This window comes from Taudactylus pleione, unplaced genomic scaffold (genome assembly GCF_031769625.1).
Source record: "Taudactylus pleione unplaced genomic scaffold, aTauple2 ptg000061l, whole genome shotgun sequence".
In the NCBI taxonomy this organism is placed as follows: Eukaryota; Metazoa; Chordata; class Amphibia; order Anura; family Myobatrachidae; genus Taudactylus; species Taudactylus pleione.
Genome location: NW_028284463.1, coordinates 19,836,705 through 19,908,793, shown reverse-complemented (window position 1 = coordinate 19,908,793; position 72,089 = coordinate 19,836,705). Strand labels below are relative to the sequence as shown.

General features: G+C 47.4%; 1 long non-coding RNA gene across 1 annotated transcript; it reads right to left on the bottom strand.

Moving 5' to 3' along the window:
• Positions 1–25,995: 25,995 nt before the first annotated feature.
• LOC148535132 (uncharacterized) lies at positions 25,996–57,207 on the bottom strand. Its single transcript, XR_015876458.1, has 3 exons — positions 57,058–57,207; positions 54,693–54,777; positions 25,996–26,195 (listed from the first exon to the last, which is right to left on the bottom strand). It is a non-coding gene; the product is annotated as an uncharacterized LOC148535132 (long non-coding RNA).
• Positions 57,208–72,089: the final 14,882 nt, after the last annotated feature.

The window sequence follows — 72,089 nt, the reverse complement described above, 5'->3', positions numbered from 1 at the left end:
CATATCCAGGTCGGAGAAACTGCACCCGGCCTCGTCTCTATGCCACTCAGAATCGGGTCCGATATGTGTAACGTATTCGCTTAACTGCAACAATAACATGAAATACCAACACATCTCAGTTCCCAGACTTCTGCTTTCGTCGAATGTCAGCTGGGCCCAAATCATTTGCAAAAGAAATGTAATGAAAAACGATACCTGGAAGATGCCCAGTGGCAGCTGCTTTCTCATTGCGGCTCTTTGCTCGCCGCATGGTAAAATAATCTGTCTCAGTGTAGAGATTCTAATAGCAAAAACAATTCTGCACTGGGGGGTGGGGAGCAGACCAAACACGGAGGAGCACTTCAAGTAACAAATCGTACACCAGAGAGGACTGCTCAGAGTCATCACCTGCAGCACCAACCCTCTCACTAAGAGAGGCCGCGTTGGTCTAAGTTAATCAGGTTAAAGTGGACTTGTCGCCTACACACAGTAGGCTCGAGTCTGAGGTGCACGTAGTACCGATGTTTGCGCAGTTGAGCGATGTTTTGCTACTGCGCATGTACGAAAAGTCTAGAAAACCCTTGCTGTGCACCCGCCAATCAGGAAAGTCGCAGGGAGGTACACAAGAGGAACGCTCAAGATGACATTTGCATATTTTCGCACTTGCGAATCCGTGAGAAATCGCAGCCGCGCATGTATTGCGTTCACCTATGAATCAGGCCCAGTATCTGTTTTGTTGGATATGAAATCAAATATTCATGAGAAAGCAGCCTATACGTTCTCTAGAAACAAGTTACATCACTGAGGCACGAGGCACTGAATGAACTTGTAGTTAGTGGTATAGTGCAAGGCTCCTCAACAGTTCAGGTTTTAGAGATATCCTTGGCTGAGCACAGGTGACTTAATTAGTACCTCAGTCAATTTGACTTAACCACCTGTGCTCAAGCATGGATGTCTCTAAAACCTGAACTGTTGGGGAGCCTTGAGTACCGCGTTTGGGAAGCTCTAGTATAGGGCCGTATTCAATTAGTGGCGAAAACAGATGATTTTTCCGCAATTGGCGAAAACGGCAGTTTTCGACAAAAAAAAAACGGCGACAGGTGAAAAAACACGGGAGAAAAGTTTTCTCTATCCCAGACCAGGAGAAAAAAAAAACAAAATCCCTATTTTTGGCTAAAAATATGGGGATTTCTTTCAGAACCCTTTGGACACCCCCCCCCCTATCGATAAATTACCGGAAACAGTGTTTGTAAGCTGCATACTTTTGCGAAAAACGGGCGAGTAAATTATGAACGACAAAAAAAAATTGTTGAAAAAAGATAGAAAGCAATTTTTTTTCCAGGAAATGACTGTTCCACGTAAATTGGGGGTATGTTAAAATGGGTGCAAGTATATTTTTGTGTCGGAAAAATACAAATTTAAAAACCATTAAAAAACTGCCTGCTGCGACCGCGTACAATGTTTAAAACACTTGACGCATCCATACCGCCCATCGAAAAATCAGACCCAATACGTTAAAACCATTTACAAAAGGGTTTTATTCACCCAAAATCTGCGCGGTCGTTTTTCGCCAAAGTATGCAATTTTTCCCCCCGGTAATTTATCATTGGGGATGGGGATCCAAAGGGTTCTGAAAGAAATCCCTACATTTTTAGCCAAAAATAGGGATTCTGCATTTTTTCTCCTGTTCTGGGATGGAGAAAACTTTTCTCCAGTTTTTTTTCGCCAGTTGCCGTTTTCAAATGTTTTTTTTTTGTTGAAATCGTCGCTGTTTTTTTGTTCCTATTTTTTGTTCCCATTTATGGATCATGGTTTAGGGACCAGTGCCTCATGCCTCAGTGATATCACTAGCTCCTAGTGCACTGAATGGCCGAATATTGATTCAGCCCATAAACCTGTGTGTAGGAGATCACACCACTTGAAGCCAGCCTGAAATCTGCACCTCTTACATCTATGGTAGGTGCTCACTCCCATTACACTATTACCAGTTTAGACGGAATGTAGTTATTATCCCGGCTGTCGGATTTGCCGGTGCTCAGAATGCCGGCATCGGAATCCCAACACCAGTCAGAATCCCATCGCCAGTATCCTAACCGCTGGTATCCTGACAGTAAGTATTGGGGTTAGGGCATACTTGCCGACAATCAGCTCCAGCCTTCTGGGAGGGAGCTGATTGTCGGCTAACAGTGGGGGGGCGGGGGCGGTCATTGGGGGCGGGGCCGGGGGCGGGCCAGCCAGAAGGTGGTACATTGGGGTGGCGCCGGGGGCGGAGCCGCACAATCGCGTCATCGTGGCTCCGCCCCTCTTCACAATGCCGTTATTTTCGACAGTGTGAAGCAGGGGGCGGGGCCGCGATGACGCGATTCAGCGCGAATCGCGTCACCGGCTCCCCCGCTGCGGGGGTTTCTAATCTTTTCAGGGGGGAGGACGGGAGGGTCGGAGGCTTCCGGGAGGCTTGCCTGCCTTTCCAAAAATCCAAATCGGGAGGGTAGGCAAGCCTGGGTTAGGGGGAGGGTTAGAATTTGGGGCTAGGCACTGGGGGGAGGTTTAGGGATAGGCTGCGGGTGGAGGGGGGTTAGGGCAGGGTTGCCTACCCTCCCGATTCGGCCGGGAACCTCCCGATAAACCGGTGCAGCCCCCGGCCCCCTGAAAGGCAGGCAAGCCTCCTGGCTGCCGCCGATCCCCCCGGCCCCCGCAATTACCTGTTAAACCCCCGTTGATGCGATTCACGCTGCATCGCGTAATTTTGGCCCCGCCCCCTGCTTCACAATACCTTTACTATCGGCATTGTGTAGCGGGGGCAGGGCCAATATGACACGATTGTGTAGCCCCGTCCCCGTCATGTCCACAAATGTCATCAGCCCGCTTGGCCACGCCCCCTTCTTGCCGGCCACGCTCCCTGCCCTGCCGTGCTGGCTGCACCCTCCCGTAAGGAGCAGCCAGATAGTCGGCAAGTATGGGTTAGGGTTAGGCTGTGGGTGGGGTTAGGGTGAGGCTGCGGGGGGTGGGAGGTTAGGGTTAGGCTGTGGGGAGGGAGGGGTGGGGGAAGGATAGTATACTTACCTCCTTCTGTCGGGATTGTGAGCCACCTGGTATGCCGGCATCAGGATTCTGACCGCCGGGTTCCTGAGTGCCAGAATATCGTACCCTACCCATTTAGACATTAGCTGTGCTTAGTATTAATGTTATTACCGCCATTCCCACCCATTGTTGATAACTTGCAGAACATCAGCTGGCAGTGCATGCTGGGAATGTAGCTGAATAGCCGCAGCTTGCCTGCCTCTGAGATAGACTAATATTAGTGTCCAGTCCCTGCATCCTCTCCCAGATTCCTTTCTCTCTGCATCACACAGAACACCCACAGACCCATATCCGGAACCAGACATTATTTTGCGCTGGGTTCCTGGAGTAGATATGTGCAGATGAGACAACGTCTGCCGCTGGTTCTCTGCCTTGTTTTCTGGACTAGGGGGCTCTGTACAGTACAACGCAGCTAGTATACAGTATATGGAGCAGCAGCACCCTGCCTGGACACATCACATGCTGCACCACCCCTCTGCTCGCACACTTGCCTCGGCTTCTCAAACCCTTGTCACTTTCCCCTTCCCGCTCCTAGGGCAGGAGGCACCTGTCTTCTGCCACCTGCTCCTGCTCTCACACCCGCTCCCAGCATGACATTTACAAGCTCACTTAGCCATCATCCAAAAATGAGAGCAAGAACTAGAAAGCCATTAACCCAAAATCCATGCCAATTACACCACTGATTGCAATTCCATATTATCAGTGCTAACATCCCACTGAGCTGTTCTGTCCATTGTAAAACACATATTATGGTGCATCCTAATAAATAATAACCTTAAATAGACATTGGGGGATCATTCTGAAAGCTGGAGCAATTAGTAATTCTAATTGTCATTTGACTGCTGCAGTTTAGAAACGGCATCTCATTGGTTGCTATGGGCAACACAGTTTGTCACTGTTACAGAACTTATCTGTTTGGTAATTTGGTGGAGGGGAATCCAGCTAAACTCCAGCTTACTTAGCTGGCCGATGCTGGAAACCGATGGTCTCGATGTTGAAACTATACTGCATCCTTTGACACAGCGCTCGGATCGCAGATGCTGACAGGAGACGTCTTTTAACTTCAGCATCCATCTCTGAAGGTACCCATACATCTGCGAGGGATTGCCGCCATCCTGCGATGCTGCAGCCTGGCATCGCAGGATCGCAGAAACCCAACATGTTGGATTTTCCCGATATGACGATCGCGATCAATAAATGATCGTGATTGTCTAATCGGGGACATTTAACATGTAAAATTTCAGCGATCCTGTGACGGATGGCTGAACATCGATGGTGGGCAGTCGGCATTTCCACCAGGCAGATCGGCATTTCCGATCGTATTGCTACATCGCGACAATCCGTCGCAGATGTATGGGGACCTTCAGTCAGGCCCTGTATACCTTGTTCACAGTGTTACATGGAAACAAAGAATTTGACGGCAAAATAAGAACCACAATGCCCATTCAGTCTGCCCTGTAGGGTTAGGGGTCAGGGCAGAGGCGTAATTACTGCCCCCGCAGCCCCCGCGGTTGCTTGGAGGCGCCGGGTAGCTTGGGGGCGACGGGGGCAGTGGTTACGCCACTGCAAATTTGTAAGGGGCATTACTGTGTGGCATAATGTGTTGTATGTGGCATTACTGTGTGGCATAATGTGTTGTTTGTGGCATTACAGTGTGGCATAATGTGAAATATGGGCATTACAGCATGGCATAAATTTGTTATAAGGTCATTACTGTATGTCTTTATGTGTTATACGTGGCATTATTGTGTGGCATGTGTAAGGGGCATTGCTGTGTGGCATAATGTGTTGTAAGGGGCATTCCGGTGTGGCACACTGTGTTATAAGTGGCATTACTTAGTGTGTCATAATGTGTAAGGCACGTTACTGTATCATGTAACCACACACCTTAAACATCATCTTTGGGTGTGTTTAATCTTTGGGCGGGGAAGGGGAGGGGGCACCTGAAACTTTTTTGGCATGGGGGAGCAAAATTTATAGTTACGCCACTGGGTCAGGGCATTAAGTTAGGCATACTTGCCTGCTCTCACAGAATGGTGGGGAGTGGGCAAATCTCCTGCACTCCCCTCCACCCGCTGGCACCCCCTTGCAACTCACCCCCTCCTCCGCGGCCGCCCACTACTACCCCTTTCACACTACAAACAATAACCTGGGTGATTGCATGTGAACGGGCAGTAACCCAGGTTACTGTGTAGTGTAAAACGAACAGATTGAAATAAGGCACGAGCACGGGTTCATCCTGGCTCGCCATGCAGTGTGATCGGGTAACACGGGTCGATACATTTGAGGTCCCGTTCACAAGCATAGAAAGAGCCAGTGCTTGGAGATGATCTCATGATGGCGGTGACATCATTGATCTGGCAATAAGCCAGTCTGAGAGGAATCTCGGGATGGACACGTGAACAAAATCCCATGTGACCCGGCATAACGATGTGAAAGGGGTATTACAGAGCACAAATGGGCGGTCTGAGGGGGGAGGAGTGGGGGGTGGTGATGACGCGATTCGCACTGAGCCCAGAGACCCCGCTATACAATGCTGGTTTTCTTGTCAATGTATAGTGGGGAGTGGTGCTACGATGATGCAATTGTGCCACCACGCCCCCTGCACAGCCCACCTATCCGGCCACCACGCCCCCTCCTTGCTGACCTGGCTGGAGGCGGCACCAAAGTCAGTAAGTATAAGGTTAGGGTATTGGGGTTAGTTTAACGTCAATCTCTGAGAAGGCAAAGACTCTTTCTATTGTATTATATATTTACAGCAGTGAAAGAAGGTAGGAAAGCGAGGAGTGGTTCTCATTTCTCAGAGTCGCTCAGCTGTATCTCTCCTAAGCTTTGTTTGCCTTGTAGTGCCCCTGGGTGAGCCACCTGACAGTGACCCAGCCTCTCCCAACTTGGGTCATTGTGGGCTAAATCTGCAAACAGGTGTCTCCACACATGCAGGTTTAACAGTAAGAAGATGTAGTGTTGATGCAGCAGGTGTAGTGTTGCACAGCTGCCAGTGATGAAGTAAGTAAATGGGATAGCTGTATATATATATATATATATATATATATACATATATATGTGCACAGTCCTCTCTCCTCTATACTCCAGATCACTTAGTTGCAGCAAGTTAGTTTTAGCTGGCAGCTGAATCACTTCACATCTTGGTGCAGGTTGTCTCAATACAACCTATGACATTGGTGACCACTTTGTATTTGTACAGCCCTCAAAACCAACCTGCTTTTGTCTTTAAACTAATTGCTGCTTTAAATCTAATTACTATCTCGCCAGAATTGCGTCGGCTCCCACAAATGGCGGCCTATTGCACTTGGCCCATAGACTGTGAGGATATGAGGATGCACTACTATCTATTATGTGGTCAAGCCCTGGAAAATGCCGTTTTCAGGGGTTTGACTGCGTTTCTCATATGCACCAAGCCAGCCCCGGAATGTATCGGATGCGGTGGGCAACGCTATCATCAGATGGCGTTGCCCAATAGAAGCCAGAAAGAGTCTATGGACTTCAATTTTGCGGCTCCCCTATTGGGAGGGATCCAGCAGCGCCCGTCCTCCTGCACTTTCGCAGAAGGGTGCTGGAGGGATTTCTGGGTCATAAACCCGGAAATCCCCCACTCACAAAGGACAGCTCTTACCGGTAGAGCTGTCCTTTGCATTTCTCTTCATGCATAGCGGTGTACATAACGCCGGAGTGCATGTGTAGAGTGGCGGGGTGGATTGCATGCAAAATGCGATGCTTGATGCATCTCACCCGAAGTCTCTCACCCATTACAGCCGCATTCACCTCTATAACATTTCCAGGATGCAGCCCTTTCTCACCTAGGAAGCCACCAAAACTATCATTCATACCCCTATCATCCCCCACCAAAATGACTGTAACTTCCTCATCTCTGCTTTACCCCTCTATTGCCTCTTCCCTCTTCAATCCATCTGTCCGCCTCATTTCCCCCTCTCACTGCTCCACTTCTGCTGCCCTGTCTGTCACACTCTCTACTGGCTGCCTATTCTACATAGAATCATATCCAAACGCTTCTCAGTCACTTACAAAAGCCTCAATCCCCCCTCCCCCCTACATCTTCAACCTCATCCCCACTAACAGTCCCTCTCACCCACTCCATTAAGCCAATGACCACCTCCTCTCCTTCTCCCTGATCACTTCCTCTCATTCCCACTTTCAGGACTTCTCCTGCGCTGCTCCCATCCTCTATAAGAGCCTCCCCTAATCAATCAGATTTCCGCCTAGCCTCCCAGCCTTTATACCTTCCCCAAAAACCCACCTTTTCACTGAGCCCTACCACACCTCCTCCTAACTCTGCACACCACTGGTCTTCTCCCCCCTGCCCTCCCTGTTAACCCCCATTGCCTTTCAGATTGTAAGCTCTTGCGAGCAATGCCCTCTCTCTCCTCATGTCTTCTTATATATGTATATATATATGCATTTTGTGGGTTACAATCATGTATCTATGTCAATTTGTTTATTGTCAGTATCTGTCAATATTGTTGACCTTGTAGACATGTAATCCTGTACGTTGTTTGTCTTTGTGTGGCTTTACACCTGTGGCGCACTAAGGGCCTGATTCAGACCCGCTCGCTAGATGCGGCCGCTCGCTCCCAGCGTATGGAAATTCAGCTAAGTGACGTCAAGGCAGGCGATCGCACGGCAAGGCATAAGCACGCCCACTATGTCTTGGCGAGCGATCACTTTGTGTTTACAGATGCCCACCAGCCTGTCTTTAGCCGCCCACTAGCGAACGTCATCTCCAGGATATATACAACCATCGGTACATCGGGTTCCATTGGATATGACCGCAGCGCTTGCGATTGACTGCACTCTACCACAAGCACTGCGAGCACTTCAGTGTCTAATTCAACCAGGTGACGTGTACTATGACGCTGCCTGTTAATTATGCATGCCTCTGAGACGGCGTTGAAACACTCTGGCACGCCTGCGTCCGCAACTCCACTCCCCCGTTACTACTGCCTGCCCCTATTACCACCCACAAACGGCCTCTCCTGTAACTCATTCCACTGGGCTGTCTTTGCTGGGTGAGCGAGCGCTTCCCGATCGCTCGGACTAGTTTGTGCACTGCGATGCATTCGCATGCGCAAACATCAGCCACGTACGAGCGAGCAGCTGCTTCCGAGAGGATCTGAATCAGGCCCTAGGTTAGATGGTAGGACTACAGCCCCAGTCCCTAGTACATGTAGCAGTCACACATTAGCTCTCAATGTCCGCTGCTAATCAACAAATGCTTTCTACGGCAATAAGCGCCATAGTTTTCCCAGTAAAGGATTTGGGGCCATCATGAAATAAATGCTATTAAGGCTTAGATCATGGCTCAGTGGTACAAGCTGGGGATTACAAGGGATGTTAAGATGAGTGAAGCAGATTTAAGAATTTATTCCAGCATGCGTCCTGAAAGAAAGGCTAATTAATTACTATTATTTTTACATATGTAGGAAAAAATGCAGTTGTGCTTTCCACTGTAACAGCTAAAATATCCCACAGAGAGAGGAAAACAAGATATGTGCAAAAGAGTGAACTCTATAATGGACCCTCAGTATAATTGTCACCTTTCTAGATAAAGATCTCGGCACAGTGTCATTGCAAGCGGCCAGGGGGTAGATCTAGTTTTTCTTAGTGATCAGTGGCAGAGCTACGGCCGGGGCAGTTTATGTGGCTGCAACAGGCTGGAGAGGGACCAAACGAGGCCTTCACTACATAGGCAAAAGCAGGGGGGGTTTCCGGTTGCCTGGAAACCCCCCTACCCAGCCCACACCATGACCACAATAGAAATAGGAATGTAATAGAATTTTACTAGTGCTGCATGTTCTTCTTAGTATCACAAATAAAATAATTAGTACCACCTGTGGATCTTTTAACTTGTGTCAAGGCCCCCATACATCCGAGATTGATTGCAGCAATCGTGCAATTTGCAATCGATTATGTATAAATTTTTTTCCCTTTTTCAATCGATTGTGGCAATTCTAAAATCTGCAATCGATTGAAAAAGGGAAAGATTTTTATACACAATCGATTGCAAATTGCACGATTGCTGCAATCAATCTCGTATGTATGGGGGCCTTTAGGCAGTAATAATTACACCTGTGCAGCAACTAGGAGATTTGGAAAACATGCACTGTTAGGGGATCTGCTCTCATTTCCAACAAAGTGTTGGGACTTCCACTGTTCCTTATTACAGCCCTCCAAATAGTTTCTCATTAGAATTAAGTACATTAAATAATGCCAACAATGATGTAAAAGGCAACATGTTGCCTGTATGAGAAAAGGCTTCTATTGCACGAGCTAGCAGGATAGTCATAAACCACAGACATCAGGTACCATCCAAACATTCATGGCAAGGACCAGAATCAATGGCTTGCTGGATAAACCCATAATTTAAACATAAATGCAGAATATCAATTAGCTGGCATCCGGCAGTCCACCCAAAGAGGTCCCTCAATGTCTGCCTTGGCTAGGGGAGTTTGTATATGCTCCTGTTGGCAGTGTATAGTCAATAGACAACAAGGTAGAGATTTGTCAAAACTTTCTAAAGAATTTGCCCACAGTAACCAATCACATCCGAGCTATCATTGACATAGTTTATTCTATAAAATAACAGCCAATATCTGATTGGTTGCTATGGGGAATTTCTCCCAGTGAGAGAAAGAGATGACACTGATGCCAGTGTTTTATAAGAGATGTTTATGCACCCAGCATGTATAGGGTATAGGACAAAATCAACCAGTGATGTAAGGTGAGGCAGGTGAGGCAGAGCCTTTCCTGTCATACTTAGGTATACTCCAGAGTTTTGACTATAAAAATTATAAGAGAAATGTAAAAAATAAATATTATAAATATATTCTTAGTATTATTCTATTAATTTTTATAGTCAAAACTCTGTAGTAAAAAGTGTATGTCAGGTGAGGCACTGGCTCGGCCGCACATCCCTGATCAAAACACACCAAATTTCCAGCACTATATCATGCTTGCCGACTATCTGGCTGCCCCTTCCGGGAGGGTGTAGCCAGATCGGCTTGAGTGGGGGGGAAGGGGGGGGGCGTGGCCAGCAGACGGGGGCGGGGCCGGCCAGACTACAAGAGTTGGGCGGGCGGAGCAGGGTGTGGAGCCACGTGATTGCGTCATTTTGGCCCCGCCCCCGCTACACACTGCCGATATTACAGGCAGTGTGAAGCAGGGGGCGGGGCCAAAATGACGCGATTCTGCGTGAATCGCGTCACAGGCCCTCTGCTGCCGGGGAGCTTCTTGTAATTGCGGTGGGGGGTAGGAAGGGTCGGCAGCTGCCGGGAGACTTGCCTGCCTTCCCAGGAAGTCGGGAGCGGCACCTGATTTTTGGGAGGCTCCCGACCAAATCGGGAGGGTAGGCAAGTATGCACTATATACTGCTGCACCTTTGTACAATGCCCACATGAGCCCTCGGGTTCATATATGTATCTGTAAATCTGATACTAGCCAGTGCCTCCCCAGCCATTTGCCTCACAGCACGTCACTGAAAATCACCTTTAGCCGCGAAAAACTGAACAATTACAAAACGTTATTTCCCCCCCATGTGAGTGGCATGTATCCATGAAGACGTATTTCAGCATCACGGTTTAGCACGAGAAAACCACGCACCCAACTGAACGGTTGTGAAAGACCAGAGAACAAGGATAAGGTCAATTAGGGTTTAGCAGGGGCCTGGTAGATATCTTAATTAGGGTGATTTTTGCGGCCTTGTCTCTTATATTGTTATGAAACAGGCAACTGGTGAGTGCAGCGAGCAGCCCTCACTTTCCCTGCAGCTGTCAATTTAACTGTAGCTTAAGCCCATAACAACAGCTGGGAATGACCCGCAGTGATATGGTCTGGGAGGGAGTGTTGCTGCTGATAATGAGTTTGCAAACTTCTTGAGGTATCTGTTACATATAACTTGCAGATGCCTCCAGCTTCCGTCCAGAGACAGATGGAGGAATTACTCGCCTGACACGGAAAAATTATCTCGGATGCGCAGAGCTGTCACGGGTTTAACCCCTTAATGTAACCAGCCCACAGCCGTCACCTTGGCTGTCATATCTAGGGGGGGGAGCTGGACCTCCTGCTTGCTGGCAGTAGCAAGCAGGAACATATAGATCATTCAGTTCCTTCAGTGACATAACAGCTGAAGAGATTGCATTGCGACGAGCCCTTGTGTGGCTGAGGGAACGGCGAGGGTTAATGCTTGGTTGTGGCGATTGGATTTAAGGTCTTCATTTGACAGGCGTTGGCCGAGGAGATAGATCCTCCTTCCTAGAATTACAGCAGAAAATCTAAACGCCAAATGTAGGATTTCCGACCCGTGACAATATTTTACACCGACACGTTTGCACAGATTTACTGACGTATACGGTTTTGAATATTTTTTTCTTACTGACACATTAGTATGTTATTTCAAAATCTGAGCAGGCCTGAATGTATTAGCAGCAGTAATTACAGGCTCAGGCCCCAAAAGTGACACATGCATAAACAACACATTAAGGGGTACATTTACTAAAGTGAGAGTTTTTAGAAGTGAGTTTTAAAAGTGATGTTGCCCATAGCAACCAATCAGATTCTAGCTATTATCTTCTAGGAGGTGCTAGTTAAATGTTAAGTAGAATCTGATTGGTTGCTATGGGCAACATCACTTCTAAAACTCACTTCTAAAAACTCTCACTTTAGTAAATTTACCCCTAAATATCATTGCGGTGACACTTATGTCTGCGAAGTTGCAGAGCGAGTACTAGTAGTAGAGGGTGTGCATGAGAGGGGGGGGAGGCTGATTGTGTCTATTTTTTTCTTGCTGACTGGCGAAAATGTGATTTGGTTGTTAATGGCGGTCATGAAATATGGGATTCTGGCAGCAGAAAAATCACTTTATCTGTGTTTGGGATTGCAGACGCAGACTAAGACACCTCCCAAAGACGTCTGGGACGCGCCTCCATTTTTTTACACCAGTTACCTCCCCCAAATGGTCCCTTTCAATCATTTTGCAAAGAGATTCTCTCTCTGCGAGCGGCCTCGCTAAGGTACATCAATTGGATTGAACCCCACACAATTAAATTGTTCGACATCATTTAAAAAGAAAAATCGAAACTGTGCAATTCTGTGCAATATTTGTGTGACAAAATCGGACACAGATCTCTTTGTTCAGCGACCAGGCCAATTACTTTATCTGTATGTTCGAGGACGGCTTGACAGGTCAGGTTTTCTAGATTTCCTTGTGTGATAGCATGTAGTATAATGACTGGGCAAATAATTCAGGCTAGGGGAGATTTATCAAACCTTCTAATGAAGACAAGTGGAGAAGTCTCTCATCGCAACCTCTCAGTTTCTAGTTATCATTTATTAAATACATTCTATAAAATAATAGGCACAAGCTGATTGGTTGCTATGGGCAACTTCTAAACCTGTCCTCTTTATACAGTTTGATACATCTGCCCCAGAGTCACCAATATCTGACTGAGCATTTGCAAAACGTTCCCTTGCACAAAAAAATTTGCATAACTAAAATGAATTAATTGAGCGCAGATGACTGAAATTGGGGATTGAACATTGGGAACCGTTAATAAAAATTGTACAGGTAAGTATCGGGACCCCAGCCACATGCAACCACACGTTGACCTGGCTAGCTGGCAATCCTCAATTATTTTCTGTCCCACATTGAAGCTGGATAAACTGCAATACTTGGGGTTGGATTGGCATGGGGGTGTAGCGGTCATACCATTGGTTGAGAGAGACACAACAGATAGCTGGAGAATACATACCCTTAGTCAGGGTCGCAACTAGGGGGTGGCTAAGGGGGCACGTGACTCGGGTACCGAACTTGAGGGGGTGGCGGGGAGAGGCTGCCGGGAGGCTAGGTTGCTGCTCTTGTGGGTTTGGAGCCGCATCCTGGCCTTGAGAGGCACAGAGACATCATCAGTCTAATGTGGTGCCAGTCACAAGCCAATCAGTGCTCGAGGACCGGCAGCCAATCAGCAGAGGCTACCAGTCCGTGAGCTCCAATTGGTTCACGAGCAGCGCCACATTACAATGACGGCAGTACTGACAGATCCCCAGCGTGTGGCAGCCCCATCCCGCGCCACCCTGAGGTCTCCCACTGCATGGCCCTGGCCAGGGTTGGCTCTAGGGGGTGTTCAACCAGTGCGGTCGCACAGGGGCGCCACCCATAGAGGGCGCACCCCTCCCCAACATCCCGACTTCAGCGGGACAGTATTGTCCGGCTGTTCCACCTGTGGGGCGAAGTGGCCAACGGGTAGTCAAATCGGGAGGTTGGGGACCCCCATTGCCGCAGCTTTTTGGTGGTGCCGGACCCCGGAGTCTGAATGGATGCTGCGCGTCCATTCAGTGACTGGAGAGGGCTGGGGGAAGCCCAGCTAGTGAGGCTCCCCCTCAGCCTGACGTGTTATGGTATATGAATATGAATATGTTATGAATATGGTGTTGCTGATACCAACATGTCAATTGCTGATGAGGACGGGCGTCTATTGTAGGAGTCACTAATTCATGAGACGTAAAGGTGGACTGACAATGTAAAGCTGGCCACACACTAGACCAACTTACATCCAAGCAGCCAACTTGTTGATTGGTTGGAATGAAAATCAAGTAAGGAATGGGAGTAACTGATGATCAGCAATTTGCTCCTAAATGCCAGAAAACAGATGAAAATGGTCGTCAGACAAGTTTGTTAAATGTTTGATCTAAACTATTTGTTCAAACAACAGTTTTGGTCCATTTTCCAGCCTTTGGGAGCAAATTGCTGATTGTCATTTGCTTTCATTCCTTACCAGATTTTCATTCCAACCAATCAACAAGTTGGCTGGTTGGACAGATAATCTGTAGATGTGTGGCCAGCTTAACAAGACAAGTTGGAACAATGGGGAAGGCCAATGCTGGGTTATATAGGGAGAGGCGTGGAGGTGATGTTATTACATACAGTAGGTCAGTGGTGAGACCACACCTAGAACCATGCGCTCATGTCTCCAGGTGGACATAAATAATCACTGACTCTGCAAAGGAGGGCTTCTAAAACGCTGCATGGTCTACATCAATGATACTTATGGGAAAGGCTAAAGGTCCTTCATGGATACAGCTTGGAACAGAGAAGGGAGACGACAGTGGTAGGATAGACACTGATGATACATCAGGGCTTTACTGAGGAATAAAATGATTACACCAAGGGAACATACACTAAACCTGGTGGGTGCAGCTTTAGGGGAAATGTACAGAAAAATAACTTTGCTGAAAAAGCCGACCAATAGAGGTGGTAGAGGCCAATATAGAACTTATACATGCTGGACATAAAGCTATCCTAAATCTGAAGGTAAGATAAGTACCTGAGGATTATTTAAATACTAACGGGTATAAAAGCTGGGCCGTGTGAGTCTCATCTGCCTCCAAATTTTATGTTGTAAGTGTGTGATATATGTGCGTGCAGGGCCGGCTCCAGGGGTCGGAGCACCCTGTGCCGACTCTCTACAGTGAGCACCAACATCGCGCGTCCAAAAATGGGGGCGTGGTCTAATTACCATACTCTAGGCATGCGCGCAGCATCCATTCAGACTCCGGGGTCTGGCACCGCCATACAGCTGTGGCGGTGGGGGTCCCCAACCTCCCTATTTGACCACCCGCGGGCCACTTCGGCCAACAGGTGGAACAGCTGGACTATACTGTCCCGCTGAAATCGGGATGTTGGGGAGGGGTGCGCCCTCTATGGGTGGCGCCCCTGTTCGACCGCACTGGTCGAACACCCCTAGAGCAGGCCCTGTGTGGGTGATTTTATATATATATGTATATATATATAAACAGTCCGGCACTCCAAGTCACAATGTAAAAAAAGTGTTGTGTATAAATCGTCATAGTGACAATACAAACATCATCGACGTTTCAAAATCCTAAGACTTTTTCTTCAGGATGTATCACTATCAGTGTAGCAAACAATTATATATATATATATATAATATTATATATATATGTATATAATCAAGCAAAGGTGCGGCACTCTTGTGAAATAAACCATGACAACTATGTCAGTAAAATATCATATTTCATTTTACGAGAGTGCCGCACCTTTGCCCGATTTTGTTCCCAATATGTGAGGGCACCTCTATATATTAGAGGTGTGCGGGTTTGGTTTTATTCGGTTCTTATCACCAAATTTATCGCAAGTTCGGATTACTTTGGATTTTCTCATTGGTGTCTATTCATCACCACTTAATTTCTACAAAAACAGGTGAAAATGCACATTTTCCCCTGCAATTGTGGAAATTCAGTATTCGGGCCATTTATCAAGAAGGTTAAGTAGGAGATATCACAGATATCTCCTGCTTACCTTCCTCTCGCAGAATGGCCCGCTGTCCCCATACACTAGTATCACAGATATCTCCTACTTACCTTCCTCTCACAGAATGGCCCGCTGTCCCCATACACTAGTATCACAGAAATCTCCTACTTACCTTCCTCTCGCAGAATGGCCCGCTGTCCCCATACACTAGTATCACAGAAATCTCCTACTTACCTTCCTCTTGTGGAATGGCCGGCTGTCCCCATACACTAGTATCACAGATATCTCCTACTTACCTTCCTCTTGCGGAATGGCCCGCTGTCCCCATACACTAGTATCACAGATATCTACTACTTACCTTCCTCTGGCGGAATGGCCCGCTGTCCCCATACACTATTGTCACAGATATCTCCTACTTACCTTCCTCTGGCGGAATGGCCTGCTGTCCCCATACACTAGTACCACAGATATCTCCTACTTACCTTCCTCTGGCGGAATGGCCGCTGTCCCCATACACTAGTATCACAGATATCTCCTACTTACCTTCCTCTGGCGGAATGGCCCGCTGTCCCCATACACTAGTATGGGGACATAATTCATCAAGCTGTGAAAATACAATATTTTTGGCTGCTGACTCTGCTATTTCCCTATGGGAAGGAGTCCTGGGTTGCGAAGACCCTGCCCTGCTCCTTCTGCCGGACATCGGGGCTCTTGTGCGAATGCGTGACCTGTAGGCCGCGCATGCGCACTTGGCTCACTGCTCCGAAAGGAGCAGTGAAAAAACTCGGGGAGACAGCTGATTTTCGGATCAGCTGTCTCTGTGCCATAGCAATGATGAATTGCTCTGGTGCTCGCAGTGAGTAGGAATGTTAAATATAGGGGTCCATTGATAATTAACATATGATTTTATGTTTATTTTTAAGGCCCTTTTTTGTGCCTCCTTTTCTAGGTACTATATATATGTATATATAATATATGTAAGTATATTTAATATATATCAGTATATATATAATATATATACAATATTGTTTCTGTATAGCTCTACCCCCAGTAGCTACACCCACAGTTCCTGAACCTATTTTTCAGAAAAATAGCTCTGTATGTGTGTGTATATATATATATTTGACTGATCCATTGCAAGGTCGTGAGTTACTGTCTTCTGCCCATTTGTTGCTCTAAATTCGTGGCACCCCTGGACCAGCATCATCCCCTCACAGCCACCATGTTGCTGATCAAAACACCCCATAATTGTGGGTGTCATGTGTTTTTTTGGGGTCACCATGCCCAGAGTTTTTGCATGGCTCTGGAAATTCTGCTTTACACTAAAATATGGCAGATTGTATTCACAGGATGACACGATGAATAATATTCTGTTCACAGTCTTCATTATATTACATTAGCTTTATTTGGTATACAGTAGTAGTAAAACTATTTATATAAATGTGGTAAATGTGTCACTGTAACGGCCAGAATAATATAGTATACCTAATACCAATACTGACCTCTAGTGTTCAAGATTGCAATGTACATGCCAACAACATTTATTAATAGTATGTCAGACTGCATATGAATGAACCCTCCTGGAAATCTACCTGTATTTACCATAAATAACCAGGGGTGTATTTATAATGGGTGCAAGGTGTGCAGTGCACACAGCCCCTGGGTCCAGGGGGGCCCATGCAACGCACACCATGCACCCAATATCATATACTTACCTCTCCGTTGGTGGCTGCAGAAATCATCGGGAAAATGTCCACCACGGCAATTTCCCCAGTGATTTGCACATGTGCAGTAGAGATGTCCCGGAAACACTACGCGGGTGCCATGTTCCTGGAGACCTGCACATGCGCAGTAGACTCTGGCACATTGCCTGAGTCTACTATGGTGGCGGAGAGGAGGGGGCCAGATCAGAGCCTGCACACAGCCCCCTCCTCGCTTAAAGTACCTCTGTATTTTTCGAATGTTGTAGGGAGGCAAATCTGTTAGCGGCGATGTGCGGTTGCGATGTGCATCTGCACACATCACCGCTCATTACGGGACCACAGCATTACAGATTTACCTGCTATCTATGGGGTGCAAAGATAAATCTATGATCTTTATGGTCGGGAGATGCTGGGGAAACGGTCCAAATGTCATTGCTGCTAATTGAACTGCTCCTAAATATAAAATATATACAATGCAGGTGGTACCGTAACTAGGAGTCTGCAATCATATGGCAAACTGATAGATTTGACCGACTAAAACTTAAATGTAGCTGTGTTACAACGTTATGACATCATGCGTGCTGCGCTTCTGTGCCACAACCATGTAGGGTCTGTGACGGAGCCAGAGCCAGGAGCTCAGAGCAAAAGACAAACCAGGGGTAATTTGCAGCGAACTTTCCCCGTCCTCTGATGGTCACGAGTCCCTCAATGGTCAAAATTTGTGGTTGGCTGAGCTAAGCAATGTCCCCCATAAATTGGCACTCCTGGTGATTGACATTTTAGCCAACTTGTAATTATAGTCCTGAATGCATGGATAATTCTGATATTATTAGCAATCTTTCAAGATGCAAGGTATGCCAGAGGGCTAATGTAAATATGGACGTCATGATACAGTAGATGTTAAGGAGGTTGCAATGGCGTTGCTGTGAAATCTTATGAAAGCGTACTACTTTCTGGTAGTAGCATTACACTCTAGTACTTTGAAGCTAGGCACAGAGACTGTGGGTCTCATTCAGACCCGTTGGCAAGTGCTGAGCGCTCTCAACCGGGTCGATGTTAAGGTCCTGCGCATGCGCAGCGGCTGCACTGCGCATGCGCAAGCCCGGAGCGAGAGAGAAGTTCTCTTGCTCTGGAGCTCTCTACAAAAAGGGTGGCTGTCGATGTTGATCGACAGCTCGCCCTTTTTGTAGGCGGGGCGGGGGGGTGGCTCCACAAATGGAGGCGTTCCTGATGGAACGCCTGCCGTTTTGCAGGCGGCCGCACTGACATCAGCAGTGATGTCAGTGGGGAGCTTCCTGCTCGAACAGAGCAGGAAGCTCCCTGGGGCTTGCGGGTGCCGAGACCCAACCTTAGGGTCTCGTCGCAAGCCCCAATGGTTGCGATGGTCTTGACCATCGCGACCATCACCCTGGTTGGTCGCTAAAGCTGTGGGTGGTAACCCACAGCTTAGCTAGCAACCAGGAGGCTGCACTTAAAATTACAATTGGCCGCCCTCATTCAGAGCGAGTGGTCGCTTCTTGCGACCGCCTCTGAATGAGGGCCTGTATGTGCTAAATTATTGCAGTATCAAGAGTGCATACCTACAGAAATAAATGCTGAAAATGCAGAACAAATGTATCAAGTGGCACCTCATCACCTAAATGAGACAGTGGGAATGAATCAGCATTAAGTGTAGCAGTTAGTTACTTTACGAACTGCTGGTACATGGACTCGGGAGCCACAAGGCATTTCAGCTGTAATGAAAGTTGGTTAAAATCATTAAAGCCGCTAGTCAATAAAAGTTAGAGGAATAGGAGACAATTTCCTAAATGCCACAAAAGTTTAAATAATTACTCTTTGCTTGAAAGTGAAAGGCAATGCACAGATGTGAAAGATGTATTATTTGTGCCAGACCTCGGAACTAATAGAATTGCTATATGTGTATTTGAGAATAGAGGATACAGAGTCCAATTTGCAAAGGTTCGGAGCATTATGTACAACCAAAGAGGGACTGTAATTGCTGCAGCTACCTGGTATCTACAACTACATAGCCTAGACACTGTGGAGTGCCGTGCAATGGTAGCTGTTGGATCCAACCAATCAATGGAGCTGTGGCACAGAAGGCTAGAATACCTAGGCTATGACAATATACAGAAGCTTCAAAATGGCATGGCGACTGGGATGCCAGTTGACAATCCTGTAAGACCAGCATGTGAGAGCTACGTGATCAGCAAGCAAACACAATGCACCTTCCCTATGTTTGCATCCAGAGCACAAGTGCCGTTGTAACTATTACATACAGGTGAGTGTGTGGACCAATGGAGGTAGAATCCATGAGTGTGATATGTTACTTCATGACACTCATCAATGAAGGATGACACATATTTATTTTCTAAGGAACAAAAACAAAATAGAAAGTAAGCTCTAAATGTATAGAAAACCAAACAGGTCTGATACTAAAGACACTAAGGGCCTGATTCACTACCGATCGCAACTGCGATTGCATTAGCGATTAATCCATTGCCGCAGCACAACATAAGGATGCCCAGATTACATTTCACACAGCCGTAATGTTTAGCAAGACTGCAAAACCATCGGTACAATAGAGTACCCTCGCGCACACTTGCACAAGCTCTGACCTTACTCAGGAACTGCTAACTTCCTCACACGCTATGAGTCCTCAGGCTGCGTACGGCATCACAGTGGATAATTTATGCACGCCCCTGCAACGCACTGGCACGCCTGCATTTTGCTGACCACCCCCCCAGTCACCACCCACAAGTTAATATCCCAACGATGGAATGCCGGCTGTCGAAATTCCAGTGCCGAAATCCTGTTCACTGAGTGAACACCGGCGTCGGAATCCCGACATGACTGGGGATGCCGATGCCAGAATGCCAGCAGCCGGCATCCCGATCGTAAGAAGACCGGGGTAAGGTAAGTATCAGCTGTGTGTGTGTGTGCGTGTGTGTGTGGGGGGTTAGGTTTAGGCTTCCGGGGAAAGTTAGGGTTAGGCTGCGGGAGGGGGGAGGTTAGGGTTAGGCTCCAAACAGGGGGAGTTAGGTTCAGGCACCACCGGGGGGGTTAGGTTTAGGCACTTACCAGGAGGGTTAGGGTGCGGGGAAGGGAGGGTTAGTATAAAGCTACAAAAAAAGAGGGTTAGGGGTAAATAGGAGAGGGGAACATTACTTACCGTTCCCGTCAGGATTCGAACAGCCGGCATCACCTCTGTGGGTTTTTTCATACCGATTCCCTCCCTGTCAATCACTCTGCAATGGATCTGTTTAGTCACTGCAGTCCCGATCGCAGTGGCTGGTTCGCGCACTGCGATGCATGCGCAGAACGCAACAATTGGACGATTGCGTGCGTAATTGCATTTGCAATCGGTAATGAATCAGGCCCTAAAATCTTACAATTGTGGAGAATAAAAGAATAAAGATCTGACAAACTATATTAGAGAAAATGCCATACAGCATCAGGTGACTATCGCCTATACATCGGAACAGAAAGGCGAATACAAATACTATAGGACAATAGGTCAAAGAACTCGAGCTATGCTGAATGATACAAGTCTTAACAAAAGCTTTTGGGCCGAACAGCACAAATGGTTGTTTAACTCTAAAATCGATTACCTACAGTGGCAGTCAAAGACAAGCCACCATTGGAGACATGGACTGGTAAAAGACATTTACGTGTATTTGGAAGTAAAGCTAACGCTCATATACCTAATAAGAGAAAACACAAACTTGATCCTAAATCCATCGAGTGCATCATGCTAGGATACTGTAAACAAAGTAACTATAGGACATCAACAAAAAACGCTCATACAGATACAGTATGTTTTCTTGCATCTTTGCCGCTTCTGCGGCAAAGCGCACCACGCATGGCGCGAGTCACCCATCCGCGAATGGGTATGCACTCTGCATACCCACCCGCGACTCCATAGAATTTCATGGTGAAAACGCAGCTCACGGCATGGCGTACCATGGCGCATGCAGAAGCGGCTAATTGCATGGTGCAATGCGTGCGCACGTTTGTACTATCAAGGGACGTTGTGTTTCATGGGGCTACTTCAGCTAAGGACGACCAGAGTAATGTACGGCCACAAAGACTTGTCATGCTACACAAGCCTATAGCTGAAAGCGTGTCAGAAAGTTAGACAACAAATGTAAATAACCATTTGAGGAACAGGAGTTCCATAAGGAGCAATAAGGGGAAACCTCCAAGAAATCACAGTGAGGAGTTTTTTGGACTTGTTTGCTGTGTATCTAATACTTCATGATCAAAAACTAGGTTATGATTGGCAAGAGTGGAAATCTACTATAAGTCCTGAAGTTTAAAACAAGTATCCAAGAAGCACGGAAGTATCAAAAGATGTGTCCAACTGCAAAGGAAGGTGTTGAAGAGTTACTTGCAGTTGTCTTACCTACTGTGGGGACTAAGGACCACATTCAGAGGCGGTCCTTAGTTGCAAGCGGTCGCACTGAATCAGGGCGGCCGCTTGCATCCTGAATGGCCACCTCCTTGTCGATCGTTAAGCTGTGGGTTACCACCCACAGCTTAATGACCGACCAGGTTGATGGTCATGATGGTGATCACAATCGCGACCATCGGGGCTTACTACCAGACCCTAAGGTTGGGTCTGGGCACTCGCAAGCCCCAGGGAGCTTTCTGCTCTGATGGAGCAGGAAGCTCCCCACTGACATCACTGATGATGTCAGTGCGGCCGCCCACTAAACGGTAGGCATTCGTAAAGGAATGCCTCCATTTTGGAAACCACCCCCCCGGCCCGCCTACCAAACGGGGGCAGCTGTTGATCAACATCGACAGCCGCCCCTTTGGTAGCGAGCTCCAGATCGACAATGTTTCTCTGTCGCTCCGGGGCTTACGCCGGCCTAACCATCGAGTCGGTTACGAGCGCATCCTAAGTGTAATTTGGACATTTTTAGTTCAAAGAGGGCAATCAACATTGCTGCTAAACATCACTTTATCAGGTAGCTGATAGATGGTGCTTAATTTGTGTTTTATGTATCCAGTGAAAAAAGTATTGCTAACGGTATGTAGTTAATTTACTGGCGGCCTGGATGCCGGCAGTCAGAAACCCGGAATTGGAATCCCGACCCAGGACTAAAGCATCGAAATACCAACGCCTATCTTTAGCCTGACGACAAATCCCAACAGCCGGCATTCCAACCGAAGATAAGTGGGGCTGCCTAGCTGTTAGCCACGGCGTGGGTGGGGGTTTAGTTTTAGGCACCCCCTGGGATGGTTAGGGTTAAGCTAGGGGAAGGGGGGTTAGGCACTTAGGGTTAGGGTACTTACCTCCCCTGTCGGCATCTTCTCCCTTCGGGCTTCCGGAGTCGGGATATGAACCGGGACTTCATACCCATTCCATTGCTGACATGTTGACCAAAAGTCTGATTTCTCATGTCCTAAATGTTTTCTTGTAATGTGGACTGGAACATTTTTGAATGTTGCTATTCGTTCTTGCTTGGTAATGTTTATTTTACATAACCCTTTTTGTTTCTCATTTACAGGTGAGACATCTAATTATGTCCGATGCTCACATTGTATCGTGTGATGAGAGTCTTGAATGAGGGGGGAATGTTGGATGAGGAGCACTCAGCGCTGCCTACATCCATCACTCTGACATGAGCCGATGGTTTCTGGGACCCTCCGTGGCTCAGCAAGAGGCCTGAACGTTGACATACACTACTGTGCAGGTGCCCTGACGGTGCATTTTTCCCCTCCCTGGTGTTCCACATAGATGGACGTGTCCTCCAAGACTCCTGTAGTTAAACAGACTTACAAAGCCCTACAAGAACTGTAAGTACCACGTACCACCACCAAGACATGTGTAGGGGTAAAAGCGCCACTGACCACCAGGGTATTTGTCGTCTTGCTGCCCAGCGCACAATACCCAGCAATACCCTTGCTCTACAGGTTGCTCCATACAGTTAATATACTGTACCTGCTCATCCCTTTGTGTCTTTGCTACCTCTAGTTCTACCTAGTTAAAGAAAGTTGGTAACTGGGTAAGCTGCACCATGTGTGAACTAACCGCCACTAGCACCATTATACTGCGCAACACACTTAACACCATTATATAGTCTGGCCTAGTGTATAGTCTTCCAACTGGGCAAATATAATAACACCCAGTATACTTCCCAGTCACATCATCTGTTGCATTCCGCTAATAGGTTATGGACTCCTGTCTCCTACCCTTTGATACTCTGCTAATAACGATACCTACTGTACCTAATAATGTAAAAACATTTTTATTAGTATTTGGATAGATAAGTTGCGGTCATCTGTTGCCTACACACAGCAGAGGCAGCCATTTTGTTGATGGAACCAACACTGATTAGAACGCTGCCTGACAATTCCCATGACTCAGTGATGTCATTGGTTCAGCCCACAACATGGCTTCCTTCACTATGTGCAGTCTATATTACTCCGTGAGGTCCACGGGTGGATCTCCTCGCAGTGTTCATTTCAAATTAATTTGTAATGTCCATGAGTTCTGTATCGTGATTGTAGAGTCCCTTCAGTTTTATAGGTCATCTCGTGTAGAGGACAACTCAGGGAAACCTTCTTTGGTAGATAGGTCTAGAGTTTTGATACTTCAGACTTGATTAGCTTTTAATGTGGCTAAAAGATAACAATGTACAGTGAAAAACACAGCATCAAGGTATTGCCCTGGCAAAAAAGGTCAACATTGAAGTTTCAAAAACATCAGAGAATGAATGATGTGGTGAAGGAAAAGTTCATGGTCTTAATGTCCTTGTTTTCTCTCTTATTCTCCATAGTTGGACAGGCTAGACCATGACTGTTTCTCACAGATAGCCAAGAGTATAAACTCAATACACACAGTATGGCTCTAAGGTTGTTGCAAGTTATGGCCGGAGGATTTAGGAATAGGTGGTCCAAGAAGACACCTAGTTGTAGACAGTGACCAGGAAAGCACCACACTGTGGGATTAATGCAAGAACATTAACACTAAAAAAACCTGATGATTTACAGTACTTTAACGTACAGATGTGTCCTGTTACATCTTTGCCGATCGCGCTACAAATGTGCGCATGCATCTCGCCACGCGTTTCCCCGCAGCAGCATGTGTTACATTATGCTATGATGCGCACTGTGATCGCACCATGCTATCCTATGGAAGTGAGTGTGCACATATACGCTCGCGGGCGAACGCCTCCCCCCAGTGCCTAAACCTAACCTCCCGCTCCTCACACATACACCCTCCCCCTAGTGCCTAACCCTAACCCCAGTATTTACCTTTGGAATCCCAGCGGTCGGGATGCCGACGCAGGTATTCTGGCAAGTGCTTAGACCACAAAATGGCTGGCTACACCAGGCATACCTCCCAACTTTGGATCGTCTTGAATCGGGACAGAGGTCACAGCCATGCGGCAGAGGTGGTTATGGCCAACCCTTGGGACATTTTTAATGCAGGAATATCAGTGAAAGTTACACGTTTTTAAAGTAAACACACAGCACAATGTAATAGAAAGAATGAGCAGAGAAGGTTTTAATTACGATTGTGATAAAACCAAACCCACCCAAATTTTGGCTTTCCAAGGCATTCCGAATCCCAACACAGTTATTGTGGTTGGGCTCGGATTCGAAAATGAGGCGCAGGATCTCATCGTGTTCTTGTGCCAATTCACACTGGATTTTTGACGGAGAGTGTTGTTGCCAGGGCTCTGTAATTGGTTTAGCAAAATATTATTGCTTTAGCAGCTATACAATGTACCTTAAAGCCACTAAAGATGGGGGCACTGTGTCATTTAAAAAACGCCATTAAGGAGCATTGTGTTCTTTTTAAAGGGACACTGTGTTTTGATTTTTTTTTTTTTTAAAGAAGCCATTTAGGTGCAGTGTTTTGTGTGATCTTGTGTAATTTGTTAAAAAAAAAGCAAAACTGTTTGTTTTGTTGTAAAACCTGTGTGTGTTCAGGGCCAGGCAGTGGCACTGTGTTAAAAAATAAGATTCAGTAGGTGCCATGCCACCGTTAATATCAGTGCTGAGTTGCAGTGTGAAGTTATCATTTGTTGAAAAAACAAAACAAAACTGTTTGCGAGTGGTGGTTCTAGAACTACTGTCAGTCAAACATCTTCTTCAAACATCTTCTTCTGTAACCTCACATGATGATGCAACACCTCCCTCAGTCTAGAAGAGGTGTCAAACGTAAAACAGGCAAATTAGTGCAGAAAAAAACACTAAGGGGTAAATTTACTAAAGTGATAGTTTTTAGAAGTGGAGATGTTGCCCATAGCAACATCTAAATAGCACCTTCTAGAATATAATACTGTAGCTAGAATCTGATAGGTTGCTATGGGCAATTCTCACTTTAGTAAATTTACCCCTAAGGCTGAAGAACAAACTGTGTTCAAAAACATCAGAAATCCTTGAGGATAGTCTAAGGGTGGCCATAAGTGCTTTGTGTGAGTCTGGTATTTCTAATACTGTACTGATAGAGAACCCTCCTTCACTATTTCTGCACCCTCTGCAAATGTGGGAATGAGCAGCACAAGTAAAGATGGTGACATATACATTGAGGATGTTACTGAGGAAGTTGCAACAGGATAAGGGGGATATTTGTGTAGCTGACACTGTTAATGAGGATGTTGATGATAAGGATGTTGTTTGTGTAAATCAGGCACCAGTGGCAGCAGTTTCTGCCTATGATAAGAGGAAGGCCATTGTCATGCCTGTACATAAAACCAAAAAATCCACCTCTTATGTGTGGAATTATTTTTACCCAAATCTTGACAACAATTGGCAAGCCATCTGTAGCATTTGTAAAGCCAATGTAAGTAGAGGTAGGGACATTAACCATCTAGAAACCTCCTCCCTGTTACATCATTTGCAGTGAGTTCATGCAAAGCTTTTTGCAAAATCTGAAAAATATACTAAAATAATAATACCAAGCAGTCCAGCATCAGATAGCTCCCATCTCTCAGCTAGAGCCCAGCACATGCAATTTCCACTGCTAACACCTTCATCATCAATCTTCCCATTAATGATCGGAGGTAGTCCATCCAGCTTGCAAAGGCTGACTCCTCCCCTATCCAGCATTCCAGAGAAGAATTCATGAGCGCTCGGCCTGCTGCTGCTTCTGCTTGGGGTGAGTGTTCATCCTAGAGGGGGACCAAGAAAACTACTGGTAGTTTCAAACAACAATTAACTGTGAAACAATCCTATGCAAGAGGAAGCAAGTATGAAAGCTGTAATCTAAATGCACTGAAGTCATGACGGCTATGCTAATATTAGATCTGCATCCAATATCTGATATTAATGCATCTGGTTTTGGATAGTTAATTGAGGTCCTGTGTCCCTGCTATCAAATCCCATCTTGATTCCATTTGAACAGAAAAGCAATTCCGCGCCTATACCAGGACGTTAAAATAAACAAATTCTTGGCCTGTAACTTGCCATTGTACCCACTGTCCACTTAACCACAGATATGTGGACAAGCGGTGACCAGGGTCAGATTAAGGCTTGCGGGGGGCCCCGGAGCAACTAAGTTGTGGGGGCCCCTACCAATAAAATTTCCACGTCCCCCCGCGGCCATTACTATCCCCCTTACCTAGGGAGAGAAAGAAATAGAGGGAGAGAGAGGGAGGAAAGAGATGTAGAGAGGGCCAGAGGAGGGAGGTAGAGACAGAGGGAGAAAGAGAGAGAGCGACTGATGAGAAACAGATAGGTAGAAAGAGGGTGAGAGGAAGAGAGAGAGGAAGGGAAGAGAGGGAGAGAAAGGGAAAGAGAAGGAGAGAGAGGGGGAGGGAGAGAAAAGGAAGAATACAGAGAGGAAGGGAGACAAAGAGAGGAGAGAGAGGGGGGAGAGGGAAAGAAGGAGACCATGAGCACACACAAGTGACACTACCTGTTTCAGCTTGCCTTCATCATGTTTCTGACAGGGGCGGGCATGTCACAGCATTAGGCCCCACCCTCTACCCATACACCCACGAATCACGGCATTATCAGCGTGGGGCAGGGCTTAGATATCGATGGTCATTGCTTGGCCACCCACTTCAGTGTAGAAGGTGGAGAAAAGCTGTCTCTGTCTTAAATCAAAAGTGACAAACTGCGATGCTGCCAGGAGCCAGAACAGGGAGGGTTCAGAGTGGCCTGATCCAGGACAATGCTTGCTAAGTGTAGGGGCCCCCAATGTATGGGGACTCCTGGGTGACCGCCCCATTCCGCCCGGCCTATAATCCAGCCCTGACTGTGGGTGTATCACCTTCAGCAGCAGCAGTATCTAACACACGCCAGCTCATTCCCAGACAAGCTGCTCTCTGTATCACTGGCTGCACTAAGAGCATACATGCCTACCCTCCCGGTTTTCGCGGGAGGCTCCCGATTTTTCTGGTAACCCCCCGCACCCCCGGAAGGGTAGGCATTTCTCCCGCATTCTGCCCACTTCCTAGTGAAGTGGGCAGTATGAGAATACCCGCGGCGATCGCGGGTCTCCGTGTAGGGGGCGGGGCTTAAAACATGATTCTACATGAATCATGTCATTCGGCCCCGCCCCCTATGCAAATTCTAGCCTATCGCGGCAATTTTACCGTGAGGGGGCGGGGCTTAATGACACGAATCATCAGGCCCCACCTCCATCATCCGACTCCTGCTTCTCTTACCCAGGCTTCTCCCGGGAAGAGATCTGAAAAGGTAGGCTACTCTGACTAAGAGGCATACTGGTGTCAACCTGTTAGAAAAACTAATGGATGTGATAGCAAATGTCTCCTCAGGATTTGTCATTTCTGATAATGCAACAAATATTATGGGAGCATTATAACTTGGTGAATTTGAACACATCCCATATTGCGCACACAATCAACTTGGTGGTACAGATTTTTTTTTTTGTATTCGTTTATTGAATATAAATGGTGGCACAGTAATTTGTACAAATGACGTGTTGGACAAAATTATTCAATAGTATATCAACAATAGACAGGTAACGGCATTTGCCACAGAATATATGAGTAATTAACAATCAAAAACCATTTATAATGTGAGTATGGTGGAGTAGAAAAGGAATTAGTAGAGGGTAAGATGAGGATGAATTTATATGAGGGGGAGGGAGGGAAGAGAAAACAAAAAAATGGGGGGAGAAGTGTAAGAGAATAAGCCACAAGTAAATAGTGTATTCACATATAATTATATGAGAAGCGTTGGGACAAAATTAACCAAGGCCTGGGAGAGGTGAATTTTGAGAGGTATACCAGGGATTTCCTAAAAGCATTGTTTTGTAGACTGGTGACATATTCCATATTTGCTATAAACCAAATTCTGTTCAGTAACTCCTGGCGGCTGGGAGTGTGTTGAACTATCCAATTACGAGCGATTTGAAATTTGGCTACGCAGGAAATATGAAGGATTAGTTTATTTGTAGTGTTGGGGATGGAATCGATCGGAGCGCAAAGTAGAAGAGTAGCTGGGGTAAGAGAGATTGGAATGGTAACAATTTGGGAAAGTAGGGTACGGACCATGTTCCAGAATGGGACAATCAGGGAGCATGACCACCACGTATGAAAATAAGTTCCGAGTTGACCACACCCTCTCCAGCAGAGATTAGAGGTGCTGGGATAGATCTGATGTAGACATTCTGGCACTAAGTACCATCTGGTATATACCTTGTATGAGTTCTCGCGTATGGCCACACTGATGGAGCATTTAGAAATAGTCAAGCGTATAGTGTCCCATGCTTCTTCCCCAAGAGAAAGGCCAAGCCTGCTCGTGTGGTTCGAGCGGAGGAGACTTCAATGCCAGTATGAAGTGATAAAGGTGCGAAATAGCTCCTATGTCATTAGGTCTATACATGCATAGTCTCTCTATAGGTGTGGGGTTAGGAGGGGAGCGAGTGGAGGGATTCGAGCTAGCAAAGTGGCGGATTTGTAAATATTGATAGTGAAGTTTATTGGGAATTTTATGTTTGTCTTGAATGTCCGAGAAAGATCTAGGTGAGGATACTTCAACTATGTGGTGAAGCCTAGTAATGCCTGCTGAAATCCAGGGGGAAGCCACTGTTTGAGATAGACCAGGGGGGAATGCAGGGTTGTTCCAAATGGGGATTAAAGGGGAAGGGTGTGGAGAAAGATCCAGTTTTTTATTAAGGGAGTCCCAGTTATTGTGTCAGTGCTATAGTGGGGAATAGAAGAGCGGATCTAGGTCTATGTTTACGGGGCATCCAGCGTAGATAAGAGACTGATTGTACATCCACTAAGTCGCTCTCCAGATCAACCCATCTCTTAACATGGCGGGTTGAGTGCCAGGCGGCCAACTGACTTAATTGGGTTGCATTATAGTAGCGGTGCAGTGAGGGTAACCCCAAGCCTCTGTCCTAGGAACGCTTAGTGAGTATATCTCGACGGATTCGGGGTTTTCGGTAGTTCCAGATGAATTTACAGAGTGCAGTTTGAAGTGTGTTGAGGGTGTGGGAGGGAATAGGAATAGGGAGAGTTTGTAATAGGTATAATAGTTTGGGGAGAATGTTAATTTTCACGGCATTGATATGACCTACCCAGGAGAAAAAGTGTGTTTGCCATTGTTGTAGGTCTCTCTGGATTGAGCTGATGAGGGGGGCGGGGGGTAGTTGGCTTTATATAGAGATTCATAGGATTTAGTAATGAATACTCCTAGATATTTGAGGGAATCTTTTTTCCATATGAAATTAAAATTTGATTGCAATAATGACTTCATATTGCCGGGTAGATGTATAGGAAGAACTTCGGATTTGGTATGGTTAACTTTGTAACCAGACAGGGAGCCATACATAGAGAGTTCTTGAAACAGGTTGGGAAGAGAGGTGAGTGGTTTTGTTAGCGTAAAAAGTATATCGTCTGCGAATAGAGATAGGGTATATTGAGGATGTTTAACCTTGACTCCAGTAATATCGGTATTGGCCCGTACACGAGAGGCGAGTGGTTCAATAATAAGGGCAAATATGAGTGGCGGTAAAGGGCATCCCTGTCTGGTCCCATTTGTTATTGAGAAGGAGTCGGAGAGCAGACCTCCTGCTGAGACCGTAGCGGAGGGATTGGAGTAGAGGGCTTGTAAAAACTGTCCTCGGAATCCGAATTGGCGCAATGTTTGTAAAAGAAAAGACCAGGAGACCCTGTCGAAGGTTTTCTCCGCGTCCAGAGCAAGCACCAGAGAGGGGAGTTTGTGAGTATTAATATAGTGAACTAGATCGATTGTGCGTCTAGTATTGTCCAATGCTTGTCTGGACGGGACAAAGCCCACCTGGTCGGGATGGATTAATGAGGGAAGGAGGGGGTTGAGTCTATTTGCAATTACCTTAGCAAAGAGCTTTAGATCAGTATTAAGTAGTGAGATGGGACGGTAATTAGTCACTAAAAGGGGGTCCTTATTAGGCTTCGGGATGACGGTTATGGTAGCTCTAGTCGTGTGCGGGTGGAATGAGGAACCTTCTAAAATACAGTTGAAAGCCACAGTAAGGTGAGGTATCAAGGAAGTTTGAAAAGTTTTATAATAGGACAGTGGAAGTCCATCGGGACCGGGTGCCTTCGAAGACTTGTGTTTTGAGAGCTGAAACAATTTCTTCTGCAGAGATAGGGTCGTTTAGCGCGGAAGAGGTGGCGGTATCGATTCAAGGGAGATTACAAGAGGCCAAATAGTCCGCGGTTGAGGTGTCAGCGTTAGTGTCATTTGTTGGGGGGAGATTGTAAAGGCGTTCGTAATAATTTTTAAATAAGGAATTGATGGTGGATGGACTATAGTGGCTGGTGCCGCGGTCGTCATTTAATGCTGGGATAGCAGTCCTGGCCTTCCGACCCTTCAATCTATTGGCCAATAGGGAATCAGCTTTGTTGCTCTTTTCATACAATTTTTGGTTGAGCCAGCGTAGGGCCTGTTTAGTCTTTTCAGCATTAAGGGCATTAAGGGCAGTCATGGAGGTCAGTTGGGCGTATAGTGAATTAGAGGGAGTACATTTATGAGCGGTTTCAAGACTTTGAACCTCTGCGGTCAGGGATTTTATTTGGGACCTACGTTCTTTATTTCTAAAGGAAGCATAATTAATGATATGCCCACGAATAACAAAGGGGTGCAAGTAGGATCATTGTTTAAAGAGAAGTAGTCCTTCCTCAAGAGCGGACTTCACCTTTTCCTGAAATTTTGGAATGGTAAGCAGATTTTAATTTAAACGCCACGGGGGTCGTGAGGGTGGAACATCAAAAAAATTGAAGGACGCGGTGACGATGGAGTGGTCTGACCAAATGTTAGACAAAATAGAGGAGTCAACAAGGTGTTCACTGGCTGATGTACTACATAAAATAAGATCTATTCTTGAGTAGGACTGGTGGGGTATCGAGAAGTAAAATCCTTGGATGAGGGATTGAGGGCCCGCCATGTATCAAATAGACCCGATTCACGGAGGTGGTTGTTTACAGAGTGAGTTGCTGGGCAGGGTCGTGTTCTGGTAGGGGTAGGACCTTTATCAAGCTCGTGGCTAAGAACTGCGTTGAAGTCTCCTCTGACAATGAGGCTACCTATCCTATATTTGTTTATTTTAGAGAAAACAGACTTGAAGAATGATGATTGATCTGAGTTGGGAGCATATATATTAGCAATCGTGCATTCTAAACTGCCTAATTTGCCTGTCAAAATAATATACCTCCCGTCTGAGTCTGTATGTACTGTGTGTAAAGAGAAGGGGATTTTGCTATTAATCAGTATCGCTACTCCATTGTGTTTAGATCGACTAGTAGAATAGTATGCGGTGGGGAAACTTTTAGTGTGTAGTGAGGGATGTGACTGCGCTTTAAAGTGGGTTTCCTGGATCAGAATAATCCCAGCCTTGAGATCTCGGATAGTTCGAAAGAGCGATGAGCGCTTCTGAAGGGTGTTTAAGCCCTTGGAGTTAAGGGAGGCAAAAGTTAGCGACATTTGCCTGGAGTGTAATACTCAATGTGGATAATGTAGGTGGAAGATTCCTGATTCGTTGAGAGGTAGAAGGAAAAAGAAAATAAAGACAGAGGGGGAATAGAAAAAGAAAAATAAAGACAGAGGGGGAATAGAAAAAGAAAAAAAAAGAAAAAGAAAGAAATGAGAAATGGAGAGGGATTAAAAGTGCGGAAGACAAGGGGGAGAGAACCAGATGGGAATTCCCCGAGTCCAGCAGGGGAAAACACACTCGGAGAGTGGGACTAAGTAGTCCAGGAAGGTAGTAGGGAGGGGAATCCGAACTACCTTTAGGTAACTAATTAAGATAGGTTAGAAAACAAATAATTGTATGTACTGAAGAATGCTGAGTATGTATAGAGGAGAGAAATGAGGGTGTCAGAGAGCCTTGGCCCTCCATTTGTGGTTGTGTAGTAAAGGTAAATGAAGACCTAGTGACGATTGAAGAGATGTGAGTTGTCAGAGGGAGGGGGGAGAGAAAGCATACAGTAGAAAAGCCCAGATAAGGGTATACTTATCAATTACAAAGTCAATTATAACTGCATATAAAACATACATAAACATTTCAAATATGTTTGTCAGATATTCCTAGAAACAAAGAAACAATAGGATAATATTACTCGCGTGGGACCCGCGAATGCGAAGTCCTGATGAGCAGAGCGTTCCAGTAGCTCCGATGGAGTGGTAAACTACTAAAGATAGAACTACAAGAAATAAAGTTGACATATAGCCAAAACATTCTACTATGAATCAATAGAACAGGTAAAACAACTACAAATATCTTAACACATAGTAATATGACTTAAGAAAAAGGATATGAGATGGCCGTCTGTATAGAGATTCAGGACCAAGATTAGGATCCCATGGCGGAGGAGGGAAGTCTCCACCCAGTAGTAGTATGTTTCTCAGAAGAGTGTCCAGGTATCGTGAGTGAACCCAAATGGGAATAAGAAACAAAATGTAACTTTAGTCATATTATATGTCCTCTGAAGCGGCTGGAGAGGGGCCGGAGTCTTCCAGATGGGAAAGAAAGTCTTTGCCTTCTTTAGGGTTTCTGATGATAATTGTTTTACCGTTGAAGTCAACTATTAGTTTGAAGGGGAAACCCCATCGATAATGGATCCCCCATGCTCTTAGTGCTCTCGTTAAATCTTGAAGTTCTCTGCGTTTCAAAATTGTAATGGGGGCTAGATCTTGGAAGAATTGTAATTTGATGTTGTCATAGAGAATATGGGGTTTTCCACGTGTTGGGGCCAAGACTTTTTCTTTGTCCTTAAAGCTTAGGAAGCATATGACTACATCTCTTGGGGGTTCACCTTCTCTTGGTTTAGGTCTCAGGGCTCGATGGGCTCTTTCAAGGGGCAGCTGATGGGGGGGTTAAGTCAGGGAGAATGGAGGAGAACATGTTATGGAGCTAAGTCTCTAAGTTATCCGGAGACACTGATTCTGGAATGTTTCGTATGCTGAGATTGTTTCATCTTACTCAATTCTCCAGATCCTCATTCTTGCTATGGAGATCAGCGAGATCCTGGACAATGTGATCAATGTCCCTATGAGTCTCATTTTGGAATTTTTCAAGGGTGTCTTGGCGTGATTCTAATTTAGAGGTTCTTGTAGAAAGTGAGGATAGGTCTGATTTGATCGAGGAAACTGCTTTATCCAACTTGGACTCTAGAGATTCTTTAAAATCTGTAATAAGGGATCGCAGTGCCATAATGTCTTCTTTTGTGGATAGAGCTGAAGGTGTATCCTTCTCCCTCTATATGGGGAGGACTGGGGGAAGGTACAGATTTTTTTAAAATAACAGGTGCATGTGGGAAATGCTTGGCATTCAGCAGCTGTATGTAGAAGATTGCTTACCATGCCACCAACTGAAGCAAGAGGTAGTGACCAGATGGAATTCCACCCTTTACATTCTTCAGTGAATGGAGGGACAGCAACAAGCCATCAAATCTACACAAGCCATGACATAGGGGGAGAAGGGCATATGTACCTTAGTCCAGCACAGTGGAGAATACTTTCCGTTCTATGCAAGCTTGCAAGCTACTGAAACCACTTGAAGTAGTAGCCTATGTAGTGAGTTCAGACCAGCTTGAGTCAGGTGATTCCCTTAGTTAGACTACTGGAAAAGCAGCTTGAAAAACTGAAGGAGATGAAACAAAGCAATTCCGCTAAGTATGTTGGACTTGCACATCAAGTTTGATATCTATCTATCTATCTATCAATCACATATTTATCTCATGTCTCTCTGTCTATCTATCTATCTTCCAGCATTTCATTGACAAGATATTCCATGATTTCCTCTACCAGTCAGTCGTTGTCTATCTGGACGATATTCTTAGCTTTTCTCAAGATCTTCCAACACATCAGAATCAAGTAAAAGAGGTTCTCCAGGGGTTGTGCAACAACCATTTATTCTGCAAGTTTGAAATATGTATCTTCAAGCTGTCATCCATTACATTCTTAGGATACATCATCTCCGGCTCCAGCCTCCAGATGGATCCTGAAAAAGTACAGGCTATACTTTCTTGGACTAAACCTACCATCCTAAAAACCATCCATAGGTTTCTTGTCTTCGCCAATTATTATCGTAAATTTATTCTAGACTTTTCTACTCTGGTGGCACACATTACAACTAGGGATGAGTGGGTTCGGATTTCCGAAATCCAAAATCCCCCCCCCCCCCCTGATCCGAGTCGAGAACAAAGTCCGGCTCGGGTTTTCCCACCTGGCTCGGAACTGAAATCGAGGTAAAACGTCATCATCCCGCTGTCGGATTCTCGCGGGTTTTGGATTCTATAAAAGGTCCCGCGATCGCCGCCATTTTTCATTTTGGCTGTGCAGCGTACGTGCAGAGGGAGGGAGCTAATGTTGTGTGATACATTACATACTGGGCTGGCTGGCTACTGTGAAGAGGCTGGCTGGCTACTGTTGTCCATATATTTCCTGTCTGTTGTCCTGCTCATAGGGGCTGGCAGAGGGAGGGAGCTGTTGGCTAATACTAAAAATAAACTTAGTAGTACACTACTACTTATATAGTTATAAACATTACAATACTGGGATGGCTGGCTACTGTGAAGAGAGAGGGAGCTGGGAGCTGTTGCTGACACTGGCTACTGTTGTCCATATACATACTGGTGACGCTGACCTTAGCGGCTGGCTGGCTACTGTTGTCCAGTGCTGCGCTGCTGTCTGTCAAGGGCTACTGCCCCAAAAGAAATAAAAACAAAAAAACACACCTGTCACTGTCATCGGTGTAGCTGCGCAGGGGTCCTGTGCTGCTGTCTGTCAAGGAGTCATATATAAAAAACACCTGTCACTGTCATCAGCGTAGCTGTCACTGTCACCGTTGTAGCTGTCACTGTCATCGGCGTAGCTGCGCAGGGGTGCTGTGCTGCTGTCTGTCAAGGGGGCTACTGCCTCTTTCAGGGGTTCACCCCCAGTGTGAAAAAAACAAACAATTTTATTCTGAGTGCGTATTAGCGACAGCATCAGTGAAAAAAATAAAAACAATTTTTTTTAAATTTGATAAATATTTTATTGCATTTTGTAAACAAAACCAGTAATAAAAAAAATATCTTTAAAAAAAAAACAAAAAAACATGAATATTGCAATGAAAAGTTTTTGGGTTACAAAAAGTTTTTTTTTTAATCTTAAACATAGCAGAAATGTTATCCTAACAGCTTATAAAGTTATATGCTCTAAACAACTAAAGCATATATTTATTTACCAACCTATATAGAGTGGATATCCTAAATTCTAAAACTGTTCTATTCAAAAACGTAAACAAAAGCAAAGATTATAAGTCTAGTGTGTTATTATGATGTTAGAATGTAGAAGGCCAAAAATTGGGTGGACCACACATGGCTGATTGATCAACCATGGCGACTGGATTAGTATCATAAGGAAGAGGAGGCTGCAAATTGGGTGTCATGTTATGAGTTGGCCATATGGGGTACGTTGCTGTTAAGGGATCAGGCTGGTTCAGTGGACACATTATTTATAATAGTTGTTATTTTGGGTTGCCATCTCCTGAAGGGTAGTTATAAAGAAATGGGAGACCTGCGCTACAATACTATGGGTTATGTATCAGATTTGGTGCCTGCTGCTGATCTCTATATGGGAACCCAACCCAATCTTAAGTTTAAGTGATATAATGGTGGAGATCAGCGCTACCCCTAAATGATATGCAGAGTCTATATAACTGTAGATATATATTTTTTTGTATACGGTGTAGGCACAAGGTCTATTAAGTTAGTTACAAGTCTGGTGCACAAGGGTACCAGGCGTGGTATGGTAGGTGATATGCAGATGTTTGCTGTGATATCACCAAGGTGGTTTATTGTAGTAGATGCAGGGATGGTACTGTTCAGATAATCAGTGCGGCAAAGAGGGGGGTGTGTATATACTGAACCTGGTACCAGGCATATGTGTAGCCAAAAATGAGATAAATAAGAAAGTCTTGCACACAGAAAAGTAAGTCCAGTGTACAGCAACAGTGAAAAGAGTCCAGCTGGTCTGTGCTTGTGTCCTTGTACGCGGGGTGTATCAGTATGAGTCTGGTGGGGCGGCGTCCCGTATCCCCCCGAGGGTAAGTGCACATACTTACCCTCGGCGTCCTTTTGTTGTTCACCTCCAGGTGATCGGGGCCCTCTTCTCCGTCCTCGTCACAATCTCCGGTCTTTTGCTCCACTATGGTTGTCAGTGTGTGTGTATGGGACACGCGCTGGCTGAGATGCAGCATCTTCACCGGCGTCCTGCGCGACTTCCGGGTTGCTGTGCTCTCGCGAGAGCTCGCAGCACTCCAGGCTCAGCAGTGTACTCACGTGGCTCAACTCGGCGCCGTGAGGAGACTTGGAGGGTGGGGAGACCCGATGGATCTTGTGATGATTCAGTCAGCTATGGAGTTCCTTCCAACACGTATCAGCTTATGCCTTCTTCAGGGAATGGTGTGTGCACTTGTATGTGTTTATTTATAGGCTGATGGTACAGCGTCGGCCATCTTGGTGGAGGCTGTAGGGGTGATTGTCACAGCAGCCATCTTGTGTGGGAAACGAGTACCATATTCCTATACTGTTGGGATTAATCTGCATACATACATTGTAGTCAACAAGTAGTGCATGTATGTATGTGTTATATTAATTTGGTATATGTATAGATACCATTATTCTTGTTACATCTGGTATAGCATCAGCCATTTTGGTGGAGGCTGCAGGGGTGATTGTCGCGGCAGCCATCTTGTGTGGGGCAACGAGTACCATATTCCTATACTGTTAGGATTAGTCTATATACATACATTGTAGTCATCAAGTGTTACATGTATGTATATATTATATTAATATTCAATGGTGTCTGTATACAGATGCCATTATTATTACATCAGATATGTATTATGGATGGATGGGAGGGAGGGGAACCCAAGGGGGGGGGGGGGCAGGCAGGAGGTTGATGGTTGTATGGATACGGTCAATCGATAAGAGGATGTTATCAGCGTGTAATAACAGATCTGATCTCATTGTCTACATTCAGACCTTGTGGTTGGAATGTTCTGAGGGTGTAAATCCACTTTCGTTTTTCCCTGTTCAGTATCCCCTCAAAATCCCCACCTTGGTGATATCACAGCAAATATCTGCATACCACACCTGGTACCCTTGTGCACCAGAATTGTAACTAACTCAATAGGCCTTGTGCCTACACCGTATACAAATAAAAATATATATCTACACTTATATAGACTCTGCATATCATTTAGTGGTAGCGCTGATCTCCACCATTATATCACATCTCCTGAAGGGTGTTTACCAACAGAGACTACCTATCAGATCAGCCATAGACACTTCCTGAGGACAGAGCTCTGCTCTCTGGAGGGAAGCCAAATAGGTGGGAGCACCTGTTCCAACATCTGAAGCTCTTCTCTCTCCACATCATCTATTACAGATGAAAAAAAAATGTCATCGAGGACATCTAGCTCATCTTTCTGTACCCTACTCACCCTGTTTGGACAGGTAGTCCAGGATGGATGGTTTGGAAGAAGAAGGTCTAGCAACAGATGGATCCTTTGCTTGTGATAATCTTTGGTAATTCCTGGCAAAGGTGGGTGTTATAGCCAGAAACTTTGAAGGCTGTAACTTTGAACTGCTTTATAGAAAACATGTGGATGAAACCTTTCCACACTGTAGAACATGATGGAGAAATCCCTTGAAGTTCAGCACCTAGAGCATATTTTTTCATGTTCTCAGATGCCTCTCCTGACTGTGAAGAAAGATTCTCCACACTGTAGTCTTCCATTGTGACTTTTAATGGTGATTTCAATGTTGTCCACCGGCTGAGATCCATCTCATCTGAGGGTTGGGTTTTCCCCATGCAAATGAGACAATTCACTTCCAGAAGGTGACTCTTATGTTTAGCCATGGTGTCAGTCTCTCTTTTGGCAGAATTTTCACAATCTTGGGGGCACCATGATGAATCAGACAGATCCTACAGATCTGGTGTTGTATCTATTTCTAGTAAACCTTTGTGTGTGAGTTTAGTCATCTGTCGCTTGTGGTGGAGCTCTTTTTCTGCTTTCTCAATGATCTCCAGACACAACGTAAAAGTTAAACCTTAAACTGAAATGTTGCATTTAATACTCTGTTCCGCTTGTTCACATATCTGATATGGTTAAGTGGACAGTTGGAACAATGGCAATTTGAAGGCCACTAACTAACTCTGTTTTTTTAATGTTCCTGTACAGGTTGGGAAATGCCTTTACATGAGGTTTGCAAAGGATTATTTAAGTCAATTTGTTTTTGGAAGCACTCTTCCTGGTCTCCTTCTGGGATGAAAATCCACTCCTAGCCACAGAAGCAGGCGCAGGATTCTCAAGAAAGACACAACATAAGGCCTTAAATCAGGGGTAGCCAGCCTCGGTCCTCGAGAGCTCACGTTTTCCAGACGACCTAGCTGGTGCACAGGTGTATTCAATACTCAGCACCACATTTGAAAAGATCCACAGGTGGAGTTAATTATTTATTACAGTTGTGATTCTGTGAGGAGGCTTGGAAAACATGCACTGTTGGTAGCTCTCCAGGACCAGGGTTGGCTACCCTTGCTTTAAATCATAGGTCTTACACTTGTCCACATATCTGTGCTGGTTTTGTGGCACTTTGAGGCCACTAACTAACTATGTTTTTTTTTATGTCCCTGTACAGGTTGGGAAATGCCTTTAGAAGGTTTGCAAAGGATTATTTAAGTCAATTGTTTATTTGTTTTTGGAAAGTACTCTTCCTGGTCCCCTTCTAGGATGAGAAAATCAACTCCCAGCAGCAGCAACCATGCTCAAGGATTCTTCTGTGGCAAGGCTGCTGCCCGAAAAATAAATAAAAAAAACATTTTTTTTGTGTGCGTGTTAGCCACACCTGTCACTGTCATCGGCACACCTGTCATGACATCTTGCCTCTGTAGAGCCAGTTTGTGCAGGGACAGATTAATTGCCAGCTTGTTTTGTGGGGTCCCAAACGAACCAATCATTTCAGCCACAGTCATGTGGCAGACCCTGTCGCTGAAATGATTGATTTGTTAAAGTGTGCATGTCCTGTTTATACAACATAAGGGTGTGTGGGAGGGCCCAAGGACAATTCCATCTTTACCCTTTTTATTTTCTTTGCATTATGTACTCTTTGGGGCCTAGTTTTTCAAACTGCCATCCTGTCTGCCACTGCAGTGCCACTCCTAGATGGGCCATGTGTTTTTGCCGTCCACTTGTGTCGCTCAACATAGTCATCCAGCTACCTCGGTGCAACCTTTTGGCCTAAAAACAATATTGTGAGGTGTTCAGAATAGACCGGAAATGAGTGGAAATTAATGTTGTTATTGAGGTTAATAATAGCATAGGAACAAAAAAAACCCCCAAATTCTGTGATTTTAGCTATTTAATGCTTTTTCCCCAAAAAAATACAGATACAAAACACAAAACACGGAAGGGTGGTTTTGGCAAAACCAATCCAGATCCAAAACACGAAGAAAGATACAGATCCAAAACCAAAACACAAAAAGTGGCCGGTGCACACCCCTAATTACAACCCTCATTTGGAGGGCGCAAGCTCATTGGCCTCCAGAAGCCAAATCCACCTTTCAGCTCATCAAACAGTCTTTTATCTCGGCTTCGGTATTCAGACAACCGAATGTCACTCAACCCTTTATCTTAGAGGTGGCCGCATCCTCTGAAGGAGTAGGAGCTGTGCTCTCTCAGAAACATGATGAGAACAAACTCCATCTTTGTGGTTTCTTTTCATGAAAATTCTTACCTGCTAAGAGGAACTACCCAATAGATGAAAAGGAACATCTTGCCAATAAATTGGCATTCGGAGAATAGCATCATCTTCTGAAACAAAGATCACAAGAACTTCATCTTTCTAAAAACAGAGCAATGGCCTGGTGGGCATTATTTTTTTCCAGGTTTGACTTTAAGTTGTCCTTCTGTCCTGGGTCCCAAAACGGCAAGACCGACGTTCTGTCATGTTTCATGTGTCCTGAAGAAGATTCAGTCACCACAAAGTAATATCCCCTGCTAAATTAAACAGTTTTTGCCTCTGCCAGATTGGACTCATATACAGTATCAACGGACTTTGTAAATTACTTTCCACCTTCCAAAGGGTACAATGCTATCTGGGTATTCGTTGACCATTTCTCAAAAATGGCTTATTTTGTCCCACTGGTTGGTCTTCCCTCTGTGCCACATCTGGCTCAATTATTAATTTCTGAGATATTCCGACTCCACTGGCCTCCTACTGAAATTGTATCAGACAGATTTCAATTCTAGAAAAGTTTTGGATATCTCTCTGTTCCTCTCTTCAAGTTAAATTGAAGTTTTTCACGGCACGCAATCCCCAGTCCAATAGGCAAACTGAACGTGTGAACCAGGACTTAGAGAATTTCCTACGCTTGTATATCTCGCCTTTCCAGGATGACTGGATGGAGCTTCTGCCATAGGCAGATTTGGCCCACAATAACTCCTACCACAACTCCTCTGGGTCGACACCTTTTCTCACGGTATTTGGGCATTATCCCCGAGTTCCAGAATTTCAGTAATTGCCAGCATTTGATGAACAAGCAGCCAGCTAATTCTCCCTCCAATAGTTTGCAAGAATTTGGAAAGAGGTACATTCGGCATTAAAGGAATCTTCAGTCATTATAAAATCTTTGCTGACAGGAAAAGAAGAGCTGTTCCTAACCTCCATGTCGGAGACAGGGTTTGGTTATCCTTCATGAAATTTGCATCTCGCTTCATCGGGCCTTTCCCAATCATCAAGGTAATCAACCCAGTAGCCTACAAACTGAAGCTTTCACCATTCCTATGGATTCCAAACTCTTTTCATGTTTCATTTCTGAAGCCCCTCATCCTCAATCAATTGCAAGCAGCTCTTCCTAGAGCTTGCAAAGTCCAAACTCAGTTTGGGAGTTGAGCTCGAAATAGAGATGATTCTGGACTCTCGCTGCTGCTATGTTCGACTTCAGTACCCCGATAAATAACATTCTAACTCGCAGCGGCTACCAGAGAAATAAATTATTGCTCTGGCGCGGTGACAGCTGATGCGATATCAGCTGTCCCCGCGAACTGTTTCACTGCTCCTTTTCAAAGCAGTGAATCTTTTTGCTGCTCCTGTCAGAGCAGTGATGGGACTGCACACAAGCACCCGATGTCCAACGGAAGGAGCTGGATAGAGGTGGAGGGATCCAAAAGGATCCCTCATCGCAACCCGGACCTCCTTCCCATAGGGAAGGAGCGGGTTGCGAGCCCGCAGCAGGAGCATTCACCATCTGAAGATGGCGAATGCTCCCATAGTCAAGCTCCGAAAATATTATATTTTCGGAGCTTGATTAATTCTGTCCCCATACTAGTGTATGGGAACAGCGGGCCATTCCGCAAGAGGAAGGTAAGTAGGAGATATCTGTGATACTAGTGTATGGGGACAGCGGGCCATTCCGCAAGAGGAAGGTAAGTAGGAGATATCTGTGATACTAGTGTATGGGGACAGCAGGCCATTTCGCTAGAGGAAGGTAAGTAGGAGATATCTGTGATATCTTCTGCTTTACTCTCTTGATGAATGGCCCGATAACTTAATTTTTACAATTGCAGGTGAAAATGTTAATTTTCACCTGCTTTTGTGAAAATTAAGTGATGATGAATAGACCTCTGTATCTGTGCCATTTCATGAATCCCTACCATTGTATTTCTCCCGTGAGCCCTCTATTGTCCCAGAATGACACTTCCCCTGATGGATTTTTCTTCACTTGAACTTGCCCCCACATGCTGGCCCAGTCCTCTCCACTGGTGAATTTCAGTATTTTGAGGGGAGTGCATGTCAAAGCATGAACTTGCTCCAGCGCCATGTCTCCCCATTATTGTGTCTATGCATTATCCATATATTAATATGAAGTGTTGCCACACTTCCGTGTCACCCTGAATTGTTTAGCTGTAAGGCTGGTAAAGGATAACATTTGCTCACAGACCACAGTAACAGAAGAAGAGCCAAAATCATGGCAACTGCTACTTACAGAGAAGAGAAGAACAGTTTTGCAGGAGAAGGTGGCATTCTGCTCAGTATGGATGTGTACTGTAAGCTGGTAGTAGAACCAGTCAGGGCTGGCTCGAGGCCCATTCCAGCTCAGAGGCCACACAAGGGTGCCACCCCATACCCACTGCGTAGCTCCCTTGTAGCCTGGAGCGGGCAACACTGGACGCCTACAGGTGGTTCAGATGCTGCCCAGGTGTAACCTTGCAGTCGGCGACACAATGGCGTGACCGTATAGGTCACGTTGCTTCACGTCATCTGGCTACTGTGGTGAGGGGCTGGGAGCTGACTAAGGTGAGGGAGCTGAGGAAGGTGATGGGTGCTGTCACTGATGATGGTGATCAGGGGCTTTTGAAGGTGCTGAGGGCTGTGGATGATGATGAGGGTCTGAGGCTGAGAAAGGCGATGAGGGGCATTTGGGCTGAGGATGATGATGAGGGGGCAGAGGACTGAGAATGGATGGCTGGCTGCAAACACTCTCTTTCCTACAATTGAGGCATTTACAGCACTGTCAACATGAAGACCTTGGAAGAGACGGCAGACAAGAACTACAGCCTGCATCATCAGTCAGAGAGACAGTGTGGCAATCATAGTGTATTTTTACATTAATTAAAGGCTGGCATATCTTTTAATTAACATTATCATGCATCATATATCACACATGCAAGGGAGGGATGTGTGGGTGTAGGGTCAAGGGTGGTGGTGAGGAGGTGGGGCCCCCAGAGATATCAGTGTACCATGGCCTGAGATTTCTGTTGCCGCCCTGGCTTTACTACATAATTTTAACATAAGACCCCTTTTTATGATAGTTCCAACACTCACTTTACTTCTATGACTTGTATGTGGTTCATCATTAAACAACAGCAGGACACCAGCAACAAAGTGCTATTTGCCGTTGCTGGGAGTAAGGAGTAGATGATAGTATAAGTAAGGGAAAGAGTAACACATGCGGGAAGAGGTCCCTGCTCGTGACAGCTTACATTTCATCTTTGTCTTTCACCATACTTTACAAACCCGATATTAACACAGAAACAGCTTGAGGCCCATTCCAGCTTAGCACTGCAAAGGTGCTCCACCCCATAGTGTGACCCAACAGATGGCGACTCAGTGACTTGACATCATAGGTCATGTTACCGCACTTTGCCCCAGCCTGTGCAGAGTGAGTGAGCCACTGACCCAGGCTGCGCAGCTGCGGTGCTGAGGATAGTGATGAGTGCTGAGGTCACTAAGTGGCTGAGGATGGTAATGGGCTAAGGTGAAATAGGGGGCTGAGGTGCTGAGAGATGAGCGGCTGAGGCAGGGTGTCTTTAGAGAGGAGGGGGCCCATGTTCTCTCCGGGGCCCCCTCTTCTCTTCCCGGCACCCGGTAGCCGACTGACGCAGCTGACTGGCCACCGGAGCATTAGTATACTCAGGGCACTAGAGGGTGCCCCGAGTCTACTGCGCATGCGCAAAAAGCTGGAAAAATGGCCGTGGCGGACATTTTTCCAGCTTTTTGTACAGTGCTGACACCCAGCGCGGAACCTCGGAGAGGTAAGTTTTAAATAATATGGGTGCAGGCACCGCACACCCTGTACCCATTATAGATATGCCCCTGGGCTAAGGTGATGAGGGGCTGAGGATAGTGATGAGCGCTGAGGTGAAATAGGGGGCTGAGGTGCTGAGAGATGTGCGGCTGAAGTGATGAGGGTCTGAGGATGATGAGGTGATGAGGGACTGTGTACGGCAATGAGGGCGGTGTTTAGAGGCTGGAGACGGTGCTGAGGTGATGAGGGAATGAAGACAGTAATGAGTGGTTGAGGTTATAAGGGGCTGAGAAGGCTGATGAGGGGTTGAGGACGGTGCTGAACGGCTGAGTGATGAAGAGCTTAGGATGGTGTGATGAGGGGCTGTGTACGTGAATGAGGACCATGATGAGGGGCTGTGTACTGTGAAGAGGACAGTGATGAGGGAATGAGGACAGTGATGAGGGAATGAGGACGGTGATGAGGGAATGAGGACAGTGATGAGGGAATGAGGACGGTGATGAGGGAATGAGGACGGTGATGAGGGGCTGAGGACGGTGATGAGGGGCTGAGGACGGTGATGAGGGGCTGAGGACGGTGATGAGGGGCTGAGGACGGTGATGAGGGGCTGAGGACAGTGATGAGGGGCTGAGGACAGTGATGAGGGGCTGAGGACAGTGATGAGGGGCTGAGGACAGTGATGAGGGGCTGAGGACAGTGATGAGGGGCTGAGGACAGTGATGAGGGGCTGAGGACAGTGATGAGGGGCTGAGGACAGTGATGAGAGGCTGAAGATGGTGATGAGGGAATGAGGACAGTGATGAGGGGCTGTGTACGGCGATGTGGATGGTGATGAGGGGCTGTGTACGGTGATGCGGATGATGATGAGGGGCTGAAGACAATGATGACGGGCTGAGGATGGTGATGAGAGGCTGAGGACGGTGATGAGAGGCTGAGGACGGTGATGAGAGGCTGAGGACGGTGATGAGAGGCTGAGGACAGTGATGAGAGGCTGAGGACAGTGATGAGGGGCTGAGGACAGTGATGAGGGGCTGAGGACAGTGATGAGGGGCTGAGGACAGTGATGAGGGGCTGAGGACAGTGATGAGGGGCTGAGGACAGTGATGAGGGGCTGAGGACAGTGATGAGGGGCTGAGGACAGTGATGAGGGGCTGAGGACAGTGATGAGGGGCTGAGGACAGTGATGAGGGGCTGAGGACAGTGATGAGGGGCTGTGTATGGCAATGAGGACGGTGATGAGGGGCTGGGTATAGTGATGAGGACGGTGATGAGCGGCTGGGTACAGTGATGAGGACGGTGATGAGGGGCTGAGGTCGGTGATGAGGACAGTGATGAGGGGCTGTATACTGTGATGATGAGGATGGAGATGAAGGGCTGAGGATAGTGATGAGGGAATGAGGACAGTGCTGAGGGAATGAGGGTGGTGATGAGGGAATGAGCATGGTGATGAGGGGCTGTGTACGGCGATGAGGATGGTAATGCGGGGTTGTGTACGGTGATGAGGGAATGAGGACAGTGATGAGTGTCTGAGGTGATGAGGTCTTGAGGGGCTGTGTACGGTGATGAGGGAATGAGGACAGTGATGAGGGGCTGAGGATGGTGATCAGGGAGTAAGGACAGTGATGAGGGGCAGAGGACGGTGATGATGGAATGAGGATGATTATGAGGGGTTGTGTACGGCGATGAGGACAGTGATGAGGGGCTATGTATGGTGATGATGGGCTGAGGATGGTGATGAGGGAATGAGGACAGTGATGAGTGTCTGAGGTGCTGAGGTCATGAGGGGCTGTGTACGGAAATGAGGACGGTGATGAGGGGCTATATATGGTGATGAGGGAATGAGGACAGTGATGAGGGGCTGAGGTCGGTGATGAGGACAGTGATGAGGGGCTGTGTACGGTGATGAGGATGGCGATGAGGATGGTGATGAGGGGCTGTATACTGTGATGATGAGGACGGAGTTGAAGGGCTGAGGATAGTGATGAGGAAATGAGGACAGTGCTGAGGGAATGAGGGTGGTGATGAGGGAATGAGGGTGGTGATGAGGGGCTGTGTACGGCGATGAGGATGGTAATGCGGGGTTGTGTACGGTGATGAGGGGCTGAGAACGGTGATGAGGGAATGAGGACAGTGATGAGTGTCTGAGGTGATGAGGTCTTAAGGGGTTGTGTACGGTGATGAGGGAATGAGGACAGTGATGAGGGGCTGAGGATGGTGATCAGGGAGTAAGGACAGTAATGAGGGGCTGAGGACGGTGATGATGGAATGAGGATGATTATGAGGGGCTGTGTACGGCGATGAGGACAGTGATGAGGGGCTATGTATGGTGATGATGGGCTGAGGATGGTGATGAGGGAATGAGGACAGTGATGAGTGTCTGAGGTGCTGAGGTCAAGAGGGGCTGTGTACGGCAATGAGGACGTGATGAGGGGCTATATATTGTGATGAGGGAATGAGGACAGTGATGAGGGGCTGAAGACGGCGATGAGGGAATGAGAACAGTGATGAGGAGTTGAGGACGGTGATGAGGGAATGAGGATGGTGATGAGGGGCTCTGTATGGCGATGAGGACAATGATGAGGGGCTGTGTACGGCGATGAGGATGGTGATGAGGGGTTGAAGATGGTGATGAGGGAATAAGGACTGTGATGAGGGAATGAGGACGATGATGAGGGGCTGTGTACGGCGCTGAGGACGGTGATGAGGGAATGAAGACAGTGATGAGGGGCTGTGTACGGCAATGAGGATGGTGATGAGGGGCTGTGTACGGCGATGAGGGGCTGTGTACAGCGATGAGGATGGTGATGAGGGGCTGTGTGTACGGCAATGAAGACAGTGATGAGGGGCTGTGTATGGCAATGAGGACAGTGATGAGGGGCTGAGGACGGTGATGAGGGGCTGAGGATGGTGATGAGGGAATGAGGACGGTAATGAAGGGCTGAGGACGGTGATGAAGGGCTGAGGACGGTGATGAGGGGCTGAGGACGGTGATGAGGGGCTGAGGACAGTGATGAGGGGCTGAGGACAGTGATGAGGGGCTGAGGACAGTGATGAGGGGCTGAGGACAGTGATGAGGGGCTGAGGACAGTGATGAGGGGCTGAGGACAGTGATGAGGGGCTGAGGACAGTGATGAGGGGCTGAGGACAGTGATGAGGGGCTGAGGACAGTGATGAGGGGCTGAGGACAGTGATGAGGGGCTGAGGACAGTGATGAGGGGCTGAGGACGGTGATGAGGGAATGATGACGGTGATGAGGGGCTGAAGATGGTGATGAGGGGCTGAGGACGGTGATGAGGGAATGATGACGGTGATGAGGGAATGATGACGGTGATGAGGGAATGATGACGGTGATGAGGGAATGAGGACAGTGATGAGGGAATGAGGACAGTGATGAGGGAATGAGGACAGTGATGAGGGGCTGTGTACGGCGATGTGGATGGTGATGAGGGGCTGTGTACGGTGATGCGGATGATGATGAGGGGCTGAAGACAATGATGAGGGGCTGAGGACGGTGATGAGAGGCTGAGGACGGTGATGAGAGGCTGAGGACGGTGATGAGAGGCTGAGGACGGTGATGAGAGGCTGAGGACGGTGATGAGAGGCTGAGGACGGTGATGAGAGGCTGAGGACGGTGATGAGAGGCTGAGGACGGTGATGAGAGGCTGAGGACGGTGATGAGAGGCTGAGGACGGTGATGAGAGGCTGAGGACGGTGATGAGAGGCTGAGGACGGTGATGAGGGGCTGAGGACGGTGATGAGGGGCTGAGGACGGTGATGAGGGGCTGAGGACGGTGATGAGGGGCTGAGGACGGTGATGAGGGGCTGAGGACGGTGATGAGGGGCTGAGGACGGTGATGAGGGGCTGAGGACGGTGATGAGGGGCTGAGGACGGTGATGAGGGGCTGAGGACGGTGATGAGGGGCTGAGGACAGTGATGAAGGGCTGTGTATGGCGATGAGGACGGTGATGAGGGGCTGGGTATAGTGATGAGGACGGTGATGAGGGGCTGGGTACAGTGATGAGGACAGTGATGAGGGGCTGAGGACAGTGATGAGGGGCTGAGGACAGTGATGAGGGGCTGAGGACAGTGATGAGGGGCTGAGGACAGTGATGAGGGGCTGAGGACAGTGATAAGGACGATGATGATGGGCTGGGTACAGTGATGAGGACAGTGATGAGGGGCTGTGGTCGGTGATGAGGGGCTGTGTACGGTGATGAGGATGGCGATGAGGATGGTGATAAGGGGCTGTATACTGTGATGATGAGGACGGAGATGAAGGGCTGAGGATAGTGATGAGGGAATGAGGACAGTGCTGAGGGAATGAGGGTGGTGATGAGGGGCTGTGTACGGCGATGTGGATGGTGATGAGGGGCTGTGTACGGTGATGCGGATGATGATGAGGGGCTGAAGACAATGATGAGGGGCTGAGGACGGTGATGAGAGGCTGAGGACGTGATGAGGGGCTGTGTACGGTGATGAGGATGGCGATGAGGATGGTGATGAGGGGCTGTATACTGTGATGATGAGGACGGAGTTGAAGGGCTGAGGATAGTGATGAGGGAATGAGGACAGTGCTGAGGGAATGAGGGTGGTGATGAGGGAATGAGGGTGGTGATGAGGGGCTGTGTACGGCGATGAGGATGGTAATGCGGGGTTGTGTACGGTGATTAGGGGCTGAGAACGGTGATGAGGGAATGAGGACAGTGATGAGTGTCTGAGGTGATGAGGTCTTAAGGGGCTGTGTACGGTGATGAGGGAATGAGGACAGTGATGAGGGGCTGAGGATGGTGATCAGGGAGTAAGGACAGTGATGAGGGGCTGAGGACGGTGATGATGGAATGAGGATGATTATGAGGGGCTGTGTACGGCGATGAGGACAGTGATGAGGGGCTATGTATGGTGATGATGGGCTGAGGATGGTGATGAGGGAATGAGGACAGTGATGAGTGTCTGAGGTGCTGAGGTCAAGAGGGGCTGTGTACGGCAATGAGGACGGTGATGAGGGGCTATATATTGTGATGAGGGAATGAGGACAGTGATGAGGGGCTGAAGACGGCGATGAGGGAATGAGAACAGTGATGAGGAGTTGAGGACGGTGATGAGGGAATGAGGATGGTGATGAGGGGCTCTGTATGGCGATGAGGATGGTGATGAGGGAATGAGGATGATGATGAGGGGCTGTGTACGGCGATGAGGACAATGATGAGGGGCTGTGTACGGCGATGAGGATGGTGATGAGGGGTTGAAGATGGTGATGAGGGAATGAGGACAGTGATGAGGGGCTGAGGACGGTGATGAGGGAATGAGGACGATGATGAGGGGCTGTGTACGGCGCTGAGGACGGTGATGAGGGAATGAAGACAGTGATGAGGGGCTGTGTACGGCAATGAGGATGGTGATGAGGGGCTGTGTACGGCGATGAGGGGCTGTGTACAGCGATGAGGATGGTGATGAGGGGCTGTGTGTACGGCAATGAAGACAGTGATGAGGGGCTGTGTATGGCAATGAGGACAGTGATGAGGGGCTGAGGACGGTGATGAGGGGCTGAGGACGGTGATGAGGGAATGAGGACGGTGATGAAGGGCTGAGGACGGTGATGAAGGGCTGAGGACGGTGATGAAGGGCTGAGGACGGTGATGAAGGGCTGAGGACGGTGATGAAGGGCTGAGGACGGTGATGAAGGGCTGAGGACGGTGATGAGGGGCTGAGGACAGTGATGAGGGGCTGAGGACAGTGATGAGGGGCTGAGGACGGTGATGAGGGGCTGAAGATGGTGATGAGGGAATGAGGACGGTGATGAGGGGCTGAGGACGGTGATGAGGGAATGATGACGGTGATGAGGGAATGATGACGGTGATGAGGGAATGATGACGGTGATGAGGGAATGATGACGGTGATGAGGGAATGATGACGGTGATGAGGGAATGATGACGGTGATGAGGGGCTGTGTACGGCGATGTGGATGGTGATGAGGGGCTGTGTACGGTGATGCGGATGATGATGAGGGGCTGAAGACAATGATGAGGGGCTGAGGACAGTGATGAGGGGCTGAGGACAGTGATGAGGGGCTGAGGACAGTGATGAGGGGCTGAGGACAGTGATGAGGGGCTGAGGACAGTGATGAAGGGCTGTGTATGGCGATGAGGACGGTGATGAGGGGCTGGGTATAGTGATGAGGACGGTGATGAGGGGCTGGGTACAGTGATGAGGGGCTGAGGACAGTGATGAGGGGCTGAGGACAGTGATGAGGGGCTGAGGACAGTGATGAGGGGCTGAGGACAGTGATGAGGGGCTGAGGACAGTGATGAGGGGCTGAGGACAGTGATGAGGGGCTGGGTATAGTGATGAGGGGCTGGGTATAGTGATGAGGACGATGATGATGGGCTGGGTACAGTGATGAGGACAGTGATGAGGGGTTGTGGTCGGTGATGAGGACAGTGATGAGGGGCTGTGTACGGTGATGAGGATGGCGATGAGGATGGTGATAAGGGGCTGTATACTGTGATGATGAGGACGGAGATGAAGGGCTGAGGATAGTGATGAGGGAATGAGGACAGTGCTGAGGGAATGAGGGTGGTGATGAGGGGCTGTGTACGGCGATGTGGATGGTGATGAGGGGCTGTGTACGGTGATGCGGATGATGATGAGGGGCTGAGGACGGTGATGAGGGGCTGAGGACGGTGATGAGGGGCTGAGGACGGTGATGAGGGGCTGAGGACGGTGATGAGGGGCTGAGGACGGTGATGAGGGGCTGAGGACGGTGATGAGGGGCTGAGGACGGTGATGAGGGGCTGAGGACGGTGATGAGGGGCTGAGGACGGTGATGAGGGGCTGAGGACGGTGATGAGGGGCTGAGGACGGTGATGAGGGGCTGAGGACGGTGATGAGGGGCTGAGGACGGTGATGAGGGGCTGAGGACAGTGATGAGGGGCTGAGGACAGTGATGAGGGGCTGAGGACAGTGATGAGGGGCTGAGGACAGTGATGAGGGGCTGAGGACAGTGATGAGGGGCTGAGGACAGTGATGAGGGGCTGTGTATGGCAATGAGGACGGTGATGAGGGGCTGGGTATAGTGATGAGGACGGTGATGAGCGGCTGGGTACAGTGATGAGGACGGTGATGAGGGGCTGAGGTCGGTGATGAGGACAGTGATGAGGATGGCGATGAGGATGGTGATGAGGGGCTGTATACTGTGATGATGAGGACGGAGATGAAGGGCTGAGGATAGTGATGAGGGAATGAGGACAGTGCTGAGGGAATGAGGGTGGTGATGAGGGAATGAGGATGGTGATGAGGGGCTGTGTACGGCGATGAGGATGGTAATGCGGGGTTGTGTACGGTGATGAGGGGCTGAGAACGGTGATGAGGGAATGAGGACAGTGATGAGTGTCTGAGGTGATGAGGTCTTGAGGGGCTGTGTACGGTGATGAGGGAATGAGGACAATGATGAGGGGCTGAGGATGGTGATCAGGGAGTAAGGACAGTGATGAGGGGCAGAGGACGGTGATGATGGAATGAGGATGATTATGAGGGGCTGTGTACGGCGATGAGGACAGTGATGAGGGGCTATGTATGGTGATGATGGGCTGAGGATGGTGATGAGGGAATGAGGACAGTGATGAGTGTCTGAGGTGCTGAGGTCATGAGGGGCTGTGAACGGCAATGAGGACGGTGATGAGGGGCTATATATGGTGATGAGGGAATGAGGACAGTGATGAGGGGCTGAGGTCGGTGATGAGGGGCTGTGTACGGTGATGAGGATGGCGATGAGGATGGTGATGAGGGGCTGTATACTGTGATGATGAGGACGGAGTTGAAGGGCTGAGGATAGTGATGAGGGAATGAGGACAGTGCTGAGGGAATGAGGGTGGTGATGAGGGAATGAGGATGGTGATGAGGGGCTGTGTACGGCGATGAGGATGGTAATGCGGGGTTGTGTACGGTGATGAGGGGCTGAGAACGGTGATGAGGGAATGAGGACAGTGATGAGGGAATGAGGTGATGAGGTCTTGAGGGGCTGTGTACGGTGATGAGGGAATGAGGACAGTGATGAGGGGCTGAGGACGGTGATCAGGGAGTAAGGACAGTGATGAGGGGCTGAGGACGGTGATGATGGAATGAGGATGATTATGAGGGGCTGTGTACGGCGATGAGGACAGTGATGAGGGGCTATGTATGGTGATGATGGGCTGAGGATGGTGATGAGGGAATGAGGACAGTGATGAGTGTCTGAGGTGCTGAGGTCATGAGGGGCTGTGTACGGCAATGAGGACGGTGATGAGGGGCTATATATGGTGATGAGGGAATGAGGACAGTGATGAGGGGCTGAAGACGGCGATGAGGGAATGAAAACAGTGATGAGGAGTTGAGGACGGTGATGAGGGAATGAGGATGGTGATGAGGGGCTCTGTATGGCGATGAGGATGGTGATGAGGGAATGAGGATGATGATGAGGGGCTGTGTACGGCGATGAGGACAATGATGAGGGGCTGTGTACGGCGATGAGGATGGTGATGAGGGGTTGAAGATGGTGATGAGGGAATGAGGACAGTGATGAGGGGCTGAGGACGGTGATGAGGGAATGAGGACTATGATGAGGGGCTGTGTACGGCGCTGAGGACGGTGATGAGGGAATGAAGACAGTGATGAGGGGCTGTGTACGGCAATGAGGATGGTGATGAGGGGCTGTGTACGGCGATGAGGGGCTGTGTACAGCGATGAGGATGGTGATGAGGGGCTGTGTGTACGGCAATGAAGACAGTGATGAGGGGCTGTGTACGGCGATGAGGACGGTGATGAGGGGCTGTGTACGGCGATGAGGACGGTGATGAGGGGCTGAGGACGGTGATGAGGGAATGAAGACAGTGATGAGTGTCTTCGGTAATGAGGTACTGAGGTCATGAGGGGCTGTGTACGGCGATGAGGGGTTGAGATGAAGAGGATGGTGATGAGGGGCTATAGACGGTGCTGAGGGAATGAGGACAGTGATGAGTGGCTGAGGATGGTGCTGAGGGCAGTGATGAGAGCTGATGGGAGGGCAATTAAAATTAATCAATACACAGTAAACAAAAAGGGGGAGTGAGCACGCTGTCACACAAACAACAACATATATATACAAGAACCAGCACTAAATAAGATGGATGGTGTGATAAAAAAAACACAATGATTTATTTAAAAAGCATCAATATATAAATGTCTCAAGACAAATGTTATAAAAAGTTCATATTAGAACCAAAATAAATATCTTCTTCTGTATAGTTAGACAGCTCCCCTGTACAACTGCTGGCGTATCATTTGGATTTTGTTATACTCCTCCTGGGACCCTTTGACAAATACTGGGACCCAGGGCAGTAACTGGGGTGGTGCCACCTGTGCCGTGGCACAGGGCACCGCAGGGCAGAGGGCGCTGTCTGGGCCTGTCTATTTTCCTGTTTATTATCATTCTCACTTGTAGCTTCCTCTTCTTTTATCCCCAGCATCTCCTGGCTGCCCCATCTCTTCCCTGGCCCTTCCCCGTAAGGCCATGGCCCTTTTTCAGGTGCACTATCTTATGTCCCTATTTGAAAAATGGGGGTGGGGGTGCCAATGCTCTCTCTGGCACAGGGTACCAAAAAGTCTAGTTACGGCTCTGTTGGAACCTTCCATGTGGATCTATTTGACAGCCTATAAAGTATGGCGTCTAGGATGCTAAGGACTGTGTTGGTCACTGCTACACCACTTCATGGTAAATAAGTGTTGCCTTCAGAAATCACTTCATCTTGGGACGTATTGGAGGTTGTCCTAGGTCCAGCTGTCTAAGTATACAGAAGCAGATATTTATTTTGGTTCTAATATGAACTTTTTAGAACATTTGTCTAGAGACATTTATATATTGATGCTTTTTAAATAAATCATTGTGTTTTTTATCACACCGTCCATCTTATTTAGCGCTGGTTCTTGTATATATAAAATTAATCAATGTTTGTTTTATTTTTTTTCTGACTGTGGGGGGCAATGAATTAAAGGGCACTCCAAAATGTCTTGCACAGGATGCTAGCAGACCTGGAGCTAGCCCTGGGTCCAGTGGCATTCCCCAGCCAGAGGCACACTATCCAGAAATGTCGGAGATCTGCCAGAGTATTCAGGTAAATTGTATAATCTCTATATTCCATTGAAATTAGTTGTTGGAGCTGCATTTATATCCACTTGTTGCACAATAACTATTCCTTCCTGCAATTAGCTTCTCCCATTAGGAACTAGTTATGTTATCATGGGGTACAGCTGTCTGGGGTGCCCTATTATAAGCACCTTAAGGCTACAAAAGGAGAAGTTAATAAAATGTTAGGAAACTGTTTATGGTAAAAATGCGGAGGAGGGGGGTTAGGGGTGGGGAGGGCATAGGCAAACGCAGGGGGGGTTTCAGTCTGCCTGGAAACCCCCCTCCCCAGCACATACCATGACCACAGTAGAAATAGTAATATAATAGAATTTTACTAGTGCTACATGTTCTTTTCAGTATCACAAATGAAATAATTAGCACCACCTGTGTATCTTTTAACATGTATCAGCCAGTAATAAATAACCTGTGCACCAACTAGGAGATCTGGAACACATGCACTGTTAGAGATGTACTGCTATAGAGCCCAATATGTACTTATATGTCCAGGGAAGTGCTAGGTTCTTCTGCTGTTCCTCCAGGCTCCCGGACTTGCTCCAGTGCTCTGGAATGGTGCTCACATCTAAAATAAAAACATTCAGCTCAGGCAGGATGGCTTACTGCCGCATCAAATGACTTACTGTGATCCTGTATATGCTGGAATTATGACAGACAATACAGTACAGTATGACAATACAGTGTATTGTATGACATCACTGGGTTGCTGTCCGTACTGTATAACAGTCATTGAGAAGAAATGTGTACTGTATGGAGGCCACTGGGATGCTCAATGTACTGTACAATGGTTACTGGGATGTCCAATGTACTGTTTGGCGGTCACTGGAATGCCATCTGTACAGTATGGTGGCCACATGGATGCTGTCTGCACTGCAGCGCGGTCATATGAATGCACTTGGGATTGTATGGCAGTCACATAGATGCTTTCTTATTGTATTGTGACTTGGGTTAATGGTTTTCTAACCATGCCTACATTTGATTGGTCCTGCCTACATGAGGCTACTTCAGATTTTTTTTTGGCAGGGTCCCTTTCAGAGCCCAGTTTTCCCCTGCTTACAAGGTGTTTATGTTATTATAAGACAACTTTAACAATTCACTGACTGCAAATGTCTTGAATGAAGTCTGGGCTGCAAAGCCTAAAAATGGTGCTAGACCGCTGAGCAATTCTATCTGGAATATATATCATTTAGAACACATAACAAGAATTTTGCATGAATGCCCTCATAAATGTAATGATATTTATGGTCCTATATATTAATAAGCGCAGCACTGCCGCGATTATCAACAGGCTGTATCACGGCAGATATTTTCATTTTTAATGAAAATGTCCCCAATATGTACTAAAAATAACTTGCAGGGACCATAGGCGAAACTAGACATCTGGTAATGGGTGGTCCCAGTTCCAACCTCTCGCTAGAACTTGTGTTACTTTGGGAGTACTGTTCTTTGTAGTTCCAGTGCCGGGCACCGGACCGAGAAAGAGGGACCCCTGTGTGTGCCAAAGGCCACAGGAAAAGGGGGCGTGTCTTTAAGGCACGTTCCCTTTTCATCACTCTTGGGGGCGTGCCTGGCACTTATGGACCTGCCAGGCTGCCCCCTAGCACTGATGTGCATCCGCCATCCATACAGTGGTGGTGAATGCGGCACTGCTATTTTCCCCACCCGCGGGACACTGCAGAACGCTGGTGGGGACAGCACCCGCAGGCTGTTTTAGTGGGGCACCGCTAAGAGGGGCAGAGCACATTCTGCCCACTAGAATCGAGCAAGGCGCAGCGCCCCACTAAAACAGGCTACCAGGAAAGCTATTGGAAGTATGGCAATTTGTTTTGTGACCATTAGTTAGGCAGCAAAGAGTTGAGTGTCTGTTTAGTTGTGGAGGGGGGTACAGTATGCCTGTGTAGGGGCAGGGGTGGAAATATGTTTCTGTGTAGTGGTGGAGGGGGTACAGTGTGCCTGTGCAGGGGCGGAGAGATGTGTCTGTGTAGTGGTGGAGGGGGTACAGTATGCTTGTGCAAGGGCGGAGGGGGAAGAGATGTGTTTGTGTAGTGGTGGAGGGGGTACAGTATGCCTGTGCAGGGGCAGAGGGGGGAGAGATGTGTGTTTGTGTAGTGGTGGAGGGGGTACAGTGTGCCTGTGCAGGAGCGGAGGGGGGAGAGATGTCTGTGTAGTGGTGGAGGGGTACAGTGTGCCTGTGCAAGGGCGGAGGGGGAAGAGTGTGTGGTGGTAGGGGGATATGTGATTGTAGTGGTGGAAGGGGTACAGTGTGCCTGTGTGTGCGCGTGGGGGAGAGGGGCGGGAATGGATTTGTATGTGTACTAGTATTGAGGTGAGTATAATGTGTCTGGGGACAGGAGGGTATAATGTCTGTATGGGGATGTATAATCTATTAGTGGAAGGGAGGTGTATAATTTGTGTATGGGGGTGTATAATCTTTGAGGAGAAAGGAGGTGTATAATGTGTGTATGGGTGGGGGTGTATAATGTGTGTATGGTTAGTGGGAGGAGGTGTATAAGGTGTGTATGGGTGGGGGGAGATACATTTAATGTGTGTATGGGTGGGGGTGTATAATGTCTGTATGGGTGGGGGAGGGGGGTATAATGTGCGGGTGGGGGAGGGGGGTATAATGTGTGTATGAGTGGAGGGAGGGGGGTGTAATGTATGTATGGGCGGAGGAAGGGGGGTATAATGTGTATATGGGTGGGAGGGGGGTATAATGGGTGCTGGGGTGCTTGGATTAGTGTACTTTGTCACCAGGGTCTTGCTGTTCCTCCCACCCGATTACCGACTAGTGCAGTCAGACTCTCTTACACCAGGCCCCGCCTCCCCAATTCTCCTCACCACTCACATATCATCTGTCTCTGTCTGTGCCGTGTGTAGAGGTGAGAGGGAGCTGGCTGCTGCTGCTGCTGCCCCCGGTAAGTCCCCTTCACTGCAAGCGGCAGCGTTGGAAAGACAGCAGGGATCAGGTCCTCCTCCTCCAAATGTAGGGCATCAAGGTAGCTCCTCGCTAGAGCGCTGAACGCACGGCCCGACGTCATGACATCACCGCGCGCGCAGCCGCAAGAAGAATTCATCTGTTGGTTTGGACTTTGGACACAGGGGAGGCGGAGCCGCAGAAAATATCCTCCCGGTCTGGTGAGCCCTGTGTGTAGAGCAGACTGAGCAGCGTTAACGCCTTCCTGACCGGGAGAGGACTAATTACATTAAAAAAAATAGCGATTTGGCAGCAGAGGCTAATGGGTGGTCCGGTGCACCCCTGGACCACCCCCTAGTTTCGCCTATGGCAGGGACTATATAAATAGCCTGAATTTTCTTCTATCAAAAGTTGATCATAGAGAGCAGCAAGCCATAGTACAGATATTTACAAGCTTCCACCACTAGAGGGCACCAAATACCAATAACCAGAGTACAGAAGCCACAGGCCAAATCATTTCCTACCTGGGCACAATCCTAGCACGTACATTGCTCGTCTGCTAATAAGCATCTTTTTGTGATGTAAGTGACCGAAGGTGAATATATTTTTCTCTGCACGTCTCTGAATCACAACTGTTGATCATCCACAGACGGATTTTCACACCATGGAAAATTGTATCAGGTGCGGAATCTCAGACAGGGAATCCTGTAATATTGTGACATTGTATTCACACCTCCGCTGCTGCAATAAATCGCTCGCAGGACGTCGCCCAATTCAGAGCAATTTCCACAGGGTTGAAAGAATTATTTCAGGATCTCATTTAATTTAAATGTGAAAACTGAAAATTCAGATTTGGGCGGGGTTCCCTAAAGTCACCCTATATGGCTGCCGTGGTCTGGTGATGTTCTCCTCACTCCTGCTGGGAAAGTGCATTGACAGAACCAAGTAAAGCATCACCAGACCGCGGATTATCTTGTGACACCTCTGGATGCTCCAGTATCCTCCCACACTGACATATTTGTTCTTATTATTATTATTACCTTTCATTTATAAGGCGACAGAAAGTGTCTGCTGCTCTGTACAGGGTAACAAAGACACTTATCACAATTAGGGGCATATTTATCGCAATCCGCATCTCAGATGCAGAATGGTTGTGATAAACTCTCCCAATGGGCTCTATTTACTACAATCCGCCTTAGTAATGCAGATTGTAGTGTGATTTTACCGAGTGAATTCGCATTGCGAATTCAGGCAATATCACAGGGATTTACTACAAATCCCTTGCAGGGACAGAGCTTGCGAGAAAGCTCTGTCCCTGCGAATCCCCGCCGCACTCTAGTCACGGTATTTTCGCAAAAAAATACCGTGACTAGTGCCCCGCACATGTGCCGACCGGCCGCCGCTGCTACCCCCCCCTGCACTAAGCCCAGCCCCCCCGCAATCGCGGACCCCCCCCGCGACCCCCTCTTGCAACCCCCCCTCCATTAATAGCACTTACCTGCAGTCATCGGTGCTCCGGTGATGTCGTCCATGCCTCCGGTCAGCTGATATCCCATTCTGCACTGGGACCCGATCACCTGATGACCGGGTCGCAGTGCAGCATGGGATATCAGCTGAGCGGAGGGAGGATATCACCAGTTGCCCTTTCGTAACTGTAGGTGATACTAAAATAATGTGAAAGGGTGTGAAAACACCCTTTTTCACTTTATTTTAGTAAAAATAATGTTAATAAATAGAGCCCAATGTCACAATGCGATATGTGAATACATCACAAGGATATATGAAACATCGCATGCAGTAATTGCGGTAATGCTCTGTCCCTGCGAATCCCATTCACACAGTTCTCACTGTAATTTTCACAAAAAATACAGTAAGAACGTGTCAGCGCTTGTGTCACTAACCCCCCCGCCGCCGGCTCACCAACCCACAGCGCTATTCTGCTAACTTTATAAGATCTCACTGTCTTAACAAATATTTTGCCTCTACCATTAACACGATACTAATGTAATATCATGGGTGTGATGCATAAATATGATAGCTCTACTGTAACCCTGTTCCTTCAGTCTGTGGCTTCCTGCTGCATCCATTCCCCTCCTCACATCATGTCACTGCCCCTGTCACATGCTGCCCTGTCCTCACTGACACATCGCTCATCTCCTGATACACTCTGTGCTGCTGGGGAACTCTCAATCTCTCTCTCAGAATTTCTACTGCCTCCATTCCCCTTCCCACATCATTACACTGCCCCATCACATCTAGGCGATTAAGAATTCTAACTGTTTTTCCTTTTATCTGCACATTTTTTAACTTTACAGAAATACTGAATTTGGATTGGAATACAGTGCATCCGGAAAGTATTCACAGCGCTTCACTTTTTCCACATTTTGTTATGTTACAGCCTTATTCCAAAATGGAATAAATTCATTTTTGTACTCAAAATTCTACACACAATACCCCATAATGACAGCCTCAAGTATTTTTGAATATGATGCCACAAGCTTGGCACACCTATCTTTGGGCAGTTTTGCCCATTCCTCTTTGCAGCATCTCTCAAGCTCCATCAGGTTGGATGGGAGGCGTCGGTGCACAGCCATTTTTAGATCTCTCCAGAGATGTTAAATCGGATTCAAGTCTGGGCTCTGGCTGGGCCACTCAAGGACTTTCACAGAGTTGTCCTGAAGCCACTCCTATGATATCTTGGCTGTGTGCTTAGGGTCATTGTCCTGCTGAAAGATGAACCGTCGCCCCAGTCTGAGGTCAAGAGCGCTCTGGAGCAGGTTTTCATCCAGGATGTCTCTGTACATTGCTGCATTCATCTTTCCCTCTATCCTGACTAGTCTCCCAGTTCCTGCCACTGAAAAACATCCACACAGCATGATGCTGCCACCACCATGCTTCACTGTAGGGATGGTATTGGCTTGGTGATGAGCGGTGCCTGGTTTCCTCCAAACATAACGCCTGGCATTCATGCCAATGAGTTCAATCTTTGTCTCATCAGACCAGAGAATTTTGCTTCTCATTGTCTGAGAGTCCTTCAGGTGCATTTTGGCAAACTCCAGGTGAGCTGCCATGTGCTTTTTACTAAGGAGTGGCTTCCGTCTGGCCACTCTACCATACAGGCCTGATTGGTGGATTGCTCAGAGTTGCCTACCTTTTCAGATCTCTTCCCGGGAGAAGCCCGGGTAAGAGAAGCAGGAGGGGGGTGATGGGGGCGGGGCCTGATGATTCACGTCATTAAGCCCCGCCCCCTCGCGGTAAAATTGCCGCGATAGGCTAGAATTTGCATAGGGGGCGGGGCCGAATTAAATGATTCATGTAGAATCATGTTTTAAGCCCCGCCCCCTACACAGAGACCCGCGATCGCCGTGGGTATTCTCCTCATTCTGCCCACTTCACTAGGAAGTGGGCAGAATGCGGGAGAAATGCCTACCCTTCCGGGGATGCGGGGGGTTACCCGAAAAATCGGGAGCCTCCCGGTAGGCATGTATGGGATTGCTGCAGAGATGGTTGTCCTTCTGGAAGGTTCTCCTCTCTCCACAGAAGAATGCTGTAGCTCTGACAGAGTGACCATCGGTTTCTTGGTCACCTCCCTGACTAGGGTCCTTCTCTCCCGATCGCTTAGATTAGACTGCCGGCCAACTCTAGGAAGAGTCCTGGTGGTTCTGAACTTCTTCCATTTACTAATGATGGAGGCCACTGTTCTCATTGGGACCTTCAAAGCAGCAGATATTTTTCTGTACCCTTCCCCGGATTTGTGCCTTGAGACAATCCTGTCTCGGAGGTCTACAGATAATTCCTTGGACTTCATGCTTGGATTTTGCTCTGACATGCATTGTCAAGTGTGGGACCTTATATAGACAGGTGTATGCCTTTCAAAATCATGTCCAAACAACTGAATTTACCACAGGTGGACTCCAATTAAGCTGTAGGAACATCTCAAGGATGATGAGTGGAAACAGGATATACCTGAGCACAATTTTGAGCTTCATGGCAAAGGCTGTGAATACTTATGTACATGTGATTTCTTAAGGGGCACATCCACTAGACGATCTACTCCCTGTCCAATCTCTAAACGATTTTCACTTGATTTTTTTCCTTGAAATTTTATCTTTCAGTATGAACGATCTTCAAACTATCTTTAATAGATCAAGTGAAATTGACCTGCATGTTCAGTCGACTGACGAGACGATCAAACGACCAGCGGGAGCGCGCAACGTTGATCGTTAACTACCAAACACTGCACGATTTATAAACGATTTTTGAACGATAACAACGTAGTTATCGTTCAATCGCCTGCTAAAATCGTGTAGTGGATGCCCCTTTTAGATTTTTTTTTTTAATTAAATTTGCAAACATCTCAAAAAAACTTTTTACATGTTGTCATTATGGGGTATTGTGTGTAGAATTTTGAGGACAAAAATTTATTTATTCCATTTTGGAATAAGGGTGTAACATAACAAAATGTGGAAAAAGTGAAGCGCTGTGAATACTTTCCGGATGCACTGTATATATGAGCCTGGCTCCAGGATAATTATATTTAGGGCATGTGGCATTATGAGTTGTTGTGCTTTGTGACTTATAAAGTATCACTAGACATTTCATCATTGTGTAAGTTTAGCATTTGCTTTTCATTGTCATTTAACTTTATTAGTCTTAGGAGTGTATTAACACTCCAGACAGACCTGCGCAGCAATTTGGCACTACCCTGCAAAACCTCAGTGGTGCCTTGTTACCCACTATAACCCTCCTCTATAATCCTGTCATTCTGTAACATCCAGCCTGAATGAGCTTTGTCTCTTTTATACAGTCATATTTTTTGTTTATTATTACATAGTTTGGTTATTATTAGGGGTGTGCACCGGCCACTTTTCGTGTTTTGGTTTTGGATCTGGATCTTTCTTCGTGTTTTGCATCTGGATTGGTTTTGCCAAAACTACCCTTCCGTGTTTTGGGTTCTGGGTTTTGTGTTTTGGATCTGTATTTTTTTTAAAAAAAGCATAAAAACAGCTAAAATCACAGAATTTGTAGGTTTTTCTGCTCCTATGCTATTATTAACCTCAATAACCTTAATTTCCACTCATTTCCAGTCTATTCTGAACACCTCACACCTCACAATAGTGTTTTTATGTCCAAAAGGTTGCACCGAGGTAGCTGGATGACTATGCTAAGCGACACGAGTGGGCGGCACAAACACGTGACCCATCTAGGCGTGATACTGCAGTGGCAGACAGGATGGCAGTTTGAAAGACTAGGCCCCAAACTGTACATAATGCAAAGAAAAAAAAGAAGTGCAAGATGGAATTGTCCTTGGGCCCTCCCACCCACCCTTATGTTGTATAAACAGGACATGCACACTTTAACAAACCAATCATTTCAGCGCCAGGGTCTGCCACACAACTGTGGCTGAAATGATTGGTTCGTTTGGGCCCCCACAAAACAAGCTGGCAATTAATCTGTCCCTGCACAAACTGGCAAGATGTCATCCTCATCCACCGATTCCTCACCCTCTTCAGTGTGTACATCCTCATCCTCACAAAGTATTAACTCGTCCCCACTTGAATCCACCACCACAGGTCCCTCTGTACGTTCTGGAGGCTGGTCTCCCTGGAGGAGCTGATAATTCATTTTGATGAACATCATCTTCTCCACATTCTGTGGAAGCAACCTCCTACGCCTTTCGCTGACAAGGTTCCTGGCTGCACTAAACACTCTTTCGGAGTACACACTGGAGGGGGGGCAACTCAGGTAAAATAGAGCCAGTTTGTACAGGGGCCTCCAAATTGCCTCTTTTTCCTGCCAGTACAGGTATGGACTGTCTGACATGCCTACTTGGATGCTGTCACCGATGTAATCCTCCACCATTCTGTCAATGGTGACAGTATCATATGCAGTGACAGTAGACATGTCAGAAATTGTTGCCAGGTCCTTCAGTCCGGACCAGATGTCCAAACTTGGTCCTGCCTGCCCTGCATCACCGCCAGCGGGTTGCTTAGGATACCTAAGTTTTTTCCTGGCAGCCCCAGTTGCGGGAGAAAATGAAGAAGGAGCTGTTGACGTGTCACGTTCCGCTTCAGCTGACAGTGTGTTCACCAGCAGGTCTTTGCACCTCTGCAGGCTTGTGTCGGCCGGAAAGAGAGACACCACATAGGCTTTAAACCTAGGATCGAGCACGGTGGCCAAAATGTAGTGGTCTGATTTCAACAGATTGACCACCCTGGAATCCTGGCAAAGCGAATGAAGGGCTTCATCCACAAGTCCCACATGCCGAGCGGAATCGCTCCGTCTTAGCTCCTCCTTCACTTTCTCCAGCTGCTTCTGCAAAAGCCTGATGAGGGGAATGACCTGACTCAAGCTGGCAGTGTCTGAACTGACTTCACGTGTGGCAAGTTCGAAGGGCTGGAGAACGTTGCACAACACGGAAATCATTCTCCAATGCGCTTGAGTCAGGTGCATACCCCCTCCTTTGCCTATGTCATAGGTGGATGTATAGGCTTGTATGGCCTTTTGCTGCTCCTCTGAAGCATATAGAGGGTTGAGTTCCACCGCGTCACAACCTCTTGCTTCAGGTGATGGCGGGGCAGGTTCAAGAGTGTTTGCTGGCGCTCCAGTCTTCGGCACGCAGTCGCTGAATGGCGAAAGTGGCCAGAAATTTTTCGGGCCACCCAAAGCGTCTCCTGCACGCCCCTGTCGCTTTTCAGAAAATTCTGCACCACCAAGTTTATTGTGTGAGCAAAACATGGGACGTGCTGGAATTTGCCCAGATGTAATGCCCGCACAATATTGGTGGCGTTGTCAGATATCACAAATCCCCAGGAGAGTCTAAGTGGGGTAAGCCACTGGGCGATGATTTCCCTCAGTTTCTCTAAGAGGTTGTTGGCGGTGTGCCTCTTACTGAAACTGGTGATACACAGCGTAGCCTGCCTTGGAACGAGCTGGCGTTTCTGAGATGCTGCTACTGGTGACGCTGCTGCTGTTGCTGCGTAAGGTGATACATCTACCCAGTGGGCTGTCACAGTCATATAGTCCTTAGTCTGCCCTGTTCCACTTGTCCACATGTCCATGGTTAAGTGGACATTGTGTACAACGGCATTTTTCAGGACACTGAGGACACTTTTTCTGACATTTCTGTACAGTCTCGGTATCGCCTGCCTAGTGAAGAGGAATCTAGACGGGATTTGGAACCGGGGACACACTACCTCCATCAATTGTCTAAATCCCACTGCACTAATGGCGGATACCGGACGCACATCTAACACCAACATAGCAGTCAAGGCCTCAGTTATACGTTTTGCTTCAGGATGACTGCTGTCGTACTTCATCCTCCTCGCTAAGGACTGTTGGAGGGTCAATTGTTTAGTAAAAGTAGTGGTGTTCCTACTTCCTCTCTGGGATGATGAACGACTTCCAGCAGCAGCAACAGCAGCAGCGGCAACAGTAGGCGTAGCAATGCAGGATCCTCCGGAGGAATCCCGGATAGAAGAGTCAGTCATGCCAGTGACATGGCCTGCAGGACTACTTCCGATCCTGACTAAGAAGGAATTTGACGAGGAGGGAGTTGACGGTGTGGTTTGCAGGCGCTTGGATACAACAGGACAACGGGATTTAGGTGTCCCTGGACTGCTTACGGTCTTAGCCAAAGTTTCTGAACTTGACAGTAACTTTTTATGAACGCGCTGCAGGTGCCGTATAAGGGAGGATGTTCCTAGGTGGTTGACGTCCCTACCCCTACTTATTTCACCTTTACATATGGTACATATGGCAAGACAGTTGTTGTCCGGATTTGGATAGAAATATTGCCAGACCAAAGAGGTGGAATGTTTGGTCTTCTGCCCAGGCATGACCGTGATGGGCTTTTTCATCCCACGGACAACAACTGTCTCCCCCGGAGCCTGATTTAAACAAACCACATCACCATCAGAATCCTCCTCGCCAACTTCCTCCTCAGCGCCAGCTACACCAGTATCCTCATCCTGTTGTACTTCAACAGTGACATCTTCAATTTGCATATCAGCAAGTGGACTGTGGGTGCTCCTTTCAGCACTTGCAGGGGGCGTGCAAATGGTGGAAAGAGCCACCTCTTCCCGTCCAGTGCTGGGAAGGTCAGGCATCGCAACCACCACCACACTTGGACTCTCCTTGGGGATTTGTGATATCTTCTTAGAAAGCACAGTTCTTCGCTGTGCTTTTGCCAGCTTAACTCTTTTGATTTTTTTAGTGGGATGAGGGCTTCCATCGTCATGTGAAGCTGAACCACTAGTCATGAACATACTAGGGATCGACCTTAGCCGTTCCTTGCCACTCCGTGTCGTAAATGGCATATTGGCAAGTTTACGTTTCTCTTCAGCTGATTTAAATGTTTTTTTCAAGGTCATTTTCCTGAACTTTGTCATTTGGGATTTGTGTGTGCCCTCTATTATAACATTGGGCATCGGCCTTGGCAGACGACGTTGATGGCATGTTATCGTCTATGTCATGACTAGTGGCAGCAGCTTCAGCACTAGGAGGAAGTGGTTCTTGATCTTTCTCTATTTTATTTTTATCGGAGAAAGTTTGGTCCTCCATTTATGTTATATCGATTTGATATATACGGGTTACAGCACCCTTTAACGGTCAAGCCAGCCGGCCCTTTACTTATGACACAGGCGCACGCTTGGCACTACTTTGTTGATGCAGGTGCGGCTACTGCGCACACAATTCACAAACACAGAAAATATTTTTTTTTTTGGTTTGGACTGGAGTGTACTTTGGGGGTTACAGCACCCTTTAACGGTCAAGCCAGCTGGCCCTTTACTTATGACACAGGCGCACGCTTGGCACTACTTTGTTGATGCACGTGCGGCTACTGCGCACACAATTCACAAACACAGAAAATAATTTTTTTTTTGGTTTGGACTGGAGTGTACTTTGGGGGTTACAGCACCCTTTAACGGTCAAGCCAGCCGGCCCTTTACTTATGACACAGGTGCACGCTTGGCACTACTTTGTTGATGCACGTGCGGCTACTGCGCACACAATTCACAAACACAGAAAATAATTTTTTTTTTGGTTTGGACTGGAGTGTACTTGGGGGTTACAGCACCCTTTAACGGTCAAGCCAGCCGGCCCTTTACTTATGACACAGGCGCACGCTTGGCACTACTTTGTTGATGCACGTGCGGCTACTGCGCACACAATTCACAAACACAGAAAAAATATTTTGTTATTTGGTTTGGAGTGTACTTTGGGGGTTACAGCACCCTTTAACGGTCAAGCCAGCTGGCCCTTTACTTATGACACAGGCGCACGCTTGGCACTACTTTGTTGATGCACGTGCGGCTACTGCGCACACAATTCACAAACACAGAAAATATTTTTTTTTTTGGTTTGGACTGGAGTGTACTTTGGGGGTTACAGCACCCTTTAACGGTCAAGCCAGCTGGCCCTTTACTTATGACACAGGCGCACGCTTGGCACTACTTTGTTGATGCACGTGCGGCTACTGCGCACACAATTCACAAACACAGAAAATAATTTTTTTTTTGGTTTGGACTGGAGTGTACTTTGGGGGTTACAGCACCCTTTAACGGTCAAGCCAGCCGGCCCTTTACTTATGACACAGGTGCACGCTTGGCACTACTTTGTTGATGCACGTGCGGCTACTGCGCACACAATTCACAAACACAGAAAATAATTTTTTTTTTGGTTTGGACTGGAGTGTACTTGGGGGTTACAGCACCCTTTAACGGTCAAGCCAGCCGGCCCTTTACTTATGACACAGGCGCACGCTTGGCACTACTTTGTTGATGCACGTGCGGCTACTGCGCACACAATTCACAAACACAGAAAATAATTTTTTTTTTGGTTTGGACTGGAGTGTACTTTGGGGGTTACAGCACCCTTTAACGGTCAAGCCAGTCAGCCCTTTACTTATGACACAGGCGCACGCTTGGCACTACTTTGTTGATGCACGTGCGGCTACTGCGCACACAATTCACAAACACAGAAAATAATTTTTTTTTTGGTTTGGACTGGAGTGTACTTTGGGGGTTACAGCACCCTTTAACGGTCAAGCCAGCCGGCCCTTTACTTATGACACAGGCGCACGCTTGGCACTACTTTGTTGATGCACGTGCGGCTACTGCGCACACAATTCACAAACACAGAAAATAATTTTTTTTTTGGTTTGGACTGGAGTGTACTTTGGGGGTTACAGCACCCTTTAACGGTCAATCCAGCCGGCCCTTTACTTATGACACAGGCGCACGCTTGGCACTACTTTGTTGATGCACGTGCGGCTACTGCGCACACAATTCACAAACACAGAAAATAATTTTTTTTTTGGTTTGGACTGGAGTGTACTTTGGGGGTTACAGCACCCTTTAACGGTCAAGCCAGCCGGCCCTTTACTTATGACACAGGCGCACGCTTGGCACTACTTTGTTGATGCACGTGCGGCTACTGCGCACACAATTCACAAACACAGAAAATAATTTTTTTTTGGTTTGGACTGGAGTGTACTTTGGGGGTTACAGCACCCTTTAACGGTCAAGCCAGCCGGCCCTTTACTTATGACACAGGCGCACGCTTGGCACTACTTTGTTGATGCACGTGCGGCTACTGCGCACACAATTCACAAACACAGAAAAAATATTTTGTTATTTGGTTTGGAGTGTACTTTGGGGGTTACAGCACCCTTTAACGGTCAAGCCAGCCGGCCCTTTACTTATGACACAGGCGCACGCTTGGCACTACTTTGTTGATGCACGTGCGGCTACTGCGCACACAATTCACAAACACAGAAAATAATTTTTTTTTTGGTTTGGACTGGAGTGTACTTGGGGGTTACAGCACCCTTTAACGGTCAAGCCAGCCGGCCCTTTACTTATGACACAGGCGCACGCTTGGCACTACTTTGTTGATGCACGTGCGGCTACTGCGCACACAATTCACAAACACAGAAAATAATTTTTTTTTTGGTTTGGACTGGAGTGTACTTTGGGGGTTACAGCACCCTTTAACGGTCAAGCCAGTCGGCCCTTTACTTATGACACAGGCGCACGCTTGGCACTACTTTGTTGATGCACGTGCGGCTACTGCGCACACAATTCACAAACACAGAAAATAATTTTTTTTTTGGTTTGGACTGGAGTGTACTTTGGGGGTTACAGCACCCTTTAACGGTCAAGCCAGCCGGCCCTTTACTTATGACACAGGCGCACGCTTGGCACTACTTTGTTGATGCACGTGCGGCTACTGCGCACACAATTCACAAACACAGAAAATAATTTTTTTTTTGGTTTGGACTGGAGTGTACTTTGGGGGTTACAGCACGCTTTAACGGTCAAGCCAGCCGGCCCTTTACTTATGACACAGGCGCACGCTTGGCACTACTTTGTTGATGCACGTGCGGCTACTGCGCACACAATTCACAAACACAGAAAATAATTTTTTTTTTGGTTTGGACTGGAGTGTACTTTGGGGGTTACAGCACCCTTTAACGGTCAAGCCAGCCGGCCCTTTACTTATGACACAGGCGCACGCTTGGCACTACTTTGTTGATGCACGTGCGGCTACTGCGCACACAATTCACAAACACAGAAAATAATTTTTTTTTTGGTTTGGACTGGAGTGTACTTTGGGGGTTACAGCACCCTTTAACGGTCAAGCCAGCCGGCCCTTTACTTATGACACAGGCGCACGCTTGGCACTACTTTGTTGATGCACGTGCGGCTACTGCGCACACAATTCACAAACACAGAAAATAAAATTTTTTGGGGTTTTGACTGGAGTGTACTTTGGGGGTTACAGCACCCTTTAACGGTCAAGCCAGCCGGCCCTTTACTTATGACACAGGCGCACGCTTGGCACTACTTTGTTGATGCACGTGCGGCTACTGCGCACACAATTCACTAACACAGAAAATATATTATTTTTTTAGCCCTTGGGGGGAGCACCCCTGATGGACAGAGCACCCCCTGGACAACACTACAGCACCCCTTTAGGACTGGGACACTGCACAGGACTTTGGAGTGGACACAGCCCCTATGGAGAACTGACTGCACAACACAGTCCAGCCAGCCCCTATGGACTTTGAAGTAGTGGACAACAGCAGCACTACACTACACTACACAGCCCAGCCAGCCCTAACTCCCACCCTCCCTCTTCACTGTCCACAGCCGAGTGCGACAATGGCGCCGATGCGGGTACCTTATATAGGATCCAAAACCCGCGAGACTCGGAAGGCGGGATGATGACGTTTTGCCTCGATTTCAGATCCGTGTCAGGCGGGAAAAGTCGAGCCTGACTCGGATCGGACTCGGATCGGGGGGGCTCGGATTTCAGAAATCCGAACCCGCTCGCCCCTAGTTATTATACAGTCCAATTCTCTGGTTATTATATACAGTAGTCTAATTATTATACAGTCCTATTCTATGGTTATTATATAGTCTGGTTAATACAGTCCTATTTTCTGGATATTACATAGTTTAGTTATTATACAGTCCTATTCTCTGGTTATTATATACAGTAGTCTGATTATTATACAGTAATATTCTATGGGTAATTATATAGTCTGGTTAATATACAGTCCTATTCTCTGGTTATTATGTAGTCTGGTTATTATACAGTCCTATTCTCTGGTTATTATATAGCCTGTGTATTATACCGTCCTATTATCTGGTTATTATATAGCCTGTGTGTTATACAGTCCTATAATCTGGTTATTATATAGTCTGGTTATTAATTGTACAGTCCTATTCACTGATTATTATAGTCTGGTAATATATAGTCCTATCGTGCAGTTATTATATAACCTAGTTATTATACAGTCCTATTGTCTGATTATTATAGTCTGGTTATTATACAGTACAGTCCTGTTGTGTGGTTATTATATAGTCTGGTTTTTATTATGCAGTCCTATTGTGCGGTTATTATACAGTCTGGTTATTATACAGTCCTATTGTCTGTTTATTATAGTCTGGTTATTATATGGTCCTGTTGTGTGGTTGTTATATAGTCTGGTTCTTATTCAGTTCTATTGTGCGGTTATTATATAGTCTAGTTATTATACAGACCTATTGTACAGTTATTATATTGTCTAGTTATTTTACAGTCCTATTGTGTGGTTATTATATTGTCTGGTTCTTGTACAGTCCTATTGTGCAGTTATTATATAGTCTGGTTATTATACAGCCCTACTCTTTGGTTATTATACAGTCCTATTGTGCGGTTATATTATATAGTCTGGTTATTATACATCCCTATTATGCAGATATTGTACAGCCCCCAGGCCGAACTGGCCATCTGGCACTGCTAGCAAATGCCAGAAGGGCTGATGGCCACAGTGCCGGCTAGAGGAGTGCAGCTGACACTGCACAGGGCGGAAGTCACCTTCCCCATCCCCCCTTCCTGCCAGAGTTCATGGTATGAGCTAAGGGGGAGGGAAGGGATGGCGGCAGAGTAGCACCCGGCGCACATGATGTGCCATTAATCCTTGCCTCCAGGCTCTCTGCTTGGCCGGGATACTATACTAAGAGAAGGGGTGTACCGCAAGGCCAGGCCCCCGTGACTTGCGGCACACTCCCGTGAAACATAACCACGCCCATTTTGTGAGCATCCGCACATCTATATGCGCACACAGGGTGGACTGCTAGGGCTGATCTACAGCCCCAGTCTGTTCCTGACAACCCCCAATTGTCTACTCTGTTATACATGTTCCAAATGTACCCCTTATTAGTCACCTGCCAGTTGTCTATCTTATTAAACAACCCCAAATTGACAAAATTATTATAGTCCCAACTCTCTGGTTATTAAAAAAGCCCCAATTATCTGGTTATTATTAGAGATGAGCGGTTCGGATTCTGTGGAATCCGAACCACTCCGAACATAGGGGATCTGAGTCCACCCGAACCCTGTTCGGGTGTTCCCCACCTGACTCGGATCCCCGTTCGGGGCTGAACGGCGGCCTCCTGATGTCGGATTCTAGCGAGAATCTCGTCAGGGCTCCTCTAGTGTAGGGCAGACCGCTGTGATAGCGGTCTGCCCTACACAGACACAAACACACAGCCGCCAGCGGCAGCTGTGTGTTTGTAATAGCAGCCAATGAGAGTCAGGCAGACTCTCATTGGCTGCTGCACGGAGGGAGCTGGTTGGAGCTCACTCATGAGCTCCATCTTTCGGTTCCCTCCGCGCGTAATACAGCAGAGCAGAGCGGACGGCGGCAGGAGCGGGGATTCAGGTAAGTTTTTTTTTTTCTTTTTTTATTTGTGTGTTTGTAAGGGGGCGCTACTGGGGTCATGCTAATGGGGCACTGCTACTGGGGGGCATACTACTACTGGGGGCCTGCTAACAGGGGCACTGCTACTGGGGGCACTGCTACTGGGTGGCATACTACTACTGGGGGCACTACTACTGGGAGCACTACTACTAGGGGGCATACTACTACTGGGAGCATGCTAATGGGGGCACTACTACTGGGGGCCTGCTACTGGGGGGCATACTACTACTGGGGGCCTGCTAATGGGGGCACTACTACTGGGGGCCTGCTAATGGGGGCACTACTACTGGGGGGCATACTACTATTGGGGGCATGCTACTACTGGGGGCACTGTTACTGGGGGCATACTACTGGGGGCATGCTAATGGGGGCACTACTAATGGGAGCCTACTAATGGGGGCATACTACTACTGGGGGCACCGCAGAGGGGGCCCTATTACTAAGGGGACTGCATAGGGGGCACCACTACTGGGGGCATTGTGTTAGGGACACCGCTGCTGGGGGCATTGTATAAGTGGCACTACTACTGTGGGCATTGTAAAAGGGCATTATTACTGTGTGGCTTTGTGTATAAGGGTCACTACTGTGGGCATTGTGTAAAAGGGTCACTACTGTGGGCATTGTGTAAAAGGGGCACAGCTGTGGGCATTGTGTAAAAGGGTCACTACTGTGTGTCGTAACATAAATAAGAGACACTACTTTATGGTGT